Raw genomic sequence first — 72,089 nt, 5'->3', positions numbered from 1 at the left:
CCATATATCTTGGGTTCCAGGGGAATCAGGCTGTGTGAAGTTTGAAGGAAGCGGGTCGATGCTGACGCTACACTTTGCCCCAGTGTTGAATTATGGTGAGACTGGATATAGTAAAACTACAAGATTGTGAAAGGAGTAGATTTAGTAGAGTTTTAGCGGAGGATATGAAAGAGAAATTAACCTACGTATCGCGTGTTTGTGGACGTAGGCGGAGTCGAGTTCAAGAGTAGATCCGCGACCTTTGCTTGTGAGTTTGATATTCCTCTTCAGCAAATTTACCCCAGTTCACTGCGTAAGATAATGTTCCACGTTGCGTTGTGTCTCTGTAGATTGTATTGTCTGCCAAAACTGAAATTCATGTCGAAATCAGTAATAGAGTTGAAAGTGTAAAATTATAAAGAGTGTAAAATGATAGTAATTATGAGTGTGAGAGTGAGGATGAAGCCGTGTGGCTTATAATGAGGTCGCGTGTCCAAATGTTGTCTCTGGTTGTCTTCAGGGACTTGAATGAATGCTTGATGTTTATGCTGAAGATGTAATAATATCTCTAGTTGCAGTTGAAGATGATAGTAATAAGGCCTCCGGTTGTCTTTCGGGACTCGATGATAAATGATGTCTGCGAAATTTAAGGTAAAGTCGTTAAAGTAGGTAAAGTAGATGATGAAGTAAAGTAATAAAGTAAAGAGTAAAGTAAAAGTGTAGTCGTTTGGCTTATGCAGATGAGGCCGTGTAGCCATGTGATGTCTCCGGTTGTTTTTGGGACTCGATGATATGATGTCTCCAGTTGTCTTCGGTGATTTGATGAAGATTCCCGTAAAGTCCGGAGTAAAGTCGTAAAGTGGATGATGTCTCCGGTTGTCTTCGGAGGCTTCAATGATAATTCCTGTAAAGTTCAGGGTAAAGTCGTTAGAGTTGGTAAAGTGAATGATAAAGTAGGGAGTAAAGTCATAGTGTAGCCGTCTGGCTTATGCATATGAGGCTGTATAGCCGAATGATGCCCCCGGTTGTCTTCAGAGACTTAATGATGATCCCTGCAAAGTTCAGGATAAAGTCGTTAAAGTTGGTAAAGTAAATGATAAAGTAGAGAGTAAAGTCATAGTGTAGCCGTCTGGCTTATGCATATGAGGCTGTATAGCCGAATGATGCCCCCGGTTGTCTTCGGAGACTTAATGATGATCCCTGCAAAGTTCAGGATAAAGTCGTTAAAGTTGGTAAAGTAAATGATAAAGTAATTGGTAAAGTAAAGTGATGGTGTAGCCGTTTGGCTAATGCGGAAGAGGCTGAATAGCCAAATGATGCCTCCGATTGTCTTCGGAGACTTGATGTTGATTCCTGTAAAGTTCAGGGTAAAGTGGTTAAAGTAGGTAAAGTGAATGATAAATAATTGATAAAGTATGGAGTAAAGTGATAGCATAGCCGTTTGGCTGATGATGTTGACGGTATCGTGACAGGCTGAATTAATGACACGTAATCCTGATTTGATTCGTCTTCAACCTACAAAACAGGTATATTTGTTAATGAAGTCATAAAGTTGTTGTGATAAAATAAAATTAAAGATAGAGTTAGAAATAAAGCCGTTTGGCTTTTAAGGCGAGGCCATAATGGGCCAGATGATGCTTTTCGGTCGTGATTGATAGACTTGACTGTTGATCTCGCGGTCTTTTAATTCCTGCACTCAAAGAAAAATTCTTAGTTTGGGAGGGGGAAGTTGATTCGTGTTGACTCGAAGCTTGACGTTGTTGGCGCTCTATTCGTCTTGTTTGTTTGGATCTTGTGATCTCCGTTCAAGCCTCGGTAGGTGAACAGTAGTGAAACAATTGCAAGAAAGTGTTTCATTTGAAAGGTATGTATGTAAGTATATGTATAAGGAAAGATATATACGTGAGTATATGTATGTAAGGAAAGATATATATGTAAATATGTATGTAAGTTGTAAAATATTTCTGCCAACTTCAGATTGTGACACTTCTGAAACAATTGAAACGTCATTTGTCTAAAATACTTCTTATCTAATAGCCTTAATCTTGTCGATATCTAACTCTAATCTTTCAAAATATGCCCCAGTTTTGATTCAGAAGGGTGTACTAGACCTATGTTATGGTGTGACCGAACCTTATACAGGTTGCCTACGTATCCCACCAGAGGAATCAGGTCAGAACGTAGTTCGTGAGGTACATAGAAATGGTTTGAAATTTTCTAATAAAGGGACCGAACCCGATGTGGATTGCCTACGTATCCCACCAAGGGAATCAGGTCAGCATAGTTCTGTTGTGTAAATGGCAAAAGGTTTGTTGGATTTCCACCTAAATACAACTGTCCGTGTGTTGAAAGTCTATGAATCCCGCCAAGGGAATCAAGCCATGCGTAATTCTACTTGTATAAGGATTTTTGGATTCTCTGTTATAATCCAACCGAACCCTATGTGGGCTGTCTACGTATCCCGCCACGGGAATCAGGTCAGCGTAGTTCGTAATGTTAAAGAAAAGGTTGCAAACTAGGCTGTCTAACCTAATGTTGTCCTTGATTTTTTCTCGACTGATAGCTTTTATGCTTGTGTCATTGTCTATCGGCTATTTGAATTTCTTCCAAGTGGAATCTTGTTTTGTCCTCTAATTTTCTTTGTTAGTCTCTCAGGATGTATGTTGTCTTCATCTTATGTCACAATCATACAGTTGGCAGATTTGATAAATAAAGTACAAAATAGCAATAATAGACGTTTAAGGAAAATCAACAATCCATTCATAGATTTTGCAATTAAGCTTCCAAAAGGTGAAGCAAAGCAAACAAAAGTTTTAGGCATGATTCAAAGCCTCAATTTAAAAAAAAACAAGTTCACTACATGTTCAAACTACCAAGACTCCCAGCGAATCATGGACGGAGTACTAGTCCAATTCTTCAGAGTCTCTCCTAGTTCGGCACCCCGGATGTTCGGTGTCTCGGTATTGTAAGTAGTCGTACCAGTAGTCTTCGTGTGTGTTTGTTTTTGGATTGTTCCCACGGGAGCGACAAAAGTTGATGACATGCCCCTTTCCATCCTTCCAATTGACGTAATAACTTCTTTCAAACTTTTGCATCTTCGTGAGCAGGTAAAGGATTGTTGACCACATTGGGCTTAGCTCCAGTGAGCTGAACTACTCCTTCCTTAATCAGGGCTTCGATTTTGTTTTTAAGACCATAGCAATCTTCAGTGGCGTGCCCAACAACTCCAGAATGGTATGCACAGCGCTTGGAACCATCAAACCATTTTGGGATAGGATCGGGAATTTTTCCTTCAATCAGTTGTATTACGCCTGCTGCTTTCATTCTTTCAAACAATTGAGCCAATGGTTCAGCGAACCGAGTGTAATTACGAGTGTTTTTGGTGTCAGGGTTTGGACGGGATTTATGTGTGGTATGTGGTCAATTTTGGTAAGTGGGAGCTTGGACGGGTTGATATGGACGTGGATTTTGATATGGAGGTGCTCGGGGTTGGTAGTAATTTGCTTGGGCGTTGTAGACAGGGTAAGGAGTTAGTGGAGCTTGGTAGGGTTCGGTGTAGTGGTAAGGGTAGAAAGGTTGTTGTGGGTGGTTAAAGTATGTAATGGCTTGGCTTGGCCTATGCCCTTGGATGTTCATGACTGCAGCTACGTCTTCTTTCTTCCTTTTAACCCCGCTGATAGAACATATTGAATAGCTTTGTTTACTGCTTGCAAAGCAGTAAGATCCTGAATCTTTCCTGATTTGATTCCTTCTTCTAAGGCTTCTCCCGTTCAGACAACTTCTGTGAATTTTTGTCCCATCATACCTATCATTTTCTCATAAAATACGCCAGCCTGGCATTCAATGAAGGTAGCAGTCATTTCTCTATCATTCATCGGAGGTTGAACCCTGGCTGCTTCTGACCTCCAACGCAGTTCATATTCACGGAATGACTCAGTTGACTTCTTAGTTAACTTAGTCATGTAGACGCTATCTGGTGTGATATCGGTGTTGAAACTGAATCTGTCCATAAATTCTTGTGCCATATCACCCCAACCATGCCACTTACGGACGTCCTGCTGTGTATACCAGGTAAGAGCCTCACCAGATAAGCTTCTTATGAATAGGTTCATCCTTATATTTTGGTCTCTACCTACTCCAACCATTTTGTCACAATAGGCCCTTAAATGGGTATGAGGGTCGCCTGTCCCATTAAATGTGTCAAATTTCGGTGGCTTGTAGCCTACGGGAAAGTCGACGTCAGGCTGAACACACAGATCTTCGTATTCTACACTCTTGCTTCCCCTAGCAACTTGAAGATTTCTCATTGCTTCTTTGAGACTGCAGATTTCTTTTAACAACATATCATCTGTCCTTGCTTTTGCCTCTTTTTCCATTTCCTCGTATTGATCCACCTCGTGTTGGAACTTGACCGTTACTGGGTTGGTAAAGGCTTGTGTTTCTGCGGCATATACCGGAGGAACATATTGTGCATTAGAAGTGACAAAATGTGCACCTTGTATATGCTGGGACGGATAAGTTTGGACGGTGGGAGTGTTTTGGACTGGAGGTGGTGTGTTATAAATGGTGTTTGTAGGTGGTTGATTTGGTGGTTTAGAGGAGTAGTTGAAGGTGGTAGATTAGTGTTGGTGGGCAAAAGAACATAGGGAGTGTGAACTAGCGATGGACTTGGTGGGTTGACGGGTGGTGGATTAGGAGTAGCATAGGTAGGGTAGGTGGGTGGTTGACTCTGTGGAGGGGTATAGACGGATGATGGATTCGGTGGATTTGCGGGGGTGATCGGAGGTAAGTTGTTGTTGGTAGGCGCGTTATTTTGTGGAGGGAAATGTTCAGGGACTGGAGATTCGACTGATGGAAAACAAGGTGGATTTGGTGCGACAGTTCTGGGTTCAGGAGGCGGACTTTGGAGTGTGATGGATAAATTGGTCAAGTCCCTAACCCGATTCAGTTCTCCACGTAGATCCTCAATCTCTTGAGTCAGGCGGGCGATATGTTCATCATGTTGAATAGTAGTTCCGTGTTCGGAAGTCTCGGGGGGGTCACTAGGGATCACGATGTTTTCCACACCAGTTGAAATAGATGCGGCCGGATCAGACATAGTAATTTCATTTCCTTGAACAACCCAACTACGTTCAGGTAACGATGACGTCTTTGACTTTGTGAGGTAAGGATGGTCGGCCATCGAGCGTCAACACGAATCAACTCTCTTGGGAATAAAAATAAAAAGAAACATAAAGTGCAAATGATGTTGGTCTCATTAGCATATCTAGGTAAAGTCATGATCACGTAATGTCAAGTAAGGCATGTAGCAAATAATTCATCAAATAGAGTCAAACAAGTATATCAAATAATAACACGTCCTAATATGCATGTGACCTCTTTGTGCCAGAGGTAGGCCTAACGTTTGTTTGAAGGGTAAAATGTGACATAATACGTCATCACATTGCTTTGATTAATTAAACAAATTCTATTTCCCCAAAATAAAGTACAAAAGTAATGTAATATTTATTACATGTCAAATGAATACAACATGGAGTGTTTCCTAATCTAAGTAAAGCAAATACAGTTTCCTATGTCTAACTTCTAGCTCCATTTGTGATGTCCTTGATCTTCGTCATTTGTTGTACTCCAACGCAAATCCGTACCTGTCATAGAAATATTAGTCATGCCCTCCCTCCTAAAGTTTAATTAATTAGAGTAAATAGTCAATATTTAGGCACAATTATCATTCAAACATGCACATAAAGTATGATTGGTGTCACTCGGGGTCGTGAACTCGCTTGGACGTTTGGGTAAAGTCAACTAATGGGTTTAATACACCAAGGGTATTAAACCTCCTAGGTCATGAAATGTATGCTCCTAATAAAGGGTGTTGGTTTAGCTCTATCTTAGGCTGACTAAGAGTTGTTTTCCTATGACACAAGGCTCCCCCAAGCGGACAACTTGGGAGTGGAAGGTCCGTGGCCGTCGACTGCACCACCGATCGACTAAATCCACAAGATCAATCCAACTAAGGGTGATTTAGTAGTGTACGGTCGCGAACCGCGAAACCGCTTTAAGTGTGTGAATATGTGTGAGTTTTCCAGGAGTGGAAAAAGTATGAACGGAATGACAATTTATCAAAGCAGTAACACTTAAACAGTTTATATCAAACAAACAATTAATAGCATGTAAGCAGTTTATAACCAATAAAGTAATTAAAACAAGCACACAAAGCCTAATTAAAACTAAGTCCGTTATGGTTAGAACCTAAGTGTTCCCCAGCGGAGTCGCCAAGCTGTTATACCCCATTTTAACCGGGTTAAATTAGAAGTACAACATATTGGTGATTCCTATTTTTGTTTATTTGTTTTAAGGAGTCGCCACCTAATTATTTATGGTGAATTAAGACACCTAAATTTATTAAAGTTAATTTAAAGTTAACTCCGTTTTACAGTCTGCGAAACTTAAGATTCTAGGTAAGGGTTCAATTAGTCTAAAGGGAAGGTATTAGGCATCCTTTAAGACCCATTAACAATGGTTAACCGACCAGACTTATATTAATTAATTAAGGCTAAAATGTAGACGTAATATTTAAATATTTAAGAAAATATCTTATAAGTGTTGCTAAAGTTATTTAAAGTAAAACTTGTAGAAAAGAAAAGTTGCATAAAAGAGTTTAGTTAAAAATAAACTAAAAGAAGCGGGACATGTAACGTTTATATGTATTTGGAGAAAAGTGAGTTATGCTGACTCACAAATTGAAAAGAGTTATTGTAAGATTAATATTAAATAAATTTTAAAGGTTTCGTAAAAAGACTATTAGTTTAATGTATATCGTGCGAAGGTTGTTTTAAACAAATATGTATTTCAAGTGTTAGAAAGGAATTAAAGTGAAAAAGTTATCCGTTGAAACTAGTTTGCCTTTTATTTCTTAGAATAAGCTAACGTTAGTGTAAAATTTGTGACGTTTTAAACTTCTAAAATAGTAAGCATAAATTATGATTCCCTTATCCAAAAGATGTAGTCATGCTATTTTGAAAATCAATTACTCAAATAAATGTTATAGATACTATAAATAGTTTTTAAAAATAGAAGTGAATGTAATTTGTGGAATTAACTACCCATTACTAAACTAAAGTCCTTAATGTTACTAAAGTTTATCTTAATTAACAAGCACAAATGTTAGTCATACAATACATGTTAAATGCACACAGAAATAAAAAATAGAGGGATAGATATAATGTAAATGGGCTTGACCCATTTGGATTGCTGTGACCCGTTTGCAGCTGGGCTTCGGCCCAGTAACAGTTTCTTTATATGTGTTGCTGCTGTCCGCTACTATTGGGCTTCGGCCCAATAGCCTTAATAGGTTGCTGCGAACTGTTCACCGTCTATTGGGCTTAGGCCCAGATTTTGTTTTCTATTTGTGCTGTGGACAGAGGCTGAACAGGAAGGAGGTCATGTTGGACTTTTAGCCCAACGCCAGATGCGGAGGAAGACGAGTCCGAGGGACTCATATGCGATAATCATGCATAAACACGAAAGAAAATGATTAGTATACAATTAATAAACAAGGTTAAACATGTAAAATATAACTCAAAAAAACAAATCAATAGATTATGTATACAATGTGTATATTCGAGTATATCTCATGTATACACATTCATAAAGAAAAGATTTAAGGAAAGCACATGTATACACATTCAGTCATGTGCCCAAACTGCCTTAACCAATTTTAAGGAAAGCACTTAATGTTCAGCGGACATAGTCGATAAACAACAACATGGATCAAGTAGAGTATTATGAGACTGATTAAGCATATAACAAGAAAAAGCAAACACTTAGAGTAATTGTAGACGTTTGTGGAAGCCCTTACAGGATGCAAGAAAGCAAATACTAATTGTAGAGGGACATAGCGGTTCTATATAATGTTTCAACAGTAAGGCAAACAGATTGAACTAATCAGGATCAAAGTTCCAATTAAATCTTCACAAAGGGTAAACACGTCTTAGGATCTATTAGGCTAGTCCTTACAATGATCATATTCAGTTAAGGTGTTGATAAAAAGGGAAACTATCCTCAGGGATCAAATGAACAAACATGTACAGATTCAGACCGGTATGTTGAAAGGGGATACCTGAGTATATCCCCTTGTTAAACAGAGGACTTAACTAGTTGAACGATAAGCGAATTTAAAACAGATCCGTGGATTCAGCCAGTTAAACTACCAATAAACTTTGTTATAACATCAAAATATATCCTAGTATATTTCGCAGGGCACATACCAGACACCTAAGGTGGGCACGAAACAAGGTCTATGGATCAAAAACGTATCCGTATGTGTTTACTGCTACAAGACATGAGGTCAAACATCTTGTTTTGGTGCAGTGAACGGGGGTCGTCGGGGTTTCGGATTTACGCTCGAACTCGAATGAACCCGAACCCGATTAAAGTAGTTAAAGTTTCAAAACGAAAAACGAAAATAGAGTAATTGTTGGTCGCGGCTAAAGTTCACCGGAAAAGAAAAAATCATGTGCGGAAGATGGTATTTGTCCCTTCCAATACTCAATATTCCCTCTTTCTAAAAAAAAACGCTGGATTATTGTTCTTTTTCTCCATTTTTGTTCTGTTTTTTTTTGTTTGATCTATGTCTTTCGGTTTTTGCTCAAAACAAATCCTCCCCTAAACGATTCAACTTCCGCTCCATTTATAGGGTTTTGTTTGTATTAAAGTAAAGATAGGAGCGTATGAGAGAGACGGGAGCGGGGGACAGGCGTGGTGGAAGTGGCAGAGAACGTGGGGGACAGGGGTGAGTGGGAGAGAGCGTAGGAGAGAGGAAAGGGAAGGGGGCGGCGGTGAGGAGATGAAGAAGAGAAAGAGAGGGCTGAAGAGAAAGGAGAAAGGGGTTAGGTTTTAGAAGAAGGAAAGAGTGGGCCGGGTAGGGTAATTTAGGTTGGGCTGGACCGGGTAATTAAATAGGGCTGATCTCTTAAGTGGGTAGTGTAGAATAATGGGCTGGTCGGATTTGGGCCATGTGTTTGGCATATTGTGATATAACTTGTATAATGTGTATCATGTGGTTGGTGTAAAAAATATATATTTAATTTAACGAGTCCGAATCCGAAAATGAAACGATGACGACCATTTAAAATTTGTGATAAAGTAATGCTAGTAATGTTGATAGTAAAAAAAATAGTGAAAATTAATAATAGTGAAAATAAAGTGTTTAGCTTGTCAATAAAATTAGAAGCCCGAATAAATAAATTGAAATCAAGAAGGGACCAAATTGAGTGTCAACATCAAGTACATGAAATCACAATACAGTGACAAGCTCATATAACGATATCGCAATAATGGCGACAAGCCCACGTAACAGCTGACATTATCAACCTAGATGAAATTGACCTCCACACCATGCCTGAAGACCTATCATGCTTTCCCCGTCAATCACTACTATCTACATACGTTTTGCTAACCAGAGTCTAGACATAAAGTAAACCGTAACCTACCTCAATGCCGAACAGGTGTCACGAACTTTCACGCCAAAGCTTTTTCCTTCTGAAGGGCTTCCGAACAGACAAGGTCTATCAAATATATAATCTACGTTAGAATACGAATCTAATAGCGCCCATATTGCTATACCTATATTCGAAATCCAAAAACGCACTCCAAAAAGTGGCCTTGGGCCCACAAAGGCATATTTGAAATTTTATTGAAAAATAATTTCACCCATTATCTAAGGATCATATAATTCGGGCGGCATCTCCTCTAAATAATTCACCCCATGCGAACTCCAAATTAGTTCCAAATCACAACAACAACATCAACAACCTTATGTACATCTAATACTACAATACCACCTATAACACTGCAATCAATAGTCTGTTATATGCGTCTAATACTACAATACCAATTGCCTTATTTTTATTTTCATCGCCACCATGTGTTTGTGTATATTTCTATTTATAACTCGTGTGTTATATAACTCAACTATAATATTAACATAATTTTATCCTCCACTACTATTATGCTGCATTATTATGTGTTCACCGTGTTAAGCTCATTTACTACAATTTCCAACCATCACCCATTTCTATAGTTAGTATATTCACTTTACTTCTGTCATTGATTCAACTGTTTCGTGTACATCATTGTATTTTGTTTCTACATCACAATTATACAGATATATTGTTTTAACTTCCCACTCTTGTATATTGATAAAGTACTATTTGTTTGTTCTATTATGTCATTCTTACTACATAGTAATCAGTGTATACTTGCCCTATGTTACAATTATTATCATGCACATTATGAATATTAACACAATTTTCAAATGACAAATAAGTATGTTTTAGCTGTTCATGTCATTATTGATTTTACCTACTTATGTCCTATTCGATTTTATCTTGATTATTTCTTTATGTATTCAGTTATTTATTACGCCTTGCATTCAGATTCTTATTGTAGTTTATCATACTTCCATTTATCACAATGCCTATTTCTTTTGTATGTATCTCTTTTTGTCATCATTGTTAGTAATATCATTTTAATGTTATATCATGTACATCATATTGTAATTTGTCTCCCTAACATTTACTACATAACCTTTCTTCTTTCATATTTTCATCAATTCCCACAATTTAGCAATGACCTAGATGAATTTGAATATATTTAGGAGAGGAGGATTCTTACCTTATGTGCCAAGAAATATTCTTCTTCCACCTTACTTCACTTCGAAGAAAGCCCGAACTCAACAACACGACAAAACAAATGATGAGATCAAAGCAGTGAGCGAAACCCGTCATAAAATTATATAACATTGCTTTTTGCTTAATCTTTTAAGTACTGAGCCTAATGTTTATGGAGTAGTACGTTGCTGCTCACTTCTTTTTCATTTGCTACTCAAGAGAAAGAAAATTGAAATAAAGTCACTGCCTATTTTCTAGTGTGGCCGACGTTAGAATGTTTGGAAAAGAAAGTTACAGCATATTTCCTTCTCAAATATTTGGTTTAGCCAAAGTGAGATATATGTGTATATTTTCTATTAATGGGTAGTGGGAACCGCACATGTGAAACATAATTAGTTTCCCCCAAGGTTCCACACAAGGCTAATAATGATCCTAGTCAAAAGTTGCCTCATTTTTATTTAAATGGTGCTACTCTTTTTTTTTTTAATTGTTTATTCCTCCACTCTTAGTACTACTAAATATTTAAACAACTTCTTTTGCCTTCTCTGGAAAAGCAAACACCAAAATCCACATTCCTCTACTCAATAATCCTCTTACCAATGAATTTGAAGGACCATGAAAGAGATGACTTGTTTCTAATCTTTTGCTAGCCACCAAAGCAACGGTGCACCCACACTAAAATCATTATCCAAAATAATCTTTTTACTCAACCATTTTGTTTTATTTAAAAATTATCCACTCCGTCAAATACCATATTTACCCACTTACGCCTTATATGTGTGCAAATAATATTTCTATGAATAAACTATTCTCACACATTAAATACATATGTTCTAAAATTTACTCGTCAATTAAATAACCGAATCACCCGTTATCGCAAGCTATAGACGGCAAGATTAGACCACGAAAAGGGTGTTTTAGGGATATTAGGCCTAAAAGTGCTAAACGACCAAATGGGTCGTTACATCAGATACCAATTAAAAAATCGCTCGTCCTCGAGCGACAAGATAGAATGAACGCTGACGGTAACTAAAGAATCTTTAATAGGACAATGCGGGAAACCTCTACGGAATGCATCATAAACATTTCTCTCTCGCCTTACTAGCCGGAACTCCCTCTGACTTAGATAAAAGACCTAATTTTCATATTTCCAAATTTAAATTTTCCCCCATATTCGATTTCCGAATATAAGCACTGCTTTTGTCAAAATGTTCTAATCCTATATAACCAAACCTATGAACGTTATCGATAGGCCCCACAATTTTCCTTAGAACCACACCAACCTTAGACTAAGACACAAACCTTGCCCACTCTGAACTGGTAAAGTATTTTCATTCCACTAACCCTTCTTTCGTGGATAAACCCCAATTACATATGTTTTGAAACCTGTATAGGTATCTATATATAAATACCAACGTGAAACACCCATGTTTTTCCTAGAAGTAGAAAGAAAAGAAAATGAATTCTTGAAAAAGAGAAAGAGCAGGGACGTTAGTTGCTGCTATGGGAAATTGGCTTGGTAGGTCATATTAATTCTTTCCCTATAGATAGAAATATATCATTCAACCATGTATATATATATATTTTATTTTTTTTTGCTGCTCTCCTATACCTTAGTAGAAAGTGGTCCCCATTTGTGGAACTTTGTTCCATTAAAATGAAGACAAAACGTTGCTGCATATTCCTTTCATAAGTAAATGGCCTTTCTTTTATAAATATGAATCCTTTCATAGTGGACGTTGGGGTCCACTTCCATAATTTACTTCAATAATAACCCTCTCATCTAAATATGTCACCTACATGAATATGACACATATGCCACTAGTTGATGCCACCAGATTCGTACATATATATGAGTCATTTGTCATCCTACTACAATTATTAAATAATTCCTTGTTCACAATCTCTGAAATTATGATCACTTAAGGCTGCCAACAAAACACAACAACAAGTTGTGGCTCTTTTTTTTTTTTTTTTTTTTTTTTAAATACAAGCTGGCCACTTTTCCTCTCATTATGCCTAAAACGTGGAAATAAAGATAATGATGGAATCCACTTTACATTTGGCTTTATTTGTCCCGTGTCCACCACTTAGTCAATTACTCAATCAAAATGGTAAATTAGAACACTTATTTTATGTCATTCATGGAAATATTAAAGTTGACCTGTAGCACATGACGTAATTACAAAATGAAAAATTCTACCAAGGCTTAATACTATATTAATGGTTATATGAAAAGATAAATGGACAAGAAAAAGGGAGTTATCCGCTTTGCCAAGAAAAGCTATGAACAGATGTTGTAATTCTCCATATTCATAAAAAGCAAATTGAACCCACAATCATTACTAATATCATCTTTGACATGAACACTATAACCTAACCACTAAGCACATGGAGGATTAATTATATTACACCAAGAATCAATTATTGGAAGAAATCCTTACTTGCACAGTTGAGTTCCTAGAATTCTTGTTGGACGTTTCTGCTCTAAAAAAAAAAGAATTATTCCAAAGCTAAAGATGTTGCTGCCAACGTATTGCTTTTCAATTTCATTCTCAAAGTTAAAGTTGCTGCCAACATTTCTACTCCTCTTAAAATAAATAACTCCCATTTGTTAGATAAAGAATTGGACTCCATATAATGGACCGTGAGCTGTACATCATAGCCATTACTTTACTATACTCTATTCCTATCCTAATGATACCTACTTGTATATATTTACATAATGACTTGTAATCACTGCCACCACACCACTATAAGTACATAGTCCCACTTTGTTGCCCATTTCCTATAATTTCACGTGTAGGTGTGGTTGACAACAAGTCACCATTCTAGTTATAATTATTTAAGTTCCTTCTACTTTTTCATCTTTCTTTTGGAACATAATGTGCACAAAACAAGGGGTAGTGAGCTTGGCCCACTTACTTACTCCACTAATTCATACACAATTTCATATATTAAATCCTTAATTAAATTTCCATACGTTGCAGTTAATCTCTAAGAAGATAAAACAACGTTGCCTTAAATATAGATATGTAAGTACTGTACGTTTTCCTTGGTATTCTTTGTTTTGTTTGCTGAAAATTATTCATCATCCATAGTGATATGTATCCCAAAGTTCAACAAAGTGTAGTGGCCAACCTCTTCCTTTTTACACGTGAACATCATAGGGAGACACACTTATACTTGTCCATATAATGCCAAGAACTACTCCTCCCTTCACACGTTGAGAAGGGAGTAGATATATATATATATATATAACGTGGCTGCTTACTCAATTAAAGCTACTGCCCAACTTCTTATAATGTTTCATCCACTAATTGTTGTCCAACAATTTAGAATTAATTTGTTTGTTAAATGACCACTCCACTACATCTATACCCTATTCCCACCTTTTCATAATTATGTTCCACTGCCACCAACCTTTAGAAAGGAAAAGTCATAGCACTAATCCATTAATCAAATTATTTTTATCCTTTATCCCCACTACAATCCAACATTAATAACAAAAATGCCCAGTTGTTCCGTCTCGTTTCTCGTGCCAACTGATCCCAAAACTCGCTTTTGATGCTTCCAACGGATTCCTTGTGAAATTTCACTGAAGTTAGGCTTTTGAATCACTCAATTTGACCTTATAATGAATGAGATATGGTGGTTTCAAGTTTTGGAAAGAATGTAGATTTTTAATACGAATTTCAGTAGCCATTTCGCAACTTTTAAGCAAAATTACACCAGAAAAAAAAAAAAAACCAGCAATGAATTCTTTTAGTAAGATTATCATATCTCCCTCATATGATGGCGAAACGCGAGGAGACTTGCTGCTACAGCTCTGAAATTACGATACGGATCTAACGGTTCAGTCGAAACACGTTTCCCCAAAATAAATAATTTATCCAAAATACCATAAGAACTCTTACTTTGCTATACGCTTCCCAAAATCGATCATATCATCGAACAAATCGCTCTTATTAAGCCATAAATGCACTCTTGCCCCTTCCGAGAAAACCCAATACTATAAATATGGAGATCCTATGACCCTATGAATCGCCTCTCCCATCTCTTCAACCAACCTCACAATAACGAGCCTAATCACGACTTCACACAGCTGAAACCTCAAGTCATAGCTAGAAACCGAACTTAGTTACGCATCTAAATTAGGACAACACAGCTCGTACCGTACCACAACATGTCGTAAACAACCGTTCGCGCAAGAATTTAAGGACGAGCTCCCATCATCCGGGAGAAGGTAAAACAGAGAAGTTCAGATACCAATTGGGATCAACTAGATACCAATTTGAATGAAGTAGCACGAAATAGTGAAAGAATCTAAAGTTTCCTAGATGTCCCAGCCTCCCAATTTTAAGTGTGGCGCGCAACACACCCATAAGTAGGACTCTACTAGACATTGCTCTTGTACTTATAGATCGGGTAACCTAAGCTCTGATACCAACTTGTCACGACCCAAATCACGGATCATGCGGGCACCTACACTAACCCTCCCTGGTGGGCGAACCCTTCAGGTAACTACCTTAATTTGATACAACATGCGGAATAAATACTTTTATTATAAGAAATTCCCAAAAGCTGGTCTAGACTCATACAAGAGCTTCTAAGAAGTTTACAATTTGAAGTAGATAACAGACTCAAACTGGATACGACTTCTGTTTAAGGATGGAGAACAACAGAAATCTAAGGAGAGACTCTGGGTTGCAAGATCTCAAATAGCTCACCCAAACGCCTTTGAGGAATGCCTCGAAACGGTCGTGAGACTCCGAACACTACCTGAAAATAACTCTACACTCCATAAAGAGTGTAGCAAGAGTAGTATGAGCACAACACAAGGCTCGTAGGCATCATAGGCCGACAATGGTTAGTTCACGCATATAAACAAGAAGCAACTAACAAGTAAGCAGATAAGTAATCAAACACAGTCCCAACTCTAGCACATATAAAAGTCTAGCGGTACGATAGTCACAAGGGATTTCAAATCTCAGGTTATAAGCCTAGGGGAAAATCTCCAAACCTCGAGTCCATCAAGTCTCTAAAATAATTACTTACAACAACAACTCAATAATTCACAAATTAAAATCAATTAGAGAATGTGCCATGCAATGACATGAATAGCAATTCAAATGGAGTGCCTTGCAATGCAATGTCGTGCTATGTAAATGTTATGCAATGCAGTAGTCACCTCTCACGCTCCACTCTCGTACAAACATGCTATGGAAATGCCTCATAGTCATGACCCATGGGGGACCCGCGAAGTCCATGTACCACTCGTGCTCTCCGGCAGAAACCTCGGAGGCTATCAATTTCTCTCAATCTCCGGCAAAGACCTCGGAGTCTCTCAATCATATTCAATCTCCGGCAAAGACCTCAGAGTCTCTCTGTCACTCTCAATCTCCGACAAATACCTCGGAGTCTCTCTGTCACTCTCAATCTCCGGCAAAGACCTCAGAGTCTCTCAATCACTCTCCTCACCATTAGGAAAACATAAAAGTAATATGGAAGCATGTCATGCATGATATCAGTCTCAACTATATCACCAATATGCAATAAACAAGTACAAGCCATATTATTGTCCATGGCTCAATAATCAATATTACCCTTCCCTTTCATAAGGTGAGTGAGCTAGTATGTGATAAAGATACAACTAGGTGATAATTACATCAAATAACACATAAAATATGGGATGCATGCCTCGCATGAAATCAACCTCAATAATCACCGCAGTCATAGGTTTCATAGATTCATACTAGGAAGTGTAATTCAATATTCAGTTTCTCAGTAATGACCTTCCTCTTCCATATGACCAGTGAGATCACAAGAGAGAGGAAATTATATCAAGTACATGAAATCACAATACAGTGACAAGCTCATATAACGATATCGCAATAATGGCGACAAGCCCACGTAACAGCTGACATTATCAACCTAGATGAAATTGACCTCCACACCATGCCTGAAGACCTATAATGCTTTCCCCGTCAATCACTACTATCTACATACATTTTGCTAACCAGAGTCTAGACATAAAGTAAACCGTAACCTACCTCAATGCCGAACAGGTGTCACAAACTTTCACGCCAAAGCTTTTTCCTTCTGAAGGGCTTCCGAACAGACAAGGTCTATCAAATATATAATCTACGTTAGAATACGAATCTAATAGCGCCCATATTGCTATACCTATATTCGAAATCCAAAAACGTACTCCAAAAAGTGGCATTGGGCCCACAAAGGCATATTTGAAATTTTATTGAAAAATAATTTCACCCATTATCTAAGGATCATATAATTTGGGCGGCATCTCCTCTAAATAATTCACCCCATGCGAACTCCAAATTAGTTCCAAATCACAACAGCAACATCAACAACCTTATGTACATCTAATACTACAATACCACCTATAACACTGCAATCAATAGTCTGTTATATGCGTCTAATACTACAATACCAATTGCCTTATTTTTATTTTCATCGCCACCATGTGTTTGTGTATATTTCTATTTATAACTCGTGTGTTATATAACTCAACTATAATATTAACATAATTTTATCCTCCACTACTATTATGCTGCATTATTATGTGTTCACCGTGTTAAGCTCATTTACTACAATTTCCAACCATCACCCATTTCTATAGTTAGTACATTCACTTTACTTTTGTCATTGATTCAACTGTTTCGTGTACATCATTGTATTTTGTTTCTACATCACAATTATACAGATATATTGTTTTAACTTTCCACTCTTGTATATTGATAAAGTACTATTTGTTTGTTCTATTATGTCATTCTTACTACATAGTAATCAGTGTATACTTGCCCTATGTTACAATTATTATCATGCACATTATGAATATTAACACAATTTTCAAATGACAAATAAGTATGTTTTAGCTGTTCATGTCATTATTGATTTTACCTACTTATGTCCTATTCGATTTTATCTTGATTATTTCTTTATGTATTCAGTTATTTATTACGCCTTGCATTCAGATTCTTATTGTAGTCTATCATACTTCCATTTATCACAATGCCTAATTCTTTTGTATGTATCTCTTGTTGTCATCATTGTTAGTAATATCATTTTAATGTTATATCATGTACATCATATTGTAATTTGTCTCCTTAACATTTACTACGTAACCTTTCTTCTTTCATATTTTCATCAATTCCCACAATTTAGCAATGACCTAGATGAATTTGAATATATTTAGGAGAGGAGGATTCTTACCTTATGTGCCAAGAAATATTCTTCTTCCACCTTACTTTACTTCGAAGAAAGCCCGAACTCAACAACACGACAAAACAAATGATGAGATCAAAGCGGTGAGCGAAACCCGTCATAAAATTATATAACGTTGCTGCTTGCTTAATCTTTTAAGTACTGAGCCTAATGTTTATGGAGTAGTACGTTGCTGCTCACTTCTTTTTCATTTGCTACTCAAGAGAAAGAAAATTGAAATAAAGTCACTGCCTATTTTCTAGTGTGGCCGACGTTAGAATGTTTGGAAAAGGAAGTTGCAGCATATTTCCTTCTCAAATCTTTGGTTTAGCCAAAGTGAGATATATGTGTATATTTTCTATTAATGGGTAGTGGGAACCGCACATGTGAAACATAATTAGTTTCCCCCAAGGTTCCACACATGACTAATAATGATCCTAGTCAAAAGTTGCCTCATTTTTATTTAAATGGTGCTACTCTCTTTTTTTTAATTGTTTATTCCTCCACTCTTAGTACTACTAAATATTTAAACAACTTCCTTTGCCTTCTTGGAAAAGCAAACACCAGAATCCACATTTCTCTACTCAATAATCCTCTTACCAATGAATTTGAAGGACCATGAAAGAGATGACTTGTTTCTAATCTTTTGCTAGCCACCAAAGCAACGGTGCACCCACACAAAAATCATTATCCAAAATAATCTTTTTACTCAACCATTTTGTTTTATTTAAAAATTATTCACTCCGTCAAATACCATATTTACCCACTTACGTCTTATATGTGTGCAAATAATATTTTTATGAATAAACTATTCTCACACATTAAATACATATGTTCTAAAATTTACTCGTCAATTAAATAACCGAATCACCCGTTATCGCAAGCTATAGACAACAAGATTAGACCACGAAAAGGGTGTTTTAGGGATATTAGGCCTAAAAGTGCTAAACGACCAAATGAGTCGTTACATCAGATACCAATTAGATATGTCCTTATCTCACAAAAATGCCAATCAAATGTACTAAAAGATTACTAGTATTAAACGTGAGTGGCTTTATTCGATCATATTTCTCATGTAGTGAATTAAGAAAATAACAAGGAGAGCTAGCTCCAATTCTTTCTATTGTGAACAAATCCAAATCTTCATAGATAAAGCCAATCATTAATTCCCAACCGTAGGGTGAATGGAATCCGATACATAAATCAGTTAATAAAAGAATAGAAAAAGTTTTTACTGTGTCACTTAAGTTATATAGGATTTCCTGAGCTCAAGAGTTAAGAATAACAAGTTTTTCATTATCCAAAATTGAATACCCGCTTAGAATAATAAAACACATGATATTTGTCGAGAAGTGCAAAACCGTATGGATACGATTCTCATTTTGTATCTTGATAAATTGGATCGTTTCTTTATGGATTCCTATCCCAAAACTCTTTGAGATGTATTTCCGAGTATTCCTTGATAATCCTATGAATTTTTCTAACTAGACATATAATTTTAGCTAAAATTGGTGTTAACAAGATAGGTAGGCGTGCATAAAATTATATGTCTATGGCCACTGCATCAAGGGAGTCACAACTTGGTCCATAAATGGTTGATTCACATATTTTGCAAGATTCTTCTGATGCAGCAGTGAAAGTGGCTTAATATTCTTTGGCATAATTAACCCATCAATGATTTCCAGTCAATTTGGCACTCACTCCAAGAAAGTATAGAAATGACAATAAAATTTTTTATATTTGGTAACAACTTAGTTTTATTGTTGGCAAATGAATTTTTTTGTTGCCAAAGAATTTAATTTTATTGTCATTGTATTGATTATTGTTGCAAAAAGTACTTTTGACAAAAAAAAAAAAAAAAATTGTTGCACGTTGTTGCAATAACAGCAGTTGGGAAAAATCTATGCAATAATTTTTTTTTTGTTGCCAAAAGTACTTTTTGCAACAATAATCAATCTACGGCAACAAAAAAATTTTTGTTGCCGAATATATTTTTTCTTGTAGTAGTGACTCATAGCCCCAAACAAGCTTTAAACATAATTACACCTAGCACTTTAGGAAATTATATAACTTTGTAACTTGAAAACAAACCAAATAAGTTTGAAATTAAGTAATCATGTAAAATAGGGAGCTTTCACTTCAATATGCTTGCCAAACTTTGACTTTGTCATAAAACGTAGTAATAGCATTTAAATCATGTTATTTAAACTCATACAGTATATAAAATCTTCAATACTTTAATAAAACTATAAAATTATAATAATAAAAGTAAGAAATCATATCCTTAACATTAAGAATTATACTTGAACTTTGCATAATAACAAAACTTTTACATAATCATGGTATAAGTATGCTCGCTCATCCCCTCGAACATATGCTTTATTTGAACGTATTTCTCATGTAGAGAATTAAGAAAATAACAAGGAGAGGTATTTCCAATTCATATGCCTAAAATAGCTCACGCGTATTGTAAGAGTGTTATATTATACTACTAATGAGCATCACTTCATTGAAATCTCGTGGTCAATATCGACTCGACCCCGCGTTAATCATTAGTGGATCGGAATAATATCTTCTCTTTTCTTGCCACATTTCGTCATTAGAGATCAGAGTCTTTCACTTATTTTAGAAACCAAGAATGATTATTTTAGTACAATAAAAGATACGGGATTTTCTTTGACCGTTTTTTTATTTCTAGCTTTCCAGTTGTAAAAATGATTATTGAAGTGTCTAATTTTTTAAAACCACGCATAATAAATCTGGAAGTTAGACGTTCACAGGTTAGCCCCTGTATTAGACTATATAAATATATAGAAATGAGTCTTTTCTTAGTAGTAAGCAAAGAAGTGTTCCTTTGTGCAACATTAGACAGCAGTAGCAAGAAAACGAGAGGAGGTAGCATCCTCGTACTGGTTTGAACGTACGGTGATGTTCATAGTTTTAGGTACGATGGACTCTATATCATTCATATATTATGGTATTCAGAGTGCATGGTGTTTTCTTCATCACTCGTCGTTAATAATATGTGCAGTTGTTATATTAATGTTTTTGGATCTATATATTGTTGTTACGGTTTTCTATTCCTTCTGATTCATTTTACAAGGTAATGCTTGATTGGAGGTGATTGTTTTTTTACAAAAAAATAATTTATTCTTTTTTTGACACATAAATTAAATATTAACATCGTTTGAGACTTTAAACATGTAATGTCAATCTTATAAAGAATGAAATTAAGATTAAATGAGAATGACAAATTCATAAAGACCTTTCAAATTAAATATAGAAAGTTATCAATTTCTTTTTTAAAACAAGCTAAAAAATGGATAATATGTAAAATAGATAGAAGAAGTATCTTCTCTTCGTAAGAATTTGGATATCTAATATTAAAAAGTCAAAAAATAAAATAAATTATTTGAAAATTTTCCCTTTTGTAATTATTTCACCTATTATCATTAGTCATAGGGGTACTTCCAAACTAGAAAGTAATAGTATGTGTATTTAGGGGTTGATAGATGGATGAAGGGTAATTTTAAAGCAGTATAGAGGTGGTTTTGGCCTTTCTCCATTATTGAAAAAGGGCAAAAGTAAACCATTTGGCAAATCCTTGGGTTAAATGTATGCCAATTTTGTAAGACAAGGGTATATATGATTGATCCAGCTTTAAATAGAGGACAATATATAGTAATTAAACCATTTTCGAAATCACAAGGTTTTGGACCCTTTTCCTTTTAAACTCAGAAGTTTGGCCAAACAAGTTATAATTTGCAGATATTCACAAGTATCTCGTCATTCTCGTGGTGAATGATTTATTCGCATGCACCTTAGTAGAATAATTCCTTTTACGACCATCTAAAGGATATTGTATATTTATTATAGTGACAATATATATAATTTAAACTCATAATTATTTGATAAAATTGGGAATTTCTTTGGAGGTTTATCGCTTTAATTCTCATCAGTAAAGAAGTGTCCCTATCTATTTGCCATTAGACATACAGTAGAAATAAAACAAGAGAACGTAGCATCCAGTGGAGCCCCGCACTTTTCTAACCCAAAAATAAATTTTTGGAACCAAACTAACCCATTAAAAAAAAAGAACCTAAATAGGCTTTACGCACAGATTATGTGCGTAAAAGGACCAAAGTGTACATTTACACTTTAGTCCTTTCACGCACAGATTCTGTGCGTGAAGTGGATTTCCCCCTACACCCCGGCCTCCATTCTTTGGAAATCAAACTCAATTAAGCTTTTTTCCATACTTTGACAAAAAATTAGTGACGTTTCAAAACACCATAATATAAATATTTTATATAGAACTTAATATTTTTTTTCGTGTACAATAATATTGACTCATTATATCAAGTATACATATACATTTAGATCGTCGTTTTAGAGGTTGTAAAGTGCTCCAAAGTAAATTTGAAAACTTGTTATACATATACATTTAGATCGTCGTTAGAGGGTTCTAATTAATTATGGACGTCGCACGAGTTATTATTAATCGACAATAAATACTAAAATAACTAATTATCATTAAAAAAATAATATCCAAAAATATATATAATATTAACATAAAATGTACAGTTTATTTACAAATATACAATCTCCTAAGGCCTAAGGATCCTCCTAACCCACCACCCTCACTATCATCAGGATCCTCTCTCCTCCTCTTAATGACAGGATGATTTATGGCATGATCACCCTTTCTTCCCTTCTTCAGGCCCTGGGTGAAAACATGCTTCCTGTGGGAGACGGCGGCGGTCTCCACCTGAGTAGCCTAATGCCTCAGGAGATGACTCAATCGGAGGAGACTAAACCACAGGAGCAGAAGAATGAACCTGAAATAACATATAAACAATTTAATTTAGACTTATCATAAACTAAACATGAAATAACATATAAAAAATTATTTAATAAATTATTTCTTTGTAAAAAAAACCTGTGTGTCGACGGCCTCCTGAGATGGCTGGTCAGAGGGCTCCTTAGCTGGCTCCTCAACGATCTCCTGAGCGCTACCCAGAGCTGTAGCTGTAGGTGGAGACGGGTCAATCTGAACGGGCGGAGACGGGTCCATAGGCGCAGAAGAATGAACCTATAATATATGTAAATAATTTAGTTTAGATTAATAAAATAATTAATTAATACACTATTTTATTATAAAAAAATAAACCTATGTGTCGACGGGCTCCTGAGATGGCATGTGAGAGGGCTCCTGAGCGGCCCGCGGAGCCGGAGATGCAGATGGTGTCGTAGGCCCGGCTGTAGAACGAAGAAAGTAGTCATCGAAAATAATATCCAAGTCCTCATCTCCGTCTCCCATATGTAGATCACCAACTGGCACCTGTGGAAATGATGACCAAGGATCATAAGGTGGGACCATCTCTGGCGTATATCCAAGTCTCTGTGAAGTCGACGGCCTGGAAGAAGAAGTCGACGGGATATCTGTAGCCGACGGAGCCTGACGGGCTACATCGTCAGGCCCATCTACTAGACTTCTGCCAGCCCGACCACCTCTGCTAGCCCGACCACCTCTATCAGCCCGCCCACCTTTATCAGCCCTACCACCCTCAGGAATACCCTCTGGTACATCCTCATCGACACGACGCCACTCCTGTGCCTGTGTCATACCAGTGTCGGTGAGATGAACTATCCGTGCTGCATATGCCGCTATCCCGGGATTGGTGGACTCCGTAAGGGGAATGCTCTCATGTCGTATCATCAGAGTCATCCGTAGCTGCATATATTTGCAAATTTTAAGAATTGAATAAATTCGTAAAGTAATACATAATAAGACGACGATTGAAGAAACTTACCAGCGCCTCATACGCTCCTGAGAGTGATGCATATCCTCGGCCATCAGGATGCGGCGTTGAGGGGTTGGCAATCAAGGAGCGAGTGATATGCATGTACCACGTTATGTACTCATGGACCGGAGTGTCATGTCCGACCGCCGCTAGAGTCGTCATCCTCGCGTTCCATGCATCGACTTCCTAGCGCCCGCCATGCCGCACTGTCGATCTAACGCTCGTCCCTGGTGTAGTGGGTGTGCTCCCAATGTGTAGCCTCGGGTATGTTCTGCACATGCCCAAACTGTCGTAATACGCGATCGAGTGCGTGATGCTCAACAATGTCCATATGGATCAATGGACACCGTGCAGTCCACATGTGCTCACCAGCCCTACAAAACGCCGGCAGTTGACCCAAAATCTGATCATACGACGTCCATATGAAAGCCTATAAAAGGAATTCAACTAGTTAACAATAAAAGACTAACAAAAATAACGAACTAATGTTAAATAAAAAAAACTAACCTTGGGCGCCGTCATGCGGTCTAACTGATCCCTAAACAGGAGAATGATATGGTGCGTCTCCACACCTCTAGTACGGCCTCGCGACCATCTCCGCGCGTATGGCATATCCTCAGCAACATAGTCATCGGGAGGGTGAGCAGCTATGGGCTGAAAAGGTCTCAACCTAGTCCACACCCATATCTGTCATAGTCATCAAAAAAATTATTTATCAGTCGTCGTTTCAAAAAAATATATTTAGTTTTTTATCTACACACACTTAAATATATTACCTGAAGAAGAGGGCTAAATGCAGCGACCTCAACCCTCTCGCCCATAGAGGCTCGATCAAATCCTCTGTACATGTAAGCCAGGACAGCGGCGCCCCAACTATAACATCCCAGCTGGTCTAGGTCCTAAATAAAGAGCAGATACCTAATGCTCATATCCGCACCCACCGTGTTCGGGAACATGATGCCCCCGAATATGATGAGAAGATATAAGCGAGCATGTCGATCAACATCAACCTGAGGCGTCGCCTCGCCTATCGGATACTGCAGATCTACGAGGCGCAAGTGAGCATGGAGGGAGGACCGCAACAACCGACTCTGTCCACGCATATCCCTCTGCAGAGGATCGAAACCAGTGAGCCTATCCAACTCCTGGCGATACGGCAACATCTCCTGAGGCTCCACTCTATACAATGCCTGTCCATCAATCTGTAGACCATAAATCTGTCACGACCCGACTAGGGGCCGCGACGGATACCCGAGGTTAACCACCGAGCATCCTTCGTTCTACTGCTTATCATGCTCATTTAAAGCTTTATTATTCAATATCATACTCGAAGCATAAGAAGTTCATCATTCGATTCAAGAACATAACTACCTTTCTATGCACAAGCCTTTTGGTCATTGAAATAACATATACATAGATATACATAGCAATCTCGTGAGACCATACTACTCACACTGCGTATCTACTAGCCTCTACTAGAGTACTAGACATATGGACGGGACAAGACCCCGTCGTGCCCAAAATATACATGTACATAAAGGAATGACCATAAGCACCTCCGGAACAATAGAGTGCTCTCAAACCCGCTAACAGCTCCTACAAATCCGGATCAAGATCACCTCCCTGTCTACCTGTGGGCATGAACACAGCGTCCAAAGAAAACGGACGTCAGTACGAACATTGTACTGAGTATGAGAGGCATAAACAATAACAATACATCAATGAAATAAGGTGACACCAATGAAGAGCAATCTGTAACTGACTATGAAGCATAAGGAATAATGCATGCCGACTTACTGTCATAATCATAATCATTTCATGGATGCATAAATATATATATGTGTATATGCTGCCCGACCATATAGGTACGGTGTAATAATCAATAACATCAGCCCGCGTCTGGGGTACCATCTCATGCCGCCCACTAGTGGCGTCTGCCCATGCCATCTGGCCATGGTGTATAGCTGCCCGCCTTAGCGGTGACTGCCCGGCCAAATAGGCGCGGTGTAATCTCATCATCATAATGCCATAATATGCCCAATATAATGCATGCATAAAGACTTGAAGTTAACTATGCTTTATCGGAGTGACGTAAGGTCGTGTTTCCCCGATTTCCTTGTGGAGCACACATTAACATTCTGCCTCACCTTGAAGGGGATAGTGTATGAGGTGAGTGGAACTAATAAATGAAACCATGAACGGTTTGGGAACATCACATCCTGAACATCAAAAATTGATATACTCTAACTCATTACCTTGTGTAGCAATTTGGGGTCACAGGTTCGTAACTTTCTCGGAATCTAAGAGATTCATGAAGAGAAGGGAAATCATGCTACAAGATTCATGCCATAGAAAGAAAGGACTAGCCTCACATACCTTTTGCGCTTAACTTGATTATCGTTCGTTCGATTCCCCTCGTTGCCCACGTTTCTACCTTCAAGAGGAATCACATTAACATTAGTTACTCGGCTATAAGGGCAGTTCACTATTTCTAGGGAAAATTGGGCAGCACTTCCTTTGTTTATACTACTTTTTCCACATCCTCTATCAACTCCCAAACGTTAATAACAACATTCACAATATAGCAACAACAATCATCATATGTTTACATTTACCACAATTCACCATTTCTCTCCAATTTCTCCACAATTTCGATTATAACCCATTATCGTGTTTTCTCCTATATAATACTTATTTCATGGTCTAAATGTTACTTATAACATATTCACAATCACAACATCCCGACATTCATAATTCACACCAATCACTATTCACACATTCATGACCCAATTTCCATATCTTCCTACAACTCAAGTGTTTCAACTTTCAACCACTCAAACCATTGAAGAAGGGTCACAAAATGTACCTTAGATGATGGATGAACAACCCTTGAGTGGAACTTCTTTCCCTGCACCAAAACCCTAACTCACTCTTCTTGAGTTTCCTTGGCTTAGATGAACTTTTAATAGGTTTCATAAACTTGATTTCATGGATTTGGTGCAGTTGACCATGATTTTCCTTTGATTTCTTGTGGATGAATGGTGGAGGAGGTTCTAGAGAGTTCTTGGAGAGAAGAGAGTGGAAGATGAAATGAAATAAAATGGAGGAGGGTCTTATATTAATTCATGAAATCAGTCCCGTCCGAGATGTACGGTGCGATCGACGGAGCGTCGATCCAGGCGTCTAAGTCGTCAAATTTCCAGTGGGTAATCTGTCATTTCTTCTCATTCGACTGTGAGAAGGACGGTCCGTCGAACTGGTCGACGGGGCGTCGACCTGTTCGTCGAGTGGTCTTCGCTCTAGCTCAGTTTTACGGCGCCATCGACGGGGCGTCGACTGGTTCGACGGCACAAAGGACAACCGTCGAACCCCCCCCCCCCCTTTCGCAGGACTGCGGTGAAGTTTCATTTAACGGACTTTTCTCCCCTGGCCTTTAACTTCTCTGAAAATTTACGTTAGTCCCTTCATCTCTTAGCATCCCAAAGTTCCGAGGTGTAACAAAATCACCTCGACATCCTGCAGGGTGATGGTAGCCTCGCCAGTGCGGAGATGAAATGTATGGGTCTCCGGTCTCCAGCGCTCAATCATGGTCGTCACTAGAGCCCTATCGTGCACAAGCCGACCAACCTCGATGCACCGGTAGATACTACCCCAACGTAGTATATTTATTGTAACACCCCGCATCTTGGAACTGATTTCAAGCTCATATCATTAGAGTTCTAGTGGAAACACTGAAGGTTTGAACGTTTTGCGAAAATGGTTGATAGGCCTATTTCGGGCAACGATAACTCCTTGATCGGTTTGGAATTTGGGAAAGTAACCTCAATGAGGTTGTAGTATGTAGAAATACCTTTCTAACGATATAAGGACCAAGCCAATCAGAGATCGGAGCAAGGAGATATGATCGTCTCAATATGGCTAATAGTAAGGCACTTGAAATCCTATAGAATCGGCTAAGTTTTCGATACGTCTGTCTTCCAGTCAATTTTCGTGAAAATTAGTTGGTAATTTGGGAAAACTTCCTTGATGAAAGTTGTAGCCCTTTGAAATATATTTCCAACGGTATATTATGGGGGTCCAACGGACATCTGTGCAAAGAGTTATACCCATTTTACTGAAGCCTGTTCGCTGGAAATTTCGTCTGCGTTACGGTGACGTTACGGGCCGTAACTCGTGTTACGGGCCGTAACAGTGAGCCGTAACACAGAGAAAATTTCCAGAACCTCACTGGAAATTTTCACCAAGGTACTGTACCAAGTTACGGTCCGTACTTCTTGTTACGGGACCGTAACATGGGGCGTATCTTGGTCCGTAAGTACATTTCGGGTCACCTGACTTCGCGAGGCCATAGCCCTATCATAAATTGGGAATTTGGGAAAACTCAAAGAACGAAAGTTGTATATAATTGAAATACCTTTCCAACCATAGGTCGTGGTCCCACAGGTGACATCGGGATAGAGAGATATGGACGTTTTAAGACAGAAAGGTCCCAACCCGATTTCAAGTTGGGTCAAACCCATTTCCCCTTGGTATTTAAGGGAAATGTTAACCCTAGCAGCCCCATTTCCTCCATATTTTCAGATTTTAGAGAGATAAAGGGAGAGAGAGGAGAATTAGAGAGAGAAAGTAGAGAATCAACCAAGTTGAAGGCCCCGAATCCCGAGGCTCGTGAAGGATAAAGTGTAGTACAAGTTGTTGTCGTCATTCTAAGCTAAAAATCGAACTTGAGGATGTTGATTTCGTGGTGACTACTCATAAAAGGTAATGCTTCTACTCCCTAATCATTTATAGTTGTGAATTGATGAATTATTGGGAGAATAATAATTGGGTTTGATGAAGAGAATTATATGAACTATGCTAGAGTTGTTGGATTGTTGACTTGGGATTGTTGTATTCATATGGGTGATGAAGAATGATGTTAATTACATCTAATTGAGATTGTAGAAGTAGCTAGAAGTAATAGAATGGGGATTGGGTGAAGAAAACACCATTAATGAGGGTTATAGAGCTTCATGCCCACCAAGTGTTTGATAAAATGCTTAGATGAACAAAGCATGGATATTGTTGCTAATATAGAATCCCTATGACCTGTATTGCTATAGATTGAAGTTGAAGGGATTGAAGGACATTGTGATACGATCAAAAGCGGGAAGTTAAGGTATGTAGAACTTCCATCCACGTGTGGGAATCTCTACGTTCTTCCCCATGATCCGTTTCGTAAAATCTATGAAGTTCAAATCCTAGGGCATTAAACCCAACATATTGGTAGCCCGTAATTATGTATGTATGTACATGAATTTTGTATCTATGTTCGTTATTGTATTCCTAATCTTCCATTATGGATATTAGGAATCCTAGCTTAATCCATGAATCATGAATTCTTCCTCATGTGTTCTCATTATGTTCATATGAAACTGTATGATTTTATTTTGCAAGTTACAAGCATGTTTTCAAGTCAATTACAAATATATGATTATGAACTATTGTATTACTCATAAATCAAGAACATGCTTACAAGCTATTTCATGAAACCATGTTTACAAGTTATTTCGTGAAATCATGATTACAAGACAAGTACAAGTTAATTCACGAAGTCATGGGCTTCTTAGCCAACTATATTATGTTCATATTTTTGGGAGTTGCACGAATTACCGAGAAGGCTCAGATAGCCTGAAACTATGTAGCCACCATAGGACAAGGATCGCTCCGCCCAGTTAGGACGATACCTTAATTTTACACTGAATGGATCCATCAGGCACGTTACCACCTTATACCCTGGCAAAGTATAGGGGCTCTGCTGGTCCGGCGAGGTACCAGACTCCACGTATCCACATGGTGATATCATGTGTCGGTTTATGAAATGCTCTCCCTACTTATCATGTTTTACTCATGTTATATATATATATATATATATATATATATGTACTCATGCTCATGCTCATGTTCATGTCCAAGTTTTCAGTTCCAGTTCTTATCATGTTATTCCATGTCCCATGTTGTTTCTTTCGGTTGCTTTACATACCAGTACATTCAATGTGCTGACGTCCCCTTTTTATTGCCCGGGGGCCTGCATTTCACGATGCAGGTACGGATTTACAGGACGACGCTTCTGCTCATTAGGATTTGCACGTACCAGTTTATTGGTGAGCCCCATCTCATTCGGGGTTTAGACATTGTATTTCTTTATTTAATTTTGCATCTAAAGGTATGCTGGGGGCCTTGTCCCAGTAAGTATGTTTTCCAGTCAGACTCATGATAGAGGTTTCATAGACTAGACAAGTCAGTTATGTCATGTCATACATTTGGAGTCGTATAGCCATTTTGGCTCACTCATGTTGAAACAAGTACTTTATTAAGTATTATGACTTACTACATTTTATAAAGGCTCATCATGCATCCACGTTGTATTCCGCTTATGTTATGTATCATGATGATTCAGCAAGCCATGTGGTTCGCTCGGTCACATGCAGTCAGGCACCGAGTGCCGTGTTACGTCCAGGCCATGGTTTGGGGCGTGACATTTATGGCACGGGGATGTGGGGGAATAGCCTCTAGAATATCCCATGCTGACTCCCCCGCACGGGTACGGACCACTCTACTAGAGGATACGGGTGCATCCCATACATACTGGGACCTATGCTCATGCTGTAGATAAAGTACCTCTTTGTTGTCGAAGGGTCCCGGCTCCATGGTGGTGTCCTATCTATTTTAGGCATTTTAAATTAATCATTAATACATGAAGTAAGGATTAAAGTGGTATATTTTTTACGCATTTTAAATTAATCATTATTTTTTTTAATTAATCTCTAATATGTAGTAGTAGTTATGTAATCTTTTACCGAGAAATTATACAAAGGATTGAATCCTAAACTAAGATTTTCAATTTCTAATTAGCAAATAAATAAATTAACAATTAAAGATATAAAGATTAATAATTAACAAATCAAAAAATTAACAATTAGCTAGCAAACAATTAGCATATAATTAATAAATAAACAATTAACTAACTAATCAAATAATAAAAACTTAATTAGCATATAATTGTTAAATAAACAATTAACTAACTAATCAAATTATTAACAAATAAACAATTGGCTTAACAAAAACTAAATAAATAATTAGCTAGTCTAACAATTGAAATAACTAATCTAACAATTATCAAATACTAAATAAACAACTAATAAACAATTAACAAATTAACAACAACTAAACAAATAAAAAAAAAACGGGCTGAAAACAGCCCTTTTGCGCACAAAAAAAGTGCGTAATTTTTTTTTTGTCCATATCCACACAATAGTAATGCTTAGGTAAATAAACAATTAACAAATGAAAAAAAAAACTAAAAACGGGTTGAAAAACAGCCTTTTCGCGGACAAAAAAAGTGCGTAAAAGTTTTTTGTTGTCCATATTCCCACGATAGTAATGCTTAGGTTAATAATGTAATAGAAAAATCGTACTGACATACCTAGATTGAAGCTTTGATTTTGAGTTTTTGAATTGAATTATACGCCGCTTTATTGCGAAGACACTTATTCCTAGACTTCAATATACCACTTTTGGGTTGGAAATCAACAAGAAAACGATGTTTTTGATCGCGTGGGACCTCGGAAAGGGACTTTTAATGGCAGATTTTTGTTTTTTTTTCGAATTCGGGGGGACCAGTGGGGAAGAAGAAGGGCCCAATATATTTGCCTCTTTTACACACAGATTCTGTGCGTAAAAGGATTTTAGTGTAAAACTACACTTTTGTCACGACCCGACTAGGGGCCGCGACGGGTACCCGGAGCTAACCACCGAGCACCGCTCGTTCTATTACTTGTTTTACTCATTTAATGCTCTCTTATCATTTTTTTTTTAAATCATAAGAAAATCATCTATCATTCGAAAACATAAATACTTTCATATACATATGCCTCTCGGCCATCAAAATAATATATATACATGATAGCATCTCGTGAGACCATCTAACCCACACTACGTATCTACGAGCCTCTACTGGAATGCTAGACATAAGGACGGGACAAGGCCCCATCATGCCCAAAATACATATACAAATGTACACAAAAAAAAAAAATCATAAGCACCTCCGGAACAAAGGAGTGCTCTCGAATCAGCTGACAGCTACTACGAATCTGGGTCAAGCTCACCTCCCTGTCTACCTGTGGGCATGAACACAGCGTCCAAAGAAAACGGACGTCAGTACGAACATTGTACTGAGTATGAGAGGCATAAAGAATGAAGTAAGACAATGATATAAAGAGAATATCAATATGGAACATCTGAATCTGACTGTCAAGCATAAAAGGAATAAGTCATACAGTCTTACTCATACTCATCATCATATCATGTATGCATAAATGTATAAGCTGCCCGTCCATATAGGTACGGTGTAATAATGTGTAAGCTGCCCGTCCATATCGGATCGGTGTGATAATCAAAACATTAGCTTGCGTCCAGGCCTCCCGCGTCCGGGGTATCATCTCATGCCGCCCATTAGTGGTGTCTGCTCATGCCATTTGGCCATGGTGTATACGCTGCCCGCCTTAGCGGTGACTGACCGGCCATATAGGCGCGATGTATATCATCATTATAATATGCTCATCATAGTATGCTCATCATAATATGCTTATCATAGTACAGGCATAAGGCTCAAGAACAACTATACTTTACCGGGGTGACGTAAGGTCGTGATCCCCCAATTTCATTATGGAACATTCATTGACATCCTACCTCACCTTGAAGGAATTAGTACATAAGGTGAGTGTAAGCAATAAATGACATCATATCATGCATTTTAGAGTCTCTATACTTTAACTCATCATCATCATTATAGAGTTCATAACATGTCCATTATCTTATATAGCTACTCATAGACATAGGCCCTTAGCTTCCCGGAATATAGGAACTCATGAAGAGGAAGGAAAGTCATGCTATAGGATTCATGCCATTAGAAAGAAAGGACTAGCCTCACATACCTTTGACGTTTAACTAAGCTATCGTTCGCTTGTTCTCCTTCAATATCACGTCTCTATCTTCAAGAGAGAATTCGCATCGACATTAGCTAACAATTATAAGAACGGGCTTACTAATGCTAGAGAAAGTTGGGCAGCGTTTCCTTTGTTTATACTACTTTTCCCATGTTCTATATCAGCTCCCAAACGTTTACAACAACATTCACAACATTGCAAATAACAATCATCATTTGTATACATTTACCACAATCCACCAATTTTCTTCAATTTCTCCACAATTATGGTTATGGCTCATTATCGCGTTTTCTCATATATAATACTTATTTCATGGTCTAAGCGTCATTTATAACGTATTCATAGTCACAACATATCAACATTCATGATTCCTTCCAACTACCATTCAACCATGACACTATTCACTCATTTATGACCCATTTCCTATGTCCTTCTACAATTCAAGTATCTTAGCCTTCCAATACCTTAAACAACATGGTATAGTCATGAAACTTACCTTAGATGATGGTTGAACAAGCCTTGAATGAAAATACTCTTCTTACACCAAAACCCTACTTCACTCCTCTTGGGTTTTCTTGAGGTAGATGAACTTTAGCTAGGTTTCATACATTTGTTTTCATGGATTTGAAGTAATTGATCTTGATTTTCCTTTGATTTTCTTGTGGATGAATGTTAGAGAATGTTCTAGAGGTCTCTTGACTTGTGGAGTGAAAGTTGGAATGAAAATGAAATGAGAAGGTCCCTTATATTAAATCACAAAAGCTGGCCGAGTCAACTTATACGGACCAACATACGGTCCGTATAATTTTCACTGACCGTATGTTGGACCATATGTTTGGTCCAGTGAGCTATGTTTTGCTGGGTTGAATCCACGGTTGGACATACGGTTCGTGGATTTTATACGGCCAGTATGTCTGGCCGTATAATGTCCAGCTTTCCGGGACTTGTTTTTCGTCGACTCGTTTGATCTCCGATCCTTATTGAACCTTCTTGGCACTTGTTTAGCACCTTAATACCAATCTAAGGGACGTTATTATTTGTCTCCAAGACATCATTATGCCCTCATTAACTCGTCGTCCATAATTCCTACCCGATACATAACATATCATTTACTTTCTTCGTCAAACTTCTTTCTTTACATCTAATGTCTTCGAGTCTCGATTAAGATCATCAAATGCTATCTCTTACTTATCAAATCATCGTATACGTCGTGCCCTTCGCTAGCTTATTCACTGTACGCTAACGGGGAATTTCCAAGATGTAACAACTTTGGTCCTTTTATGCACGAAATCTGTGCGTAAAGCCTATTTACGTTCTTTTTTTTTTAATGGGTTATTTTGGTTTCAAAATTTTATTTTTGGGTTACAAAAGTCTTGGCCCCATCCAGTGGGATAAACATTGGTGTCCCACTTTCAGGAAATCAAAGACCTTACTATTTGTCACGTGCAATTTTCTTCATCGTATTCAGGAAGCTATCTTTGTGGTTGTAGTTTAGTGGTGAGAGTTCCACGATGTGGCCGTGGAGATCTGGGCTCAAATCCCAGCAGCCACATATGCAATTATTTAAAAAAAAAAAAAAAAAAACTCGTATTTAGGAAGCTAGTTCATTGATACGGGTTTGGTCAAACCAGTAGTTTTGATTCAAACTCTTAATTTTTATTAAAAAAATTCATTGAATATGTACAAGATATTAATTTAGAACACAGCAACTTTAAATAATTAGAATTCCGAACTCATAAACTCCAAATCCTGACTTCACCTCTTATCGTATCATTTATATTTGTTGCCGTCATATGTTGTTGGATCTCTTATAGCCGTGGGAGTTTAAAGTATCATCTTTATTACTCCCCTTTTTTTGATTCATTTCATATGACAGTGATTTGATTGGAGCTCAATTTAATCAAAAAGATGATAAACTTTTGAGGCATAGATTAAATATTTGTAACACATCAAAAGTATCTAAAAAGATGATAAACTTTTGAGGCATAGATTAAATATTTGTAACACATCAAAAGTATCTTCAATATCTTGTGATGCTAAATATGTTATGTTATTTTTATGTATGAAAATGAAATGTAAGTAATTATGTAATTTTAAAAAAAAAACAAACGAAAACGAGTAACATATAAATGAAGTATATACTGCCTGTTTAGCAACTTAACGAAACAGGAAATTCTACATTTCTACTATTTAAAATAATTCATATTTGTAATTTGAACTAATATCATCAAATTTGGATGCATGCGTGATGGGAATGGTTGATTGCATGGTACTACTAGGTCGCCAAACCTTTGTAGGCATCTGCCGACTGCCAAAATTCACTATAGCGATATATAATTTAATTGTTTAATACATCGATAATCCCTTAAAATTGTCAGTAAATTTCATTTAGACATTCAAACTATATTTTATTTCAATTGAAAATTTGATCAAATGATAAAGTGTTCCTACTAGATAGTTTTGGTTCAAAAGATATAAAATATAATTTTTATAATAATTGTTTAAAAAAAGTTCAATTTCTTATGGGTTTCTTCTTTAATTTAGTTGAGGTTGTGCAGGTAAGTCCGCAAATTATGATAAATATCTTTCTTTCATTATGTTAACATATTCATAGAATTTCGTCATCAATTTTGATTTCGTCTTTTTATACTTATTTACATTCATTTCTTTTTCTTGTTTATGACGATTTTTAATTTCAAGTGTTTTCTTTCTTTTCTGAATTTGCTATTTCATTGCCTCCTTTGATTGATTCTTAATTCAAAACAATTTCTTTGTGCCTCATTAACTTTATGATATAAATTAAGGGCCTTTTGAATAGATTTAATTTTAAGCCACAAATTCCAGTGAGCCGGGTGTCTGCTTTACTTAGAGAAGAAATGAATGGGTGATCTTGTGATTCATGAGTTCTGTTCTTCATGAATCATGATAATGCACATTTAGCATAGGAATGTGCTTAGATTCATTTTCTTGCGGAAGAATAATACAGTTTTGCTTAGAAGTCTCAATTACATGGATCCTGAGTTATACGTCCTTTAAAGTTAATCTTGCTCTTTTTTAATTACAAATAACTACAACTCTTCTTTCCAATACGAATCAATAGGTTGGAGTTTGACAAAGCTCCTCATTGGATTTGAATCGATAAAATAAGCGTTACCACAACGATACTCTACGACTCATGAGTTAAAAAGGTCCTTCATTCAGTTATTATTGTTGATGTCGTCATTGTAGTTGTTGTTAAAGTAAACGATAGTTTCAATTTGAGCGATTATTGTTATTCAATTATTATTGTTGTTTTTGTAGTTGTCCCTAAAGTAAGCGACCGTTCGCGTCGCCAGCAAGATGGCCTTGTGATCCATCGAGTTATCATGAATCATCGCAGCAACGGGCAGAGCCCACGTCGACCTTTTATCTAATAAATGCATCCCTTCCAGAAGTCGGGGTTTGTTGCACGTATTAGCTCTAGAATTACTACGGTTATCCAAGTAGTAGATACCATCAAACAAACTATAACTAATTTATTGAGTCATTCGCAGTTTCACAGTCTGAATTTGTTTATACTTACACATGCATGGCTTAATTTTTGAGACAAGCATATGAATACTGGCAGGATCAACTAGGTAGCATTCCTCATAGACGCCGGCGTCGCATGAGCCCGACCGGACCTGAAGGGAACGGCCAGGTCCAAGGCGAGCACGACCATCGTTTGCAAGGAGCATCGTTTGGGTAGATATGAGGCAATGAAGAGCCCATGCTCCCTGCGTCTACCGAATCCGAGAGCCCTAACTACTAGTCATGGACCACGCCACCGCACGGCAAAGGAAAAAATTATGCAACTTTCAGTTAACATTGGAAAAATAGTGAACTAGAACTAGAAGGGCATGTCAGCGTGGCTTCAAATCTCTAGTAACAAATGGATAAGAAGTTCAATTTGACTAAAGGAAATCCAGTTAAGTCCTTTTTGGAGCTCCTTCCAAAGAGGTTGAATTTAGACTTTCAAGTGAATGTGCGACGATCAATTTTTGGAAAAGAAGAAGTACAGTAACAGCTACGAATGCTTGAATATCCAAGGACTAAAATGTAAAATTTCGATTGGAAGCTGTAGTAATAAAATAGATCTGTCCTTGTCTCACAAAAATGCAAATAGAAAATGTACTAAAAGATCACAATTAAACACAAATGGCTGCCCTAGGGACGCCTATAGCAAAGATATTGAACCAAATGCTTTATTCGATCACATCTCTTATGAAGAAAATTAAGAAAATAACGCGGAGAGCTCTAGTTTTTTCAATGTTTCGGACATTTAGTTTTAGCTAGAAGTGGTGTTAACGAGATAGGTAGGTGTGGATAACGTATCAAATCCGTTGAACTTGGTTCCTGCACATTTTGAGTATGCACCCATGTTATAGAACACTATCAAATCATCCAATTGAAGCTCCGGCAATTTTATGTCTATGGCCACTGCATCCAAGGAATCACAGCTTGGTCCATAAATGGTCGATTCACATTTTTGACTAGATTCTTCTGATCCCTTCACTGAAAGTGGCTTGATATCCACAAAGCAGCTGTTATAAAGTGTTGGCCTAAATGATCCATAAATACCTTCATCAATCCAATATTCTATTTTCTCACCTCTAGCTCTTTTACCAATCACATGTGTGACTAACGTAAAAGCCGTTTCAGGAAAAAATCGTCCTGGCTCTGCAATTATTGTTAAATTAGGCTCCGGGAAATAACTTTGGATTGCTTCATTTACTACACTAGCTATTTCCTCGAACAATGGGGTCGATCTAAATCCCCCACCAATGTTTAAAATTTGCATTTTAGGAATTCCAAGATAATCAGCGGCATCAAACACGGCCCTGGCACCAGCGATCGCCTCATAATAAATGCTGGGATCCTGTGCAATAGATCCCACGTGAAATGAAACGCCTACAACTTTTAGGACGGCCACATTACAAGCGTAATGCAGGAGGGAGTCAATTTCTTCCGCCAGCACACCGAATTTTTTCCCGAGGGGGCGCAAGGAGCCACTATCACTGGGGGCTTTAATTCGGAGCAACAAATGGCATTTTGGGTGCCATTTCTTGATCTTGTCAACTTCGAGCTTGGAATCAAAGGTTGTGAGATTGACCCCGACAGCGGCTGCGTGCTTGATGTGTGAAATAGCCTTGCACGGGTTAGCAAATATGATTTGGTTTGGACTTATTCCGAGACTTAAGACAGTGTCAATCTCGAGTAGGCTAGCACAATCAAAGTTAGCACCCAAGTTGGCTAGTTTGGTAAGAAGTGCAGGTTCACTGTTGCACTTGACAGCATAGAAAGGCTTTACATTTGGAAAAGAATGGTTCCATTTGTGCATAAGCTTTTCAATTGTGGCCAAATCCAGTACATAAAATGGCTGGCCTGCTTCATGATGCTTTTCAGCAATTGAGCGGATTAAATCCGTCATCCCATCTTTTGCTATTTTGTGCACACGATTTTTACCAAAATCTGTGGACGTCATGGTCTAGAAATATAATAGAGAGGAAGAAGAGAGATTTATTAGGTTTGTAAATATGAATGAAATAGAAGTATAAGAGCAGTAGAAGAAAGCTAGAAAGTAATAGTATGTGTATTTAGGAGTTGATAGATGGATGAAGGGTAATTTTATAGCAGACTAGCAGTATAGACGTGGTTTTGGCCCTTCTCCATTTAATGGCCCCGTTATTGACAAAGGGCAAAAGTAAACCATTTGTCAAATCCTTGGGTTAAATGTATGCCAATTTTGTAAGACGAGGGTATATATGATTGATCCAGCTTTAAATAGAGGACAATATAGCAATTAAACCATTTTCGAAATCACTAAGGTTTTGGACCCTTTTCCTTTTAAACTCAGAAGTTTGGCCAAACAAGTTATAATTTGCAAATATTCACAAGCATCTCGTCATTCTCGTGGTGAATGATTTATTCGCATGCACCTTAGTAGTTTACGATCATCTAAAGGATATTATATATTTATTACAGTGACAATATATATAATTTAAACTCATAATTACTACTATATAGAAGCACTAGTTGGTGCCTTTTTTTGTCGTCAGTGATCGTCGTCCGTCCTTCTATATGTCTGAGGGGCATTTTCGTCATTTAGTGTCATTTAGCACGTTGATTACATTTCATAGTGGACCCACAATTTGTTCTTTTTCGTTTCATTCCCCCAAGTTGCTAATGTCACTTAATGACAATGCATATCTCTTCTTTTTTAACTTCTCAAACCAAAGTACTAATTATATATTCCCAAAAATTAATAAAGACTCATGAAAAAAAATAGATTAAAGAAACAAACTCATTTAGGCTTTGCTCGAGTCCACAACATTTAAGGTAGACAGCTCAGAAATAGATTACAAATTAAATTATTCAAAAAAATCAGATTAACCCAATTTTTTAAAAATCTTTAGCACACATTATTCAAAAATAGTTAATAAATTTGTATTGATTATTAAATTGTTGTTGTTCTGGATAATATTTTCACCAATGTTAATAATATTTATCAGATATTTGTTTGATTCTTAATGACATGATTTAATAGCACACAAATATATAACTTATTTTAGAACATAAATTTTAAAATCATTTAATTAACTCCGCTTAAAAAAATTGGCTTCCTTTTGGCCATACATTTTGAATTTGAAATTTTAAAAGTGAAAATTTTGAGTTTTTGAAGTTGTGTTTTTTAAACTTTAAGTTGTGTAAACATGCATTTGACTTGGAAAATTTAGAAGTTTTGTGAGCGGAGACCAGTTTTTGGGACTTATAGCCTGTTTGACCAAGCTTATTTTTCCCCCCAAAATTACTTATTTTTTCAATAAGTGCTTACTTAAAAAAAGGTGAGGTGTTTGGCCAAGCTTTTGAGAGAAAATAAGTGCTTTTGGGGAGTAGTAGAAGCAGTTTTTCAGAAGCTAAAAAAATAGCTTTTGCCCAAAAGCACTTTTGAGAAAAATACACATAGAAACACTTTTTAAAAGCTTGGTCAAACACTAATTGCTTCTCAAAAGTGTTTTTTAAATTAATTGGCCAAACACAAACTGCTTTTAGCCAAAAGTACTTCTTTGAAAAGTACTTTTAAAATGACCTGTTTTTAGAAGCTTGGCCAAACAGGTGTTTAAAATTCTTTTGAAGATAAGATTTTCAAAATTTATGACCAAGCAGATATTTAAAGATATATTTTTCAAATATGATCCAAAATTTATAGCCAAACACTAGCTTAAATTTATGACCACTTGGCAGGATCGTCAACATGCTTGCTTGGCAATTTTGAGGAGCATCACAGTCATTTTACAAAAATTCATGCATTGCACACTTGTGCTTATAAGCCTCAAAGCTTGGACATAAATTTCATATGACAAAAAACCGAAGCCTTTTTGTGATTTGTTTTTAAGTGAATAGACTTAGCTATATATAAATGTGATAAATTAAGCGGGCCAAGCCCACATGTACAATTAGTTACGTGTAAACTAATGGAAGGATGCCTATTTTACTTTCTTTGTTTTCCAATTTGGTTTTGATATCTTTTCTTGAAAATTGATTAGGTGGCAATACTTGGATATGTGTTGCATGCTGTTAACACGTTGCTGTGGAAAAGCCTCCATAAATTCTTAATGTTCCTTCATAATTACGGAGTTCATATTATCCGTTAAGTGATAGAGGTTTGGTCCGTCTGGGAACAACAAAGTGTATTTCTCATATTTCTTTTTTCCCCTTTTAAACCAACGTTGTTGCATATGTATGTCTATGTGTACGTACAGGATGCATCTCTATCTTCTCATATAGTTTTAATTACAATAGCAAATCCTTATAATATCAAGTGAATCGAAGGTTTTTTCATAGCAAAGTAAGGAGAAAGAAGAGTTGGCATATAAGTTAATAATTAAATTTCTTATGATGAAAAACCCAAGCCTCTTTTTCTAAATGTCAGGTGTGTCTCAATTGATGTGACATCTCACGTGGCCCCACGTTACCCCAAGTGCTCCTCTTAAATGCTTTGTATCATTGTTGATGATACTCATTTCTGTTTCATTTTTTAATGAGGTGATATTTCTAATTTTATCATATTGAAACGAAATGTACACAGAAAAGTTAAAATTAACTATTATTTGCACATGTAATTACCATACAAAAGAGTTATTGTAATAGAATAATAAACAAGATACTAATAAATATTTAAAAGGTATTCACCTATCCACAACATTCAAAAAATATAAAATGAGATTTATAATATTAAAATAAGGCAGATTACGCACAATAAATAAATGAAATTTGATAGTGAAAAACTTCTTTACACTAACAATGTATATATTGTTTGTTCCATTCTTCCATGAATAATTTTCACCTATTAATAAAATGTCTTATTAATTTTCTTTGTTATTTTATTATTTTATTATGAAAATTAAAATATGATACATCTATATAAATAAAAATAATTATCTTATCTCCTTAAAATACATTATTTATTTACTTTTACCTATACACTATATTTGGCAAATAAGATTATATATTTTTATTGAAAAAAGCTTTATTATACATATAATTTATGTAGAATAATACTCAAATAATACTAATATAAATATACTTAAAATATTTATATTTTAAAATAGATAGAATTTAATTACTTTTTTATTTTTATTCTTACTCTAATAAATGTGAAAAGAGATTAATGTCGTAAAAAATATATCAAATGGAGATCAAATAATGAATAAGGTAAATTAGTCAAATTATAATTCTAATCGACGTTTTCTTAAAAAATCATGCAAAAGACAACATGACAAGTAAAATGAGCTAAACCAAGAATATTTACCAAAAATTAAAAAATAGCATTTCTTCGTTTAAATAGAAAATCAATTTCTACTTTGTTTCGTTTTAAACGTGTAAAATTAATTTAATAATTTGAATTAGAATTATCCAAATCAAAATTTGATAAAAAATAATAAGTATTTTACACCTTTAAATTAATCGAATTAAAATTGAAAGTATCAACTAATGCTTAAATATTGCTATTGTTTTATCTCAAAGAGAGGAAAATAGTTTTCTTTTAAACAAGTCTTCTCTTTTAAAAAATATTAATAAATTTGCCGATTTTGTATTCGTAGCAAACACTAATATACTAAAGTTTTAGATACGGAGCACAAACTACAATGTTATATTAATCGTGTTTTGAACATAGTATATACATATATATATGTGTGTGTATATATATATATATGCATAAAAACAGTATCCAAACACAACTACATATACATAGATGAACTATAATCTAAAGTGTTGGGTCCGTGCGCAGGAGCATAGACCGTCTAGTTATTTGATAAAAGTGGGAATTTCTTTGGAGGTTTATCGCTTTAATTCTCATCAGTAAAGAAGTGTCCCTATCTATTTGCCATTAGACATACAGTAGAAATAAAGCAAGAGAACGTAGCATCCAGTGGGATAAACGTTGGTGTCCCACTTTCAGGAAATCAAAGACCTTACTATTTGTCACGTGCAATTTTCTTCTTCGTATTCAGGAAGCTATCTTTGTGGTTGTAGTTTAGTGGTGAAAGTTCCACGTTGTGGCCGTGGAGACCTGCGAATCCCACCAGCCACATATGTATAAGATATTAATTTAGAACACAGTAACTTTATATAATTAGAATTCCGAACTTATAAACTTTAAATTCTGACTTCGCCTCTGATCGTATCATTTATATTTGTTGTCGTCATATGTTGTTGGATCTCTTATAGCTGTGGGAGTTAAAAGTATCATTTTATTACTCTCTCTGTTCCAAAAAAAATTGTCCTCCTTTCCTTTTTAGTTTGTCCTAAAAAGATTGTCTCCTTTCAATATTTAGAAACAATTTAACTTTATAAGATGATTTACAGCCATACAAATATCTAAGGCTTGTTTTGGACCACACATTTCAAAAGTCTTCCTTTATTTCTTAAATTTTGTGCCAAGTTAAAAGAGGACAATCTTTTTGGGACGGAGGGAGTACCTTTTTTTGATTCATTTCATATGACAGTGATTTGATTGGAGCTTAATTTAATCAAAAAGATGATAAACTTCAATATCTTGTGATTATGTTATGTTATTTTTATGTATGAAAATGAAATGTAAGTAATTATGTAAAAAAAAATTAAAACAAACGAAAACGAGTAACATATAAAATCTCGCGGTGATTGACTCGAGCTCGCCCACGTTTTATGATTAGAATAGACTATAGAGTGCTTGTTCTCTTATTTTAGAAATCAATACTAATTATTTTAGTGCAATAAAAGATACGGGAATCTCTTTCTTTCTGAATTTCCACCTGTGTATATTAATTAATTAATTCATCAAACCTTATTATTAATCTGAATGTTACACAAGACTCTCTGAATGTTACACAAGATTCTCTAAATGTAAAGAAATGAGTCTCTGTTTCTCATTAGTAGTTAGCATTCGAGTGGTATGAACGTACTGGTGTCCAATTTTTAGGATCGATGGACTCTACTTATATTATTTTTTGTATTCAGACACGCATGCATAATATTTTCTCCATCACATGTCATTAATATTTGTTGTCGTTATATTATAGTTTTTGGATATATTGTTGTACTGTTTTCTATTCGTTCTGATTCATTTTACAAGACATTGTTTGATTGGAGGTGAACTAAACTTTTTGACACATAAATTAAATATTAACAGCGTATGTGAGTTTGAACATGTCGTGTCAATTTTATAAAATATGTCATTCAGATAAAATGATAATGTCAAATTAATAAAGAGCTTTCAAATTAAATATAAAAACCTGTCATTTTTTCTTGAACCAGACTAAAAATAACAATAACATATAACATAGATAGAAGAAGTATCTTCTTTTTCAGAAGAAATTGGATATTCTAATATTTAAAAATTCAAAAATAAAAACTACAAAAAATATTAAAATTTTCATATTTGTCATTTCACCAAGATGTAGATGCGTGATTTGAGTGGTCGATTGCATGGTGCTAGGCTGCTAGCAAACCCTTGTCATTAAACCTTCAACAAACTTCACGAGTCCGGAGCCAAAATGACTTATTTTTGTAGCCATTAGACCAAAATAGGGTGTCTTTTTTTTTTATACCATAATGGGCATTTCGTTGATTATTCAACGAAATGCCCAGCATTTACTGTTCATAGCCGCAACAATTTTTATTTTATTTTTTTTGTTTGCAGTTCGTGAACTGCTTAACGAAATAGCAGTTTTTTTTTTTTTTTTTGTATTTCGTGAATAAAAACGATTTTTTTTTTTTTTTTGCATTTCGTGACACAATCAACGAAATAGATGTTTTTTTTTTTTTTTAATTTCGTGAATAAAAACGAAAACTGATTTGTTTTGTTTTGTTTTGTTTTGTTTTTTTTCGCATTTCGTGACACAATCAACGAAATGGGTGTTTTTTTTTTTGTATTTCGTGAATAAAAAAATAAATAGGAAATTATAATTTTTTTTTGGGGTGGTGAAGTTATATATATATATGAATGAAATAAAATATATATATATATATATATAATTTCCTATTTATATATATATAAAAAAATATATATATATATATATATATATATGAATGAAATAAATATATATATATATATATATGAATGAAATATATATGTATGAATGAAATATATATGTATGAAATATTTTCCTATTTCGTTGGTATATAAACGAAAAAAAACATATATATATTCATCTTATTTCATTCGCATATGAACGAAATAATAAATATATATATATATATATATATATATATATATATATATATATATATATATATATATATATATATATATATTCATCTTATTTCATTGGTATATGAATGAAATAAAAAAAATATATATATATATGAATGAAATATATATATGAATGAAATATTTTCCTATTTCATTGGTATATAAACGAAAAACAATATATATATATATATATATATTCATCTTATTTCATTGGTATATGAATGAAATTAAAAAAAAAAAAAAAAAAATATATATATATATATATATATATATATATATATTATTTCATTCATATGCCAATGAAATAAGATGAATATATATATATATATATATATTTTTTCGTTTATATACCAACGAAATAGGAAAATATTTCATACATATATATTTCATTCATATATATATTTCATATATATATATATATATATATATATATATATATATATATATTTCATATATAAATAGGAAATTATATTTTTTTTTTATTTCATTCATATATATATATATAACTTCACCACCCCAAAAAAAAATTATAATTTCCTATTTCTTTTTTTATTCACGAAATACAAAAAAAAAAAAAAAAAAACCTATTTCGTTGATTGTGTCACGAAATGCGAAAAAAACAAAACAAAACAAATCAGTTTTTGTTTTTATTCACGAAATTAAAAAAAAAAAATCTATTTTGTTGATTGTGTCACGAAATGCAAAAAAAAAAAAAAAAAAAAAAAAAAAAAAAAAAAAAAAAACTGCTATTTCGTTAAGCAGTTCACGAACTGCAAACAAAAAAAAAATGTTGCGGCTATGAGCAGTAAATGCTGGGCATTTCGTTGAATAATCAACGAAATGCCCATTATGGTATAAAAAAAAAAAAGACACCCTATTTTGGTCTAATGGCTGCAAAAATAAGTCATTTTGGCTCCGGACTCCAAACTTCACCCTATTTGGAAACTTATTATATTACGTTGCTCAACTCTAGACTCTAGTCCTAAAATAGGATGGATGCTCGAATCATATATAATACTACTAAACGTGCGCCAAGGTCGAAATAGATATAATTCATGTAATCGTAGAAACTATCAAAATAAAAAAGGAAGTGACAGTAATCACTATAAGTATATGTAAGAGCTTTTAATTTCTATGACACCATCGGCAGAACCGAAACAATTTAGATAGTCATTTGTGGCGACTAGATCAATGCGTTATTATTGCTTCAAGATAAACTCCCTTTGAAGGTCATAGAATCCATGTTTGATGCAAAAATCAAATTCAAAAATGAAATAGAAAAACAAAATTAAAAAAAATCAATATTACTAAAGGTGGGTCATAAACCTTATTCGATACCAGAGTCAATGATATCTAACAAATTTCACCTACTATTGAATTTGAACCAATGATTGTCGTCGTATCAAACTGTTTGATTGTATGTATTCACCGGACATAATCAAAATATGATTAGAAAGATAACCTTCTTTTTATTATTAGAACGTACCAACTAGTTATCAAATCAGGTTGATAGCCTCTGATACACCCGTGTTCTAGCTCGTCGGAGAGGTAGATTTTCCTCAAATTTTTGTCTCCTTCGTTCAACACTGATCCACATTGAGTAATCGATTTCTTCAACCAAAAAAAAAAAACATTTCTAATTTGTATGATTCAATTATTGTTAGCAAAAATTTCTACAATAAATTGGCTAGGTAGCCACAATTTTGCCGTTGTGGTGCCGCACAACTCAACTATCTTTCTGAATTGCTAGCAATAGTGTAACATAAATAGTTGCCATCCCTTTGCTGGACAAGATGCGGTTCCTCATCGGCATGTGTGGTTTTTAAAGTAATAATGTAGTACGTTCATTTTTCATTTCTTCCCTTTTCTAGGATAATTTTCATTTCTTTTTGTTTTAATTTAAAAAATGAACAAGTGGATTGACTGATTGTGTCATCTAACTTTTTGTCAACTCATGAGACACCAAAAGAACAGGGTTTCAAATTAACCAAACGAATGGATGCAGTAATACAAAAGCGTGAATATCCAAACACTAAAAAATAAAATTTCGAAAGCTTGTAGTAATAAAATAGGTAGGTCCTTGTCTCACAAAATTAGAGTTAAAAGCTTATATGATCACTCAACTTTGAGTTATTGGCCATCATAGTCACTTAACTTTATTTTGTATTTCAAAGGTCACTCAACTTTGGGTAAGTGACCTCCCATAGTCACTCAACTTTGAGTAATTGGCCTCCATAGCACTCAACTTTTTGTAAATGGCCTCCGTAATCATTTTAGCCAGAAATATTATTTCTGGTACATATTTAATGACGTGACAGTTATAATTTCTTACAAAAATATCTTAAAAAATTAAAATCAATAATTAAATTTGTTTATTTAGGATCCAATTCATCATAATTAGTGCATATAATACGAAAGTTTAGGATATTATTCATCATTAATGCATAAAAATAATAAACTTAGACAATATATCTCAAGTAATATTGCAAGGCATAAATAATAATAATAATAATAATAATAATAATAATAATAATAAAAAAATATTCTAAGAATTTAAAATTCTACTTATCAAATTAAACAAGTGAGCCAATAAACCCAATTAGCCGAATTGTCAGCAATTACAGTTGAAGTCTACAAAAAGTTACTGAAACAACACTAATAACAATCGTAGAAGATTCTAGAGAATTTGAGAATTTTTGTAGACTTCAGTTGTTATTGCTAACAATCTGGCTAATTGGGTTTATTGACTCACTTGTTTAATTTGATAAGTAGAATTTTATATTCTCAAAATATTTTGTTATTATTATTTATGTCTTGCAATATCACTTGAGATATATTGTCTAAGTTCGTTATTTTTATATATTAATGATGAATAATATCCTAAATAAATTTATCCTAAACTTTAGTATTACATGCACTAATTATGATGAATTGGATCCTAAATAAGTAAATTTAATTATTAATTTTAATTTCTTAAGATCTTTTAAAATATATATATATATATATATATAACTGCCACATCATTAAATATGTACCTGAAATTATATTTCTGGCTAAAATGACTATGGAGGTCAATTACCAAATTGAGTGACTTTTGGAAGACAAAACAAAGTTGAGTGACTATAGAGGCCACTTACTCAAAGTTGAGTAGCTTTTGAAAGACAAAATAAAGTTGAGTTGACTATGGTGACCAATTACCCAAAATTGAGTGATCATATAAGCTTTTAACTCCACAAAATTGCCAATCAGATGTTCAAAAAAATCACTATGAATAGCGACCCTAGGGACGCCGGTAGCAAGGACAAACATCTAACTAATGGGAATAAATTCTTTATTCGATCATTAGCACCTGTAGAGAATTAAGAAAATAACAAGGAGAGCTAGCTCCAATTCTTTCATTGTTTCGGACATATAGCTTTAGCTAGAATTGGTGCTAGCAAGATAGATAGGTGTGGATAGCATATCAAATCCATTGAACTTGGTTCCTGCACATTTTGAGTATGCACCCATGTTATAGAACACTATCAAATCACCCACTTGAAGCTCCGGTAATTTTATGTCAATGGCCACTGCATCAAGGGAGTCACAGCTTGGTCCGGAAATGGTTGACTCACACATTTGACCAGATTCTTCTTATGCCTTGAGCGAAAGTGGCTTGATACTCGTATACGGTAAAAATCGGATGTATATCAAACCGGTGAGACCAAAGACCGAAGGAAGAAAGGAATAAGAACGTACACGAAGGCTTCCATTCTGAACCGGAGGAATGTTTGGACCGAAGCAAAGAAGAGCATCATCTGGTCCGGTTCCCCCATGACCGGATTGGTCGAGGCCGTTAATCTGTTTGATCGTGGTCGTTGGTCCGGGAAGATCCGTTGCGCGGTTGCCATGCGTCGATAACGTCCTGCCATGTTCAACTGTCAATCGTACGGGTGTCAGATCGTACGGTCAACCTAACCCAACCTAATCCAACTCAGAGTTTTTTCTTTATTGTTTTATTTTTCATGTTGTATGAAGCCCATGGGGCAATACTATAAATAAGGGGCATTGTCCTCCTTTTAAAAGGTTGGCTCCTTCATATCAAGAACACTTTGTACTAGAAATATATACAAATCTCTCTCATTATCGCGTTGCAATCCGAATTCATTGTGTTCATCTCTCTTAAATTTCTTCAATCAAGTAACACTCATATATTAGTAAATATACAAGTCTATAGCAAACCACCGATTATCCGCTGCTCCTTCATAATATATTCATATATTTCCTTTCTCTATCAGATAGATTGAGGCTTAACCACGTATCCTATACCTACTCACAAATTTAATTGATTATCCGAATTCGGGGTAAACAGTTTGGTGCCCACCGTGGGGCCTAGGATAATAGTGGTCTTTGATCTTGATCTCTACCATATTCATCAAAATCAAAAACATCTCCTGTTCGTCTCTGAAAAAACGGACTAAATGGCTAACAGTGGGCAATCTGGTCACGTCAACAACAACGAAATCGTGGCCGAAAATGAAGGCAGCGGTCCACGAGGATTACCAAACCCCGCTGACCCTAACCCCGTTAATTCGAGGGAGGGCCTCAACCATCAAAACACCGTGGATCAGGAGAATGCCGCCCAGCCGGCCACCGACCCTTTAAATACCCACGTTTCGGTTACTTTGTCCCGGACACAGGGCCGGAAAGAACCGGATACCCCGAATGATAATATTGACTTACGTTTGATTTTTGAAATGTTGCAGGAATAGAGGGCAGCGATTGCCGAGCAAGGAATCGCAATTGCCCAGTTGCAAAGTGGAAAAGATAAAACGACCCCGGAGAAGACGAAGGGTGTTGCTGAAACCAGAAGGGATGAAGCATGGATGGTTGAGAGCAATGGGTCCGGAGCTGGTTCCTCCACCGAGGTTCTGAAAATGCTCGAAACTTTGGCAAAGCAGGTAGATTCAACCGAAAAGAGGGTGGAAACATATAACTCTCAGGTGGATCAAATCCCGGGGGCTCCGCCTTTACTGAAGGGGCCGGATTCGAGGAGGTACATCCAAAGGCCTTTTCTTCCGAGTGCAGCTCCGAAATTAATCCCAAAGAGGTTCAAAATGCCGGATATCCAGAAATATGACGGCACAACGGACCCGCACGAGCATGTGACCTCATACACCTGCGCTATAAAAGGCAATGACATGGAGGAGGATGAAATTGAATCAGTATTGCTGAAAAAGTTCGGGGAGACTTTGTCAAAAGGAGCATTGACGTGGTACGATCATCTGCCCGAGCATTCGATCACTTCTTTCGAAATGCTCGCTGATGCCTTCGTAAAAGCTCATGCCGGTGCCAAAAAGGTGCAGGCCCGCAAGGAGGACATCTTCCGTATATCCCAAAGAGACGATGAGTTGCTCCGTGAATTTGTCAACCGGTTCCAAAGGGAACGAATGGAGCTCCCTCCGGTTCCCGAAGAATGGGCCGCACAAGCTTTCACGAAAGGGCTCAATGTTCGGAGCTCGACGGCTTTGTTCAAATTGAAGGAGAGCCTGCTGGAGTACGAGGCTATGACATGGGCTGATGTCCATAACAGATACGAGTCGAAGATTCAGGTGGAGGATGATCAATTCGAGCTTCCCCCGGGGCCAATAAATGTGAACAAGAGTTTTGAGAGACCAAGGAAAGGTTACGAAACGAAGGCCGAATCATCAAGGGAAAGGTATCGGCCATACTCCCATTCGGAGAAGCCAAGCTTCAGATCAGAGAAATCAAGCGGTAGCCCAAGCCATTTCTCCGATCGGGGTAATAAACGGATCGAGCGTCCGGCAAACAGCCGGGGTCTCTCATTCAGGAGCGATGCCGGAAGCTCTGCCGGCAACAAGGATTTGCCAAAGATATCGGAGTACAACTTCAACGTCAGTACCTCAGGCCTCGTCTCGGCTATCGGCCGTGTCCCGGATGTAAGATGGCCAAGACCTCTGAGGTCGGATCCGGGCCAACGGGACCCGAGCATGGTGTGTGAATACCACGGAACCTATGGTCATAGAACCGAGGATTGTCACCAGCTAAGAGAGGAGGTAGCCCGGTTACTGAAGAATGGTCATCTCCGAGAATTGCTGAGTGAACGAGCCAAAAGTCACTACAAGGAAAGGGAGACTCATAAAAGGGCCGAGCCAGTAGAACCCCAGAATATAATCAACATGATAGGTGGGGGTACCGATGCCCCTCGAGGACCGGTGATGAAACGGGACAAGGTTTCTGTTGTTCGTGAAAAGCGCAGCTGGGATTATTTATACGAGGGTTCCATCTCTTTCAGCAACGAGGATGCCGAAGGCATCATTCAACCGCACAATGATGCATTGGTAATTTATGTACTTATCTTTAAAACTCAGGTTAAACGTATTTTGATTGACCCAGGTAGCTCGGCCAACATCATCCGGTGGAGAGTGGTCGAGCAGCTAGGGCTACTCGATCAGATCGTACCGATAGCCCGGGTACTCAGCGGGTTCAACATGGCGAGCGAAACCACAAAGGGGGATATCTCGTTGCCGGTGAACATCGGCGGCACTATCCAGCAGATGGTGTTCTATGTGATCGAAGGAGACATGAAGTACAATGCGTTACTGGGTAGACCTTGGATACATAGCATGAGGGCCGTGCCCTCAACATTACATCAGCTGCTGAAATTTCCGACCCTGGAGGGAATAAAAACAATCCGAGGTGAACAGCCCGCCGCAAGGGAGATGTTCGCGGTCGAGGAGGCGACACCGAATCCCGAAGAATCGGATCACAAGGAAGAAGATCCAACCAGGGAACCGAACACCAAATAGCAATCAAAGCACTCGGGATTGGACCCGGAGTATGAAGATGATGGTTTCGACGTACCCAGATCATTCGTCATGCCGGATGACTCGGATGCAACCAAGTCGACAGTAGAGGAGCTGGAGCAGATCATCTTGTTCGAATATCTACCGGACAGAAAGGTATACCTGGGCAGGGGGTTAACCCCGGAGCTCAAGAGCAAGTTAATTGAATTTCTTCGAGCTAATGCAGATTACTTAGCATGGTCCCATATAGATATGACAGGTATACCATCGGAAGTAGCAACTCACAAGCTCAGCTTAGACGGAAAGTTTCCCCCGGTGAAGCAGAAGAGAAGGCCCATGGCAGAAGCAAAACACTCCTTCGTAAAAGACGAAGTAACGAAGCTTTTAAAAATAGGCTTTATCCGGGAGGTAAAATACCCGGACTGGCTAGCTAACGTGGTGGTGGTGCCAAAGAAAGGTAATAAATTTCGAATGTGTGTAGATTACAAGGATTTAAACAAGGCATGCCCGAAGGATTCATTTCCATTGCCTCACATTGACAGAATGATCGATGCGACGGCCGGGCATGAGATGCTGAGTTTTCTCGATGCTTACTCCGGGTATAACCAAATTCGGATGCACCCGGAGGATCAGGAGAAAACATCATTTATTACCCGATATGGGACTTACTGTTATAATGTCATGCCTTTTGGACTAAAAATTGCGGGTGCAACTTACCAACGACTAGTTAACGGAATGTTCGAAGAACAAATAGGGAAAATAATAGAAGTTTATATTGACGACATGGTTGTTAAGTCCCTAGAAATAGAGGACCATTTAAAGCATTTACAGGAAACTTTCGATGTACTCCGCAAGTACAACATGAAGCTCAACCCGGAAAAATGCGCCTTCGGCGTCCGGTCCGGTAAATTTTTGGGTTTCATGGTGTCAAATCAGGGTATTGAAATCAACCCGGACAAAATCAAGGCCATCGAGGATATCGAGGTAGCGAATAATGTAAAGGGAGTGCAGAGGCTCACCGGAAGGATAGCGGCGCTAAGTCGTTTCATATCAAGGTCCTCGGACAAGAGTCACCGCTTCTTCTCCTTACTGAGGAAGAAGAATGATTTCGTTTGGACACCGGAGTGTCAAAAATCTTTACAAGAATTAAAAAGATACCTGTCCATCCCACCGCTACTGCACACACCAAAAACGGATGAGCGGTTTTTTCTCTACCTTGCTGTCTCCGAGATAGCGGCAAGTGGCGTTTTGGTCCGAGAATAATCAGGTACGCAATTCCCTGTTTATTATGTAAGTAGAACTTTGGGGGATGCGGAGAGCCGTTATCCCCACTTGAAAAAATTGGCATTGGCATTAGTGAGTGCTTCTAGAAAACTCAAGCCCTACTTTCAATGCCACCCGATATGTGTAGTAACTACTTACCCCCTAAAAAACATCATGCATCAACCGGAATTATCGGGCAGACTTACCAAATGGGTCATAGAAATTAGCGGATATGATATCGAATACAAACCTCGAACGGCCATCAAGTCCCAGATCTTGGCCGATTTTGTGGCGGATTTCACCCCGGCTATGGTCCCCGGGGTTGAGAAAGAGCTTCTGCTGACCTCGGGGAAAGCCTCGGGTATTTGGTCGCTACATACGGACGGAGCCTCGAACCTCAAAGGATCCGAGCTAGGAATCGTCCTTAGAACCCCGGCCGGGGATGCCGTTCGACAGTCTATTAGAACTGCTAAATTGACTAACAATGAAGCCGAGTATGAGGCTATGATTGCAGGTTTCAAATTGGCCCGAAGTATGGGGGCCGGAATAATTGAGGCAAAGTGTGATTCTCTCTTGGTCGTAAACCAAGTGAACGGCGTCTTCGAGGTCAATGACGAACGGATGCAGAGGTATCTTGAAAAAATTCAAGTGATACATCGGTTTAATGAATGGACCATACAACATATACCGAGGGAGCAGAATAGTGAAGTCGATGCATTGGCAAATTTGGGATCCTCGGTCGAAGGGGAAGAAATAAACCCCGGGACTACGGTACACTTGTTGAACACGGCGATAGAAAACGGACATGCTGAAATAAACACGATGGGTTTAACTTGGGATTGGCGCAACAAGTACATCGACTACTTGCGTGATGGAAAGCTCCCGAATGACCTGAAAGAATCACGGTCATTACGGACCAAAGCTGCGCGTTTCTGCTTGGTAGACGGCCAATTGTATCGACGATATGTTTGGGCCCCGGAGAAACGGAGTATGTGATGAGAGAGGTGCACGAAGAAACCTGTGGCAACCACTCCGGTGCTGAAGCTCCGGTCCGAAAGATCATCAGGTCCGGTTATTACTGGAACCGGATGGACGAAGATTCGATAATTTTTCAATTGCAAGTGTTTGTGTACATAAGAATGAATTTTTCCCTTCCGCCTTTGCCGTAGCAAATACTAAATGGACACGATTCATTCTGATCATTTGGTCCTTACATCGGAACCTAATGCGGAAGATCCGGCTCTTGGTTTTGTCGTAGCAAATATTATAGGGACACGATTCGTTCTGATCGTTTGGTCCTTACATCGGAACCTAATATTGAAGGTCTGGTTTTGTTTTGTTGAGGGCGACCTCCGGTTTCAACTAACCGGGGTAAACTTCAGAGTGGGTGTGATAGTCCCCTATCTCTTATCCGAGCTGTAAGATCGGGTGAGTGCTATTAAGTCCCCACTCGTTGGGCGTGACCCCGAGTTTCCGGGCATCTGTCTTCGTCTTTGTCAAGTAACACGTTATACTTGTTGCCTCGTTAAAAACCTTGCTGGAAAACCCATTTTGGGATAAAACCGTACTAAGGAAAAGAGTGCAACACGTGTTTTCAGGCCTAAATTCTAATTTTTTATCCGGTCCTCGATTTCCTGCAAAAGAGAAAGGTTAAATAAAACAAATACGGAGAGTCCATACCTTAGCAGTAGTATCTTTTCAGACGAGCCACATTCCAGTTATTGCACAGTCGTTGCCCGTCCATGGACTCTAACTGGTACGATCCTTTGCCCGTTATCCCGGTTACCTTATACGGTCCTTCCCAGTTCGGGCCCAGTTTTCCATCGTTGGGATTTTTGGTGTTCAAGGTAACTTTTCGAAGCACCAAGTCCCCAACTTGGAAATGACGGAAATTGGCTCTCCGATTGTAGTACCTTTCCACTCTCTGTTTCTGGGCTGCAATACGGACCAACGCATTTTCACGAAGTTCATCCGTGAGGTCGAGTTTTACGGCCATGGCCTCCTCGTTTGACTCCTCTGTCGTATATCTGAACCGGAGGGTCGGTTCACCAACTTTCATGGGAATAAGGGCTTCAGCCCCGTAGACCAACGAGAAGGGAGTTTCCCCCGTGCTTGATTTCGATGTGGTTCTGTAAGCCCATAACACCTCCGGTAATATTTCTCTCCAATGATGCTTTGATGCTTCAAGTCTTTTCCTCAGATTTTGGATTATTGTCTTGTTCGTGGATTCCGCCTGTCCGTTTGCACACGGGTGATACGGGGTTGATACAATTTTCTTGATCCTCAATCCCTCGAGAAAATCGTTGACTTTGCCACCCACGAACTGAGGACCATTATCACAAGTTATCTCGGCAGGGATGCCGAAACGACAAATGATGTGATCACATATGAAGTCAATGACTTCCTTCTCTCTGATTTTTTCAAAGGCCTGCGCTTCAACCCACTTAGAGAAATAATCAGTCATAAACAGAATGAAACGGGCTTTACCTGGTGCCTATGGTAATGGACCCACAATGTCCATTCCCCACTTCATGAAAGGCCAAGGTGAAATCACCGAATGCAGTAACTCTCCGGGCTGGTGAATCATCGGAGCATGTCTCTGACACCCGGTTAGTTGAAACCGGAGGTCGCCCTCAACAAAACAAAATCGAACCTTCAATATTAGGTTCCGATGTAAGGACCAAACGATCAGAACGAATCGTGTCCCTATAATATTTGTTACGGCAAAACCAAGAGTCGGATCTTCCGCATTAGGTTCCGATGTAAGGACCAAACGATCAGAATGAATCGTGTCCATTTAGTATTTGCTACAGCAAAGGCGGAAGTGAAAAATTCATTCTTATGTACACAAACACTTGCAATGCAAAAATTATCGAATTTTTGGATAAACGACATGTTGGATGCCTCTCTGTTAAAACAGTTCACCCCGGTGATAACCGCCATATTTCGGCACCATTTCATTTATACACCCTATATCGGGCACTGCGGTCGAAATTCGACAAAGGCAACAAGGTCATAGCGAACCGAGCCAAAATCATTAACCCCACAAACGGGGACTTTTACATCAAAATCCAGCTAAGGCTGAGACTCAGGTGTCTGAAATATACCGGCCCTAAAAGTAGCCGAAAGTACCGGCCCTAACAACGCCCGTCGTGATTCGGAGACGTCCAAATTCACAAAAGCGTAAGATAAGTTCCATGGGCAAAAACTCCATAAGATTCCCGGACGACATACACTGGAGGAGGAGAAAATCCGATATGTAGGCACAGTCAGAAATAATGACTCCTTAAAAACGAACCGACAATTCGGGCGGAAATCATAACAAACATTCATTCGAAGAAAAGAATCAAGGGAAATACATGTTCTATTTATATAAAGGATTTACATCGGAGACCATTACAAAGGCAAAAAATAAAAAGGCTAAGTACAGGCCCTAAATCTATCCAGAATGGCTGGAGCCGGAGTGTTCAGACACTGTCCGCTCGGAGTCGTCGGAGTCATCCCCGAGGGCACCCTTAGCCTCTTCCTCGATTCTTCTAGCCTCGAGAATAAGGGCCGGAAGATCCATAAAGCCATGCTCGGCTTGCTCAAGGGTGATCCTCCGAGACTTCCATTTTTCGTACTCAGCAACAATAGTGGCATGAGCCTCGGCGGCCTCCACGCTCTTCAGAGCTTCTTCCAAATCGGCCTCGGCCCGGTCTAAATTTGCCGCCAGAACATCCCGAGCCTCACCGAGGACATTTTGCATCTGAATGGCCGACTCAAGCTCGGCCTTGAGAGTGTCATTTGCACCGATTGTCTCTTCGAGCTCGGATTTTAGATCAGCACACATCTGAGCCCTTTTTTCCGCCTTCTCCTCGAGCACCCTCATACGCTCTCTATGCTGGGCATTCTCCGATTCGAGCAACTTGTGCCTATCGGCCATGCTCGAGGCGTCGGCCTTGACAGAGTCTAGCTCCTCTCGGAGTTGAGCGACGGTGGTTTCAAACTCACCGAACCTTGAGGATAAATGCGTGTTTTCTCGGCTAAGGCCGATCTTGTCCTCTTCGAGACGCCGGTTGTATTCGACCATCTCGGCCAGCTCGCCCTTTAATTGACGATTCTCGGCCTTTGTTGCGTCAAGCTCGGGTTGGAGGTTTGAAAGAATAGCCGCTCGGTTCAACTCATCCTCCTTCTCCCGAAGAAAGTGCAGATATTTCTCCGTTTCCCGGCCTTGGGCATCCAGTTGGCCCTTGAGGTCGTCCACCTCTTGCTGGGCGCGGATGAAGGCTTCGTTAATAAGCACCACACTCTGCAAAAAGAAGCAAGTCAAACACTTTTCATAAAACGAGACAAAAAATTCTCAAAGGAAAGTATGCAGGGACAGTTGACAAAACTTACCCAATTGCCCGCGTGCATACCCTCATTGATGAGGCACTGGCAAGAGACCCCGTTCATCTTTCGTTTATCCGAGTCTGAGATAAGGGGCCCCAGGTAGCTTGCTACGCCCACCGGATGAGAAAGAAAGCTGCAATCCTCGGGAACAGTGATCACAGCCGACCTCGTCCTCCTCGGTTCTACACTTGGGGCCGGAAAGGTGCGGATCAAGCCATCTCTGGCACCGGACTCGGTGGCCCAACCGACCGCCCTCGTAGCTCGAGGGATATGGAGGTGTCCAAAACTAGCAGCTTCGCCGGTTGCAGGAGGAGTACCCGAGAACATGTCCTCGAACTCATCCGGTCTTGAAGCCAGAGTTGAAGAACTCGGAAGGACCTCAGCAGCTTCAGCAAAGGCTGGGATCTCCGAAGACACAGCAGGCTCGTGCTCGGGCTCCGGATGAACGTCAATGGGGACTTCGGTCTTCGTGGCCGGTTCGGTCCTTCGACCGGCTTCGCAGCAACCGCCTCCCTGGATCTTCTTGTCCTTTGAAGGGGGGTCTCCTCGGAAGAAGCGTCGCCTGAAATATCGATGAATTCAATCGACCTCAGAGGAGTTGGAAAATGAATTTCTTCCTCACCTGTGTATAATACGGGCGCCGAGGACCCTTCCCCGGCTGAAGGAAGGGGTGAAACAGCGACAACCCCTTCCGGAATAGGGGCCACGGAAGGGGCCTCACTGATCCTCCGAACGAGGAGCTCGGGCTCTGTTCCGTCCCTTAAGGTCCTAACGAAGCTCCTCGCCCGTTTCTTTGGTTTCTGCCCTTTGTCGGAGGGCCTCTTTCTCTTGGCAGCAGCAGCAAGGATACGAGATGCACCTGCTGAATCGAACTCCGATGCCAACATTGTAGGTTCGGCTGCCGACTCCGGTCTGGAATCCACCGAGCCCTTGGGCAAACCTGAAAATCGAAGACACAATAAATACGGGTAGTAGAAGATGCATTGAACACGGGTAGCAGCAGAGTATTACCGTGGTTCTGGGAGACCCATCGACCGCGTGACAGGTGGCCCCACGTCCGGTCGTCGTGGACATGCTGGCTGAGGAGTGCAGTAACCCATTCGTTCAGATTCCGGACGACCGGAGGAATCCATCCATTGGCTAATATAAATAAAAAAAGCGGTAAGAAAGTGGAACCAAAGTTCGATAAAACATACAAAAGCAATTACTTAGAGTTCAGGTTTACGCTTGTTGTTCCACGTTTCCGGAAAGGGCATGTAATTGTCAGAATGATGTCCGAGGTCCTCACCCAGACATATCGCTCCAACCATCCCCTATCTCTGTCTTCGCCCATTTTCGAGAAAAATGGATTCCGGCTACGCTTTGCGAGCTTTATTACGCCACCCCAGAACAACCTCGAGGAATATAAGTGTATCAAGTGGGCCAGCGTGAGCTCCTTCCCGGCATTGTTGGCCAACAACAGGAGGCATGCCACGACCCTCCAAACGATCGGACCAATCTGTGCCAAGGTCACGTCATAGGTCCGGCACATGTCCAAGATGACCGGATCGACCGGAGGGTCGAGCTTGAGAGTGAAAGGGTAAGTGTACACGTATGAAAAACCTTCCCGGTGGTCAGTGACCGATTCACTTGGCCCGGGGGCAAAAACTTGAACCGAACGGGTGTCCCACCCGTAATCAGCCCGGACTAAGTCGAGTTTTTCTTCAGTAATAGATGAGGGATATCGCCTCACATCGAACCCCCTATCGGATACCTGGTAACGTCCAAAATACACTCCTCAAAGAGAAAGTGTACACGGTCGTATGCAATATATTTACCCAACTATGAGTCGGGGTCGATCCCACAGGGAACAATATGCTAGGCGATTAAGAAAGTAAGGAACTTTCACCAACTACGCTAAAGTCAAACGATGGATAATATTTTGGGTTTTTGAGATAGATTATAACTAATGCGGAAATGTAAACTAACCTAGAAAGCAAGTAAAATGATCAATGGCCACAAGTTTGGATACAAAGGAAATTACACTCAAGTAACGATCCAACGTATTTTACGATTTTACAACTAAGAGCGGGTTTGTGTCAATAGATAATGATATCTAAAATCTCATTGAAAGTCTTCCAACCAAATCAATGAATTTCACTCTAAGCTTTTCCAAGCCTTAGAGTGTGATATTAGGCACAATCAATTTAACCTCAAGTAACTATCCTCTTCCGAGCTCAAGTTATTAGATGAGTTTAATGACCCAAATTCTTGTTAATTAATCTTTCCCAACCTAGATTTCCTTTTCCAAGCTCAATCTAAGTAAATGGGTGAGTCCTAGGGTTAGCTAATCCCTTTGGAAACATTCAAGAACGAGATTAATTAAATCAACAAAGACCCACTTCAATAGCAATAAAAATCATTCAATACATAAGCAAAACAAGAGTTTCATCCAACACTTTAATCCTAGAATATTTTCATAAACAAGATTCAAGTGAAGAAAATAAACACTACACACTTAGATATACAATACAAAGCAAGAGATTGAAGAAATAAATTAAAGGTTTAAGAAATGCTCAACCAAATCTTCAAATCTTCAACCCCAAAGTGTGGTGTAGATGAACCCTAGACTCCAAGCTTGCAAAATGGCAAAAGATGATAATGTTTTGCCCTAAGCCTCTCTTTTGTAGCTCCTCTAATTCTTCCAAGTTCAAAAGAATGTCAAAATCTGCCCCCATATTTCTGTTTTTGCAATTCTGCCCGTTTTTGCAAAACTGTCCACTTTTGACAGTTTTGCAAATCTGTCCCGTTTTTGCAAAACTGTCCAGTTTTGACAGTTTTGCAAAAATGTCCAGTTTGACCTCTTTTTGACTTTCTTTTCACTTGGTTTCTTCCGATCACTCATTTCAGCTACTTGGCTTGTTTTGCTCTATTTTGTTCCATTTTGGTCAATTTTGATCCATTTTGCTCTTTTATGCTCTCCGGGCATCTTTTCCTACAAAACAACATAAAAACACAAAAAGTAACAACAAAAGTGCTTAAAGAGTCGCAAAAACTTAAGGAATTAGCATCGAATATCGCGTAATTTCACGACTCATCAATACCGAAGAAGGTTTTTCGACCTCTAAATCTTTGTTGAAGTTAGGCTTGGCCGGTATAATGTCCGAGGCAGTGGGCTCGAAGGTGCTCTTTGCTTTAGTTGGAGAGGCAGGCTCGGTTCCTTGAGATGAAACCGAGGGAACATCGTGGGAAGTAGTTTCAGTATTGGCAGACATTTGAAAATATGGGGTAGAGAGATTGGGAGAATGCGAAAAGGAAGTTAAAAGGGGTAAAGGAAACAGTCAGAGAATTCCAAAAGAGTTGTGAAGAACGAGAGGAAGAAGCAGCTACGCAGAAGAGCAACTATTGAAGAAGTTGGTAAAATCGTTTCCTTTTTGCGTAATACAAACAGCGAATCAACAAATGAATAAGAGTTGTGAGAGTTGAAAGATGAGAAGTGAAGAACTTCAGAAAAGAGAAAATGAATGGAAGAGTCGAAAATGTTTGAATGGAGAGGTGAAGAGCCTTATATAGGCATGGGAGCGGAACGGTTATCGATGCCAGCCAACCAGGGGGAGCCACGTGTCCCATAATTAATGAGGAATGACCTGAAGCGACGTGCGTTACGGCGGTTGTCAGAGTTGACCATCCGGAATAAGACACGTGGCCGATGAAAAGGGGACGTGACGCAACTGTTCCCGCCAAAATGAGAAGATAACAACGGATAAACGGAGTCGCCGATTTCTTGATTCATCCACTTCCCGTTACTCCGATAAATCTCTGGTCCGGGAAGTGTGGGGACTATCTGTATACGGTAAAAATCGGATGTATATCAAACCGGTGAGACCAAAGACCGAAGGAAGAAAGGAATAAGAACGTACACGAAGGCTTCCATTCTGAACCAGAGGAATGTTTGGACCGAAGCAAAGAAGAGCATCATCTGGTCCGGTTCCCCCATGACCAGATTGGTCGAGGCCGTTAGTCCGTTTGATCGTGGCCGTTGGTCCGGGAAGATCCATTGCGTGGTTGCCACGCGTCGATTACGTCCTGCCATGTTCAACTGTCAATCGTACGGGTGTCAGATCGTACGGTCAACCTAACCCAACCTAATCCAACTCAGAGCTTTTTCTTTATTATTTTATTTTTCATGTTGTATGAAGCCCATGGGGCAATACTATAAATAAGGGGCATTGTCCTCCTTTTAAAGGGTTGGCTCCTTCATATCAAGAAAACTTTGTACTAGAAATATATACAAATCTCTCTCATTATCGCGTTGCAATCCGAATTCATTGTGTTCATCTGTCTTACATTTCTTCAATCAAGTAACACTCATATATTAGTAAATATACAAGTCTATAGCAAACCACCGATTATCAACTACTCCTTCATAATATATTCATATATTTCCTTTCTCTATCAAATAGATTGAGGCTTAACCTCGTATCCTATAACTACTCACAAATTTAATTGATTATCCGAATTCGGGGTAAACAATACCCACAAAGCAACTGTTATAAAGTGTTGGCCTAAATGATCCGTAAATCCCGTCGTCAATCCAATACTCTATTTTCTCACCTCTAACTCTTTTACCAATCACATGCGTGACTAACGTAAAAGCCGTTTCAGGAAAGAATCGTCCTGGCTCCGCGATTATTGTTAAATAAGGCTCGGGGAAATAATCTTGAACTGCTTCATTTACTACACCAGCTATTTCCTCGAACAATGGGGTCGATCCAAATCCCCTGCCAATGTTCAAAATTTGCATTTTAGGAATTCCGAGATAATCGGAGACATCAAACACGGCCCTGGCATTTGCAATCGCCTCACGATAGATGTTGGGATCTTGTGCTATGGATCCCACGTGAAATGAAACACCTACAACTTTTAAGCCAGCCACATTAAAGCATAATGCAGGAGCGGTTCAATCTCTTCGATCGGGCAGCACGCCGAACTTTTTCCCGAGGGGGCGCAAGGAGCCACTATCACTAGGGGGCTTTGATTCGGAGTAACAAATGGCATTGAGGGTGCCATTGCTTGATCTTGTCAACTTCGAGCTTGGAATCAAAGGTTGTGAGATTGACCCCGACAGTGGCTGCGTACTTGATGTGGGAAATAGCCTTGCACGGATTAGCAAATATGATTTGGTCTGGGCTTATTCCGAGATTTAAGACAGTGTCAATCTCGAGTAGGGTAGCACAATCAAAATTAGCACCCAAGTTGGCTAGTTTGGTAAGAAGCGCAGGTTCACTGTTGCACTTGACAGCATAGAAAGGCTTTACATTTGGAAAAGAATGGTTCCATTTGTCCATAAGCCTTTCAATTGTGGCCAAATCCAGTACATAAAATGGTTGGCCAGTTTCATGCTTCTCCGCCGCCATTGAACGGATCAAATCCGTCATCCCATCTTTTTGTATTTTGTGCACACGACTACTCTTAGCTGCAGACAACATGATCAAGAAATATAGTAATAGAGAGAAATAAGAGAAATATATGAATGAAATAGAAGTTATAATTAAGAGCAGTAGAAGAAGCTAAGAGTCTTTTGTTGCTGTTTCTATGCATATATCCATCTCCTTTATATACTACTCCATGCAATGCCGATATATGCCTAAAATACCTTAACGCGCATTGTAAAAGCGTAAGAAATTAAATTGCAGGAACATCTCGACTCGAGCCCGCCCACGTTTTGTGAATAGAATAGACTATAGAGTATATATGGAAAGCTTTTTTCTCTTGCTTTAGACTAATACTAATTATTTTAGTACAATAAAAAATACGGGAATCTCTTTCAAGGCTTCTGTCCACCTGAAGATTATTTAATTTTTAAAACATTCTAATTAGCCTGAATGTTAGACGTTCACATGAAGCCCCTTTTTAGTTATTATTAGACTCTAAATATAAAGAAATGAGTCTCTATTTCTCATTAGTAAACAAGAAAAAAGAGGAGAGCTTGTTAGCATACCACTTAGAAAAAGAGGAGAGCTTGTTAGCATCCAAGTGGTATGAACGTACAGTGTCCATTATTTAAGAACGACGGACTCTATATTATTCTTTGTATTCAATCACGCCATATGTATTCTCCTCATCGTATGATAATATTTGTATTTTATTTTTGGATCTATTGGTGTTACGATTTTCTACTTTTTTTTATTTTTTTTATTCATTGTATTGAGACAATATTTGATTGGAGGTAATTATTCCTTTTTAAAAGAAAATTTTTTGACACATAAATTAAATATTAACATTTGTAATTTTAAACGTGTCATGTCATTCTTATAAAAAAATGCAATTAACATACATAAAGTTATCAATTTTCTTGAAAAAAACTAACAAGACAATTACTAATAAATTGGAAAGAAGATGTATCTTCCTTTTTTAGAAGAAATTGGATATTCTAACGTTTTTGAAAAATCAATTTCGTAATTTCACCTATTATGATCAAATGTAGATGTGTGATGTGAGTGAATGATTGCATGCATGATTGTTACACTCCAATTGTGGGATGATGGGTGAGCGACGCCTGATATATTTGATTTTCATAGACCAAACAACTCATATCTACCTATAACCATGAATGTGCATGCAATATTTTATGGAAACATTCATGCCTGTACCAACTGTAACTATGAGACCCATTAGCAAATCATAATTAGTAAAGTTTAAGCCTGATTTTTATACCTCATACATGGTGTGTATAGCATATTGTGTGCATATATAATACTATAAAGACTAATGAACTAGCTCTCGGTAGCATACCGTGGAACCTCGTCTACTATCAGGCATAAGAATATACACTAAAGAGAAATGGTCTTAGCGAGGGAATATTGGTCGTTAACAGATCAAATCTGGTCGCTATGAGTCAATAAAGATGGGGTAAAAGTTGGTCGGCACCGGTCATTAAAAGCTCCTTCATTAAAAGTTAACGACTGAGTCCTTGGGGGAGAGAGAAAGGAGGCATTGTGCAACCAACCTTTCCTTCCCACTTCCTCGATTTGCAATCCGGTTGTTAAATATATTTAGCGACAACAGTTAATCCGGTCGTTAGAATACTTACATTGATGACTCATCTGGTAGTTAAGACCTCGAAATAGAACAACTGACTCTTATCATTATTAAGTACTTTTAGGGACTGAAATTCTTTTCGTTAATTACAACACTTTTAACGACCGAATTTCCTTTTGCAAATCTTGATAAAAATAATTAAATACTTTATATTTTTCCCTGCGGTTCTGAAGTAGCATTATTTCATACGCTTTTCACATGCAACCTAAATATACCAAATAATTGATATTCATATAAAATTTCATTGTTAGCTGCAAAGAACTGAAACATCACGTTAACTACTGAAAAAAATATGTATGCCCAACATAATATATCCATCAAATCCTAAAAATTGAGAAAATGAAATTGTAGCATATGTACAATTAACGTCTCTGCACCACCAGTAATAAAACAATGCGCTTCAACTTGCTCTGCACTTTCTTCGAGGACATTTCTTCAATCTTCAAGTTCTTGATATGTTAAAACAACAATCCATGTTAGTTTAGTAACAGAATGCCTGCAAGCTAATTTCTTAGATTACTAAATAAATGAATAATTTAATCAATCGGCTGACAAACATCTTTTATCTACTGGAGCTTTCTGAATCGACTCATCACACGGTGCCAAAAATGCATCTCTTCCGAATTAATTTCAACAGTTGTGTAACTTGTGTTCTTCTCTTATAAATGATCCTTTTCCTTTGATCAAAGCTACTTTTCACTTTTGAGAGAGTATTAACACTCAATTTGACCAACTTTTGAAGTGCTATATTAAGTCAGTTTATCAAACTAGAAGAATGCAATACTAGAAACATCTCCTCAAAAATAGTAGAAACATCTTAAATTGTGATAAAGATGCCACCAAATTTTTTAATTTCTGTACCAGAGGTCCAAGATAATCTACAAAAACGACATTTTTAATAGTCAAAACCATACCTTTAACCAGCTTGACACAATTTGAGATTGAGGTAGTATTACTAAAAGTTTTCAAAGTGAATATCATTGAAGGAGGAGATAGAGCTGCTGAAGAGATCCATTGTGGAGCTAAAATGTCTTTTCACACTAATTGAGCCAGTTTGTATTGAAAGTAATTGATAAATATTAAGCGTTAGAAAACACTTTGAAGTACTAAAACTAAGAATAAGTACCACTGTTCTTAATAAAATGACACCAAAGCCTTAAAAGTAGTTCACAAAAAGCTGATTTTGGCTTATAACTTCTAAGCACTTTTGGTGTTTATCAAAGTCAATAAGTGCTTATAAGCTGATTTAGCTAACTTATAGGCTTACCTCGAACACCCTTTATATCACCTACACCTCAATCCCCAACAAATTGAAATGAACTGTATCTTTTCATATATGAGCAAAAAGTTCCTCATTGGACATTTTTATGCTGGCAAAAACAAGTGACTGGTGGAATCCAAGTAAGGAGCTAGAATGGGCAAAATTTGAATCAACTTTGCTTTCAAGTATGCACTTGAGTTGGATTGATTGATTGAGTGAACAAAAAATGCACAGAATTATACACTTTTCACCTTTATGTACCTGTTTTACCTTTTCATCTTACGAATAAGTGGGTACTAAGGCTAATGCTCATTGTCTATATCAAACATGCTACTAACTCCAATCCTGTCACACTCATTCACCACTTAGCACAAAATCTGCCTTTATAATGGAAGCCCAACAGAAGTAAATTCAGTGGTCATTAGAGGAAGAGAGACTCAACCTACTTGGAAAATACTTCGTCTTGTTCTACTTGGTACAGAGGGTCAATTAGCTCCCTGGCTTTCAACAATTAAACAGGAAATGTACTGCAGACTCTTCTTTATTTGTCCTGTGTCCAGGTTAGCGTGGCAGAAAATTCTTACATGGCAAGGAGTGATGAGAAGACCAACTAAATGAAATGAGGAAGTTGACTGGGCTGTGACACATGCTAGAAGTAACTCAGCTGGAAGTCAGATTTACAGAATCAGCCTAGCAGCTGAAATAAATGAATTTTGGAACGAAAGAAACCTAAGACTCTTTCAGCAAAATCCAGACCTGTGAGCATGGTGATTGCTACAATTACCCAGGAGATGTACTGCAGAGGAGCAGTGAGGAAATTGGCTGGCAAGATGCAACACCTAGACAGACGCATATTAGATTGAGTAGAGTATACCAGATGCAATGCTCTCTATTTTCTTAGATTAGCTGGTCGTTAGTTTGTTTGCTGAACCAGAGGCTGGTGGTTAACTGCACTTCTGGTTTCAGCAGTACCTTACAAAGGGGGGTCGCTTTGGTTTCAGGCTATAACATCAGTTCTGCTATATGGAAGCTCTTCAAAGTATCTTTGGCATTCATGATAGTGGTGGAGAGGTGAGACAAGAACTTCTGAGATGGTGGTTTGTACCAAGTCCGAATCCTTCATAAACTACTCCTTCAGGCAGTTCCATTGGTCGTAGTATGATCTGGAAAGAATCTATATTCCTAAAATTATCCAGCATATTTGCCATGAAGCAATTCTATTTGTTCACAAACAGTTCAACTAAATAGACCTATCCGATTTTTACCCAGACGCCATCATCATCAAAAAATTAAAAAATAAACCCACAAATCTCAAACCCCAGAAGAATGTATAACTGTTGAAGGCTTGAAGCACACAGTAGAACTATCTCCGAAACTAAAACACTGAATCTAATCTCTAGATCAAATCATAATAGCAAAACAGGCTACAGTATTAGCAAAGCCTTTATCAAAGAGGAGCATTTGTAAATCATATCACTAAATCCATTGACAAATACGCATCATTAAATAGTTGATAGAAAATTTACTAACCTGGTGGCGGTGATGAAGGCTGACCAAGCACTATACGTTCAAGCCGTTCATATTTACTCTCTAGAATATCCATGCGCTTTTGTAGTGATTCCTTTTCTTTTTTAGTTGTTTTCAGCTCTTCCAACAATGCAGCCTTTGAGGTGGTACCGCCTTTCAACTCCTTAGTTGTTATCCCACCCCCAAATCCAACTGCATGACTTTTGCATTGAGGTCCAAAGCACCTTTCCACTACCTCAATATTAGTAAGAGACGGTTCAGATTCTAACTTATGTGTACCAGCCATGACATCTTTGTCTAATTTGTGACTGGAGATAGCAGGGTCAAATATTTAATCTAGTTTAAACAAATTGCAATATAGGTATATAAAAAACTTATCAATTTAGGGAGTGTCATGCCACTCCCACCCTGAAGGGTGCATCCGCCCATGTATACACTTAATACAAGGTCGATATATTATGTATAATATTTTCCCCGGGTATTATGTTTTATAATGTTGTATAATATTATATATTAAGCTACTTGGCGTACATATTTTCAAAACGCTGTATATTATTGAAAATATCTCGTATTTTATTGCGTCAGTAATGTCCGTCCGAAAGTGATGTTTTTAAGGGCTAAATATTATCCCTTTGTTAATGTTGGATTAAAAAATATTTCCTCTATTTCAATTTGTTTGTCTTACTTTCCTTTTTAGTATGTTTTGAAAAAAAACCTATTTTCCCCTTTTTAGCAACTCTTTTCTTCCAACTTTCCACATGACATGTTTAAGACGACAATATTAAAGATCATTTTGGTACATTCCACATATTTTTTGTCTAAAATCACAAGATTAAAAAATAATGACTTTTTTATACTTCGTGTAAAGTCAAAACTAGAAAAACAAATTGAAATGTAATATGTAATTTTAACAGCTGGAAAAATATATTGGACGTTATAGTACACTTCTTTAACGACGAGATTTAGAGTCCGGAGCCAAAATGGTTTATTTTTGCAGCCATTAGCCCAAAATAGTATGCTTTTTTTTTTTTAGACCAAAATGGTTATTTCGTTGGATAACCAACGAAATACTCATACTCACATTGGTCCGGTGCCGAATGAATTGTTGCATTTCGCTACATGTGTAGCGAAATGCAACAAATTAATTTTTTTTTTTTGCATTTCGTTGTGCAATTCACGAAATGCAACAATTTTTTTTTTTTTTTTTGCAATTCGTGAAACTAATGAAAAAAATTGGTTTTTTTTTTTTTTTGCATTTCGTTAATTGATCAACGAAATGGTTTTTTTTTTTTTTTTTTGCATTTCATGAAATTAATGAAAAAAATTGTTTTTTTTTTTTTGCATTTCGTTGTGCAATTCACGAAATGCAACAATTTTTTTTTTTTTTTTTTTTTTTTGCAATTCGTGAAACTAATGAAAAAAATTGTTTTTTTTTTTTTGCATTTCGTTAATTGATCAACGAAATGGGTTTTTTTTTTTTTTTTTTTTTTGCATTTCATGAAATTAATGAAAAAAACTGTTTTTTTTTTTTTGCATTCCGTGAATCAATTTTCGAAATAGTTTTTTTTATTTTATTTCGTTCATCTAAAAACGAAATTGGAATATATATATATTTTTTATTTTGCATTTCGTTGGTAGATCAACGAAATAGGATAATATATATATATATATATATATATATATATATATATATATATATATATATATATATATATATTATTTTTTTGCATTTCGTGTATTAAAAAACGAAATAAGATAAAAAAAATAGTTTTATCCTATATGTTGAGAAAATTAGTGAGCTTTATTTTCAAAAATTGAAACCACATAAGTGAAATTGACATTCACAGCTACATTACTCCGAAATTTTTATGTTGAAGTCTATTGCGCATCATCATATTATAAGTAAAGAAAACTAAAAATTTCCCGCCAATTTGGGGGAAAATTAAAATTGAAAGGGAAAAAAGAGGTTTTCTAGAAAATCGGCCCGGCCAAACCGCCTTATCAATTTGCGCTGCTAGATCTCGGAAAAATATGCAAAATCAAAAAAACAATTGCATAAATCGGATATCCGAGCGCAAAGTTATGACTGTTTAAAGTTTCACCAATTTACAACTACTCTTTCACCAATTTACAACTACTCTGTTTAAGTGTTTTATTTTTTAATCAAAACATAACTTTATTTTGAATATAAATCTAATTCAATTAGATAAAAACATAGTTAGAAAATATAGGAGAAAGAGTAGTTGTAAATTGGTGAAACTTTAAACAGTCATAACTTTGCGCTCGGATATCCGATTTATGCAATTTGTTTTTTGATTTTGCATATTTTTCCGAGATCTAGCAGCGCACACTGCCATAACCAGGCCGATTTTCTAGAAAACCTCTTTTTCCCTTCCAATTTTAATTTTCCCCCAAATTGGCGGGAAATTTTTAGTTTTCTTTACTTATAATATGATGATGCGCAATAGACTTCAACATAAAAATTTTGGAGTAATGTAGCTGTGAATGTCAATTTCACTTATGTGGTTTCAATTTTTGAAAATAAAGCTCACTAATTTTCTCAACATATAGGATAAAACTAATTTTTTTTTATCTTATTTCATTTTTTAATACACGAAATGCAAAAAAATAATATATATATATATATATATATATATATATATATATATATATATATATATATTATCCTATTTCGTTGATCTACCAACGAAATGCAAAATATATATATATATATATTCCAATTTCGTTTTTAGATGAACGAAATAAAATAAAATAAAAACAGTTTTTTTCATTAATTTCATGAAATGCAAAAAAAAAAAAAAAAAAAAAACCCCATTTCGTTGATCAATTAACGAAATGCAAAAAAAAAAAAACAATTTTTTTCATTAGTTTCACGAATTGCAAAAAAAGAAAAAACAAATGTTGCATTTCGTGAATTGCACAACGAAATGCAAAAAAAAAAAAAAACAATTTTTTTCATTAATGAAATGCAAAAAAAAAAAAAAAAAAAACCCCATTTCGTTGATCAATTAACGAAATGCAAAAAAAAAAATTAAAAAAAGCAAATTTTTTCATTAGTTTCACGAATTGCAAAATAAAATAAAATAAAAATTGTTGCATGAATTGCACAATGAAATGCAAAAATAAAAATAAAAAATTAATTTGTTGCATTTCGCTGCACATGTAGCGAAATGCAACAATTCATTCGGCACCGGAACAGTGTGAGTGTGGGTATTTCGTTGGTTATCCAACGAAATACCCATTTTGGTCTAAAAAAAAAAACATACTATTTTGGCCTAATAGCTGCAAAAATAACCCATTTTGGCTCCGGACTCACGAGATTTATGTCCTTTCGTTATGATGCGGTCGCATTGACTAACTTTCTTGTAGTAGTATAATACAATTGGGTTAGCCAAATATAGACCGGAACTGTAGTGGGCTAACCAATATAGACTGGAATGCAGGAGTCACCTAGACTATGGCAATGTTGTTCGATGTGCATGTACCTACAAACTGGCAAAATGTCAAAAGAAACTTGAGTACATTATAGGTATGTACTCAATGAGGATCATAGACTACCGACTAAAAAATTGGAACGATACTTCAAAAACACAATTCAACAATAATGCAAGTCATAGAAATTATAACGATTAATTCTGGAACAAAAAAATCATTATGATTTTTTAGACTAAAACAATATAATTGTGCTCTTAGGCGACACAGTGTATGTATAGTATAGTAGAGGTTCCACAGAACATTTCTTGCATGCTAACTTCAAATAACTTAACTCATTTTGGATTCATCCTTTAGCTACAAGCCCTTCAAAACTTAAATTCTTCACATTTTGCGATAATTTGCTCCATAAATATTTTCAGTAGTGTTTATCCATTCCTTTATGTTATTAATATCCTTAAACGGCTCGTTTCTAAATTCCAGAGATAATTTATATTCATCATCTTCTTCATTCAACCCTAACTTCATAAATGGTCATTTCTAGATCTTTTTCAGTTTCAACTAACCAACCTATTTATGACATAATTAAACTCTAATGGGTTGTTTGCTGTGTGGACTAAATTATACTGAATTATAGTTCTAGAATTATATTTCTTGAACTAATTTGTTCCACCTCACAACCTTAAGTTTATGGGATAAGATGGGAGATCCAGAATTAAGTTTGAGATTAGATTTATTATGTGTTTGGTTGACAGTAGTTGTAATAATAGTGTTCCTACTACTCCCTCCCAAAACAATAATAGCGTCAGCCATCTAATTTGTAATGACGCATATTAAATTTTTAATATAATTATCTTTGTTTACCCAAGAAAATCCTAACCTCGTAATGCTCATTTCTAGATTTTTTATATTTTCAACCAACCAACCACCAATTCATGACATAATTAAACTATACTTCATAAATACACAACGTACATAATTAGGAGTGATGGATTTACCTCAATGTAGCCAAATCTTGAAAATCACATTTTTTTAAATTTTGGAAGATTTTGTAAATAATATAGATGTTAAAATGATTTAGAATGTACGTATATTAAGTGAAATAAACTCAAATCATCATTTAGACGTACCTTGGTTGCCAAACTTTGATTTAGCCCAAAATCGGTATTTTTGAGCTCTCAACTTAACCCCGCACTCCCTTATAAAATTTAGCCTCGACAATATTGCATTTGCAAGAAATGGCCACCTACTTTAGACTTGCGCAGCAGGTCCTGCGACTTGCCAGTTTTTTTATAGTATTTCTTTTGTTTGTCCAAGCCTTGCTTTATAATATTTTTAGATGGATATTTCAGCACTAACTTTGAGATTAATTTTGTATCATATTTGGTAGAAGGTATCTTTTACCAAACAAAGTATAAAATGAAGTTCATACTTAAAGATGGGATATCCCATTAACCTTGGGATTATTTTATCCCACCTCTTAGATGGGATAAATTAGTCCCAGAATTATAATCCTGGGATTATAATATCGGGATAATATTATCCCGTAAGACGGCCATAATCTGCTGTAGGAAAGTCCAAACAATGAACAGGTTGAACTTGTGGAAGCAAGGCCGTCTCCACAAAATTAGGGGCTTAAAGTCAAACTCCAGAGTGAGACCCTAATTATTATTATTATTTAAAAAGGAAATATTGTCATATGTATTTTTATTTAAAATCTACTTTTCTAACTTTTTTAGATGTAAAGTCATTAATTACTGCTTTACAATTGTTAAGAATGATGCAAAGTTGTTAACAATTTTTCCAAATCAATTTATTCTATAAAAATTCAACTGATAATATAGCTAATCAATCATGCGACTAATATAATTTTTTCTCTTTTTTTATATATAAATTGTGTACT

At 37.1% G+C, this 72,089-nt stretch overlaps 1 protein-coding gene and 1 pseudogene across 1 annotated transcript; both read right to left on the bottom strand.

Annotated features, from left to right (window-relative positions):
• Positions 1-36,737: 36,737 nt before the first annotated feature.
• On the bottom strand, positions 36,738-38,257 carry LOC132634143 (ornithine decarboxylase-like). Its single transcript, XM_060350442.1, has one exon. It carries the CDS (start codon positions 38,168-38,170, stop codon positions 36,974-36,976), a length of 1,197 nt encoding a protein of 398 aa, XP_060206425.1. The 5' UTR covers positions 38,171-38,257; the 3' UTR covers positions 36,738-36,973.
• A 9,582-nt stretch (positions 38,258-47,839) lies between these two features.
• On the bottom strand, positions 47,840-62,333 carry LOC132631315 (ornithine decarboxylase-like; annotated as a pseudogene).
• Between the last annotated feature and the right edge of the window lie 9,756 nt (positions 62,334-72,089).

This window comes from Lycium barbarum, chromosome 3 (assembly GCF_019175385.1).
Source record: "Lycium barbarum isolate Lr01 chromosome 3, ASM1917538v2, whole genome shotgun sequence".
In the NCBI taxonomy this organism is placed as follows: Eukaryota; Viridiplantae; Streptophyta; class Magnoliopsida; order Solanales; family Solanaceae; genus Lycium; species Lycium barbarum.
The sequence above is the reverse complement of the archived record's forward strand: the minus strand, read 5'-3'. Positions and strand labels throughout refer to the sequence as shown.

Bases quoted from the DNA above. Each gene is read 5' to 3' on its own strand.
- LOC132634143 (XM_060350442.1), bottom strand. From the start codon at position 38,170: ATGACGTCCACAGATTTTGGTAAAAATCGTGTGCACAAAATAGCAAAA.